Below are 72,089 nucleotides of genomic sequence, written 5' to 3'. Positions count from 1 at the left end.
CCTAAATACTCTTGCACATCCATAGAAACGTATTTTAAATAATACGTAAAATTAGCAACTTATACAGTTGAATAAATGTTTATTCCTCCTCCTTAGTTTATTATAAACAACGACTGTCAAAAAATGGTATTTATTTTAGAAAAGGCACGGGAAGGACACGATCACACAGGCGCTTGCGGGTGTAAAATACGTGTCCGGTAATGTATGGGCGATTGCGCACGGGTCGTGTGCCGTGTAAATGTTTTTGTTTGTTTCTTCTTTCTATAAGGACACAGCGCAATTTTATAAGGGTGTGGAATTTGCCCGCGTATGCACAGGTCTTGTCGCTTCTTACCCGTTTCGCGTACTAAACTTTTATCCTTTAAATAATCACCACGCCACCTTCAAAAAGCACCCTTGGACGTTCCCGAAACGGCAGACGACTGCACTCAACAATACGAAAAGTGCAATGTGTGGAAGCAATGTTTATAACACGTTGCACACTCAAGCGGTGACCACGGCGAAGATGTTTCGTTGAATTAAACCAGCGCAGTAACCCGCAACAGCCGCTGATTATTGCGTTTCTAGAGGAGATGCGGAAGCAGATGTAACTATGTCATTGCTTACTGACAAACGAGCCCACATATTGGTGGTTTTGTCGTGTGCAGCACGCGTCAATTGCGACGCACGCAACGTGAAAAAGCAGACGACGCGAGAGCGCCATCCACACTAGGAGCGGTTCGTCCCGCCGCCGCCAGGGGCCGACTGTGTTCGCGCTCGGGGCGAATAGCGGGGAAGGCTGATGTCTCTAGCCCTTGTGTACAATGGTGGGCCAGTAGAGTAAAACGACGCGCAAGCGTCTGTTTGGAGGAGGAACGTTGATATGAGAGGACAGAGATGAAACTCCGTCATTGATGTAGAATATGACGACTGGTTATGGCGGTACCACAACCAATCAGACTATATGCTTTCGCAATTCACTAGAAACAGGAGTTTAGGACTTTATTTCCCGCAAATTTTCCCTCAACCTTGCGCTGTAAATGTTCATCGTAAAGTAACTTTTCCGTGGGTAAATCTACAGCGCTGCGGTATTTGCACTTCGGTTCCGCCAGTGATTACCTTGAAAGTGTTCCACGTAGTTCCGAAGGTTAGAAAGGGTGAAAGCTGCTTCCGAATTGAAGTTCCAACTTGAGCCCCCTAAACCCACCTTTTAAAGTTGGAAGTCTACTTTTTGATCATCGTTATATGATAAATTCGAATGTTTCGAAACATTTTTGCATTAATCTAACGCCGGTACTACGGGAGGATGCGGAAAAAGTTTTTGAAGGTTTGCCTTTGGCGAGTTTTCTTTGTGCAATCTCAGAACTGTTTGCTTATTTTTCCCCGAAGATTTCGAGTGCGCTCCGGTATACTTCCGCCAAATTACTACGCAGTCAAATCACTGCTCGACAAGAATTTTAAAGTGGCAGGGAAGGGGATTGTTTGTCTTTGTTTCTTTCTTCTGCAGTGCAGATGGAAGTCAGGGGCGCACAAACGCGCACTGATTAGGTCTTGACCCTGTCTTAATGCTAGGCGCAAAAAGAAGTGCCAAAAAAGTGGGTCTTACTTTTTCTTAAGAATCTTCTTCTATACTCCACACGTGGTTATTTTTGGGACGTGTCACCAGCGAAAACTAAGTGGGTACTAATGATTTATCACATTTCCTGCTAGACGCCTATGAATAACACTACCCGTACGATAGTGCGGCAAGCTGCAAAGTTGTGGGTTTAAGAATAAATAATAGTGACTACACACAAGTAACAAGTCTTCGAAGTTGCGCGCAGGTTGCTTTTTTAGGATGAAAAGGTCTGCTAAGTTTATTAAAACAAAGTAAATACAATCACAAACGAAACACACAGTCGTGCTCCGGGCATTGTACATTTCTTTGGTGAGCTCATTTATAACCGTCTAGTGGCATCTGAAGGAAGTAACTAATAAGGTAGTGCAAATTACTAAAGATGACAGGGCGGGGATTGACAATCTTAGAACTTTGATGAGTGTGTTTACAAGAGGGTATGAATTCATCGAGGAACCATCGAAATAAAAAATGTATGAGTAACACTTAGTGGCTGCAAACGAGTGCCTTGAACAATTGACGAAAGTCATTTGAAGATATTCTAGTCCAAATAAAAAGAAGTGGAATTGAACAGGGCCTGTAATACTCAGCACTGGTATCAGAGCGGACTACCAGGGTAACAGAATGGCTACCGAGAGAAAGTGATAGAAGAAGAAAAGCTAGATGAATGTATGACAAAAAAGTATTCCAAAAATATATTCGGAGAGCGGAAGGTAATAGCAGTTCACGGGAGGGGAATTGGTCGCTCAGAAGACATAAATCACATAATGGCGGTGATTAGGATATCTTCTGGAAGCTTGATTTTAATTTATAAGTCTAAATTTTTAGCTATAACAGCCGTACCCTTCGTGCAGTGATTTCGGGTGATTGCATGTTTTCGCGGAAGAAATCATAGTTAAAGTGAAGCCTAAGAGCAGTCGGAGTATAGTTCGAAGCCCAAGGGTGAAGTTGCAAGAAATTATAGTTGATTTCGCGTGTCCCGATGCACCTTTTGCATTCGCTTTTAATTTGTCCATGAGTGCACGCCTTGTAAAAGACGTGACTAGTAATGCGAAAACATTAGTTAACTTGGTAGGTCGAAAACCCGGTGTTCCTGGCCCACAGGGGGAACAGAAAATGACCGATGAATGGCGCACAAAGTGACCGTCAGCCATACGAATAAAGAATAGTGTAGTTGAATTGAAAAGAAAGGTAAATTTAGGTCTGAATGAGGTTCGAACAAGGACCTCAGGGACCTCAGGGTCTCACGGACATCAGGATTGCGAGACTGACGCTGAACCTAAACACCACAAGAAATGCGTTGTGGCTTTCAACTTAGAAACGTGTGTTTGAGACATGCGCTGTCGCCTATATCAGTAATTTGGGCATGTCAATTACGGAAATAGTACACTGCGCCCACTTAACTAAATGATGTTTTTGATCGGCGATGCTAACAGCGGTATGTGGGAGTCACCCAGGCGGCACAGAAAGTGCTCCCCAAGATCGGCCCGTCTATGGCCGCTTTCTGGCATGTCCGGCCAGCATCCAGGTTCTGGCAGCCACTGATCATGCGTTGAACGGCCAACATTCGGCAACCAGCGCTTCGGTATTTTTCCGTCCGCCCGTGTCCGGACGCACAACGGGAGCTAACCGGCTGCCAGATATTCAGTTCTCTTACGGCTGGCGATGTTGAGAAAGGGAACGGCCGAAGTACGGCCTTAGGGCATCCATTTTTTCTTCGGGAAGCGGTAATCGGCCGAAGCACGGGAAGCGACCGGCCACAGAATATGTGTATTCTTGCGGCAGTCGGTGTTCGAAAGGAGACCGGCCGGAGCGCGGCTGCCGTGCATTCGTTGTTTCAACGGTGAACCGCGCGTCCGGCGGTAGAATATTCGTTTTCTTCGGGCAACCAGTGTTATGAAGGATACCGGCCGACGTACGGCCCCAGAATATACGTTTTTCATTCGGTTAGCTGTCCTCGGCCGAATTACGGCAAGCGAATGGCCACAGAATATTTGGCAACCGGTGTTCAAGAGGAGACCGGCCAACGTAAGGTATCTGGTTATACGTGATTTTTTCGGCAAACGGCATACAGCCGAACAACGGCACTCGCCTGGGCGCCGAGAATTCATGCACAGACGTGTTTGGAAGGAGACCGACCTGTTTTTTCCTGGGGGGAGAAACAGCCGTTAGGGAGCCGAACAACGGGGACGCGTTTTTCATCCGCTCCGTGTTTCTACGTTTTAAACGAACGAACATCGTTTGTCAAACAGTAATGAGTGTTCTCGGTGAACGGGCAAGGTGCAAGGACTCACTGGACATGAGCAGGGGCCATCGAAATGTCGTTTAGGCCATCAAAATGTCTTTTAGGCCATCGAAATGTCGTTTATTGCCACAAGAAGACTGTGCCACAACGACGGGTGAGCTAAGCCTCGCCAGTCATCGCCGCTACCTTGCCTCTGCCGCCGGCTTCGTCGACGCATCAGCTCGAGGCTATTCGCCCCCTCAAGAAATGGAGAGCATTGGAGACATCGACTCGGCAGAGATGTCCGATCTGAGATGGAGATGGTTTACCAAAATAACTGGCCTTCAAGGGCGTCGAGCAAACGGCCACCACGCAGGAGCTAAACCGCCACCATGTCAAGGACTCCCCACCAAAGAAAGGCAAGTGCGAGCAAAAGCGCAAGTTATTCTGCTTACAATTAAACTGCGACAAGCAATGTTGCACTGTTTTGTTGGTGATAAACGTAGAAGAGACTCGCTCGTGCATTGGTAGGATCAACTTCATGCCCGGCACTATGTTACTTCATAAGATTTTACGACTGCTTATTTAGAAAAAAAAATATTTTAAATTTGCGATAACAATAGAGCCTTGTCACTGACGACGCCTAGCTGTTAATTTAGTTCCGATGTTTGAAGGTGAGCTTAGCTGCTCTTGGGATATGACTCATTTGGTTAAACATAATCACCAGCATCCTAGGAAACAAGGATTTTGTCAGGATTTTCTTGCTCAACGCAGATTGTTGAGTTCACGCACGATTTGGCTCTTGTAATAGATAAGCTTAAAGTGGTTGACTGTATATTCTTGGACTGCAAAGAAGCAAATGATGGTGTTCCATATCACCTTCTGCGTAGTACATTTCATCCTATGAACTGAATTAATCGGTTTTTGCATTGTTATTACTATTGGCCCTATAGCTTTGTTCAAAAGTACTGTGTAGTTTACCGGACTATAGCGAATGAACGTGATTCCGTATACCTGCAGCTTTATTCGAATTTAATAACATCCTGGTGTGCTGATTGAGAAAAGTTTTTGGATGTTAACAGTGTGTTAACGGCACCTTTACAAGAAAACCTTCATTCCAATTGAATACGTATACCGTAAGTTTCTGCTATGACAACGGCCGAGGAATATAAATACCTAGGAGTTTATTAAGGGAGTGGTTAGAGGTTAAGTAGGCAGGTTCACACCATAAAAGTTACTGCTGCATATGTTCTTGGCTTTCTGAAACGAAATTTCAGTGAACCTTCATATAACTGAAAAGAACAACCATATTTCACTGATGTGCACTCAATCTTGGAGTACGCATGTGTTTTCGTGGATCCCTACACCAAAGAGGTGGTTGATACGCTCGAAAACATACAGAATATGTCAGTGCGATTCGTATTAGGTAATTGGCACGCTCAACTTAGCATGAGAGAAATTAAAAGTAATCTGAAATGGCAGGACGTGAAAGATCACAGACGAAACCACAGGTTGAACTTTTTTCGTAATATCTATCATTCGAAAGCTGGAGTAGAAGGGGAGAAGCATGTCCAAGCGGCATTCTACATATCGCAAAGTGGGACCGCTAGCTTAAAGCAAATTATTAACTTTCATTTAAAGGTGACGCCTTGCGCGATTCATTTTATTTTACATCAATACTGCAGTGTAATTATCGTCCACGTATGATTGCATTAACTGTTTATATTGACGATTTTCAGCGCGCTTTGTAGAATTATTTTGTTATTTTGTCTGATATTTATTGCTTAGTGTTATGTATCTCACTTCTGTAATGCATGCAAAGGAAAGCAAGCATCAAATAAATAAATAAATAAATAAATAAATAAAAAAATAAATAAATAAATAAATAAATAAATAAATAAATAAATAAATAAATAAAAAAATAAATAACCTTCCAGAGGCGCAAGTTTGCCTCCGACGGGTTGAGAACCCTACTCATTCAACCTTCACCAATAAAATATTCATTGCCCTATTCGTTGCAGTATGCAAGGTTTCCTGTATGCATGCTACCATTGCTATGTTTTTGGTTCGAAACAAATTCTGTAACTCTAATTTTACGCCTTTCCTTGCGTGAACACAGAGGGATACAACTGCAGCCACCTGAAGCAGGGCGTCATTCGCAACGCGTCTAGAATTTTTTGAACGTAGTATGACATTATAAGAAAATTAAGTTGTTTTGGACTATTAAGTGGTGTGGACGTATACTCATAATAAGAACATTAAAATAGATTGAAACCGAAAGTACCTGTCCTCTCCTTCTTAGGATCAGCCCTGCGCAAGATCATCAGAAAAGTTGATCGAGTAGAAAATGTATTTGCAAGAAAAATGGGCAAAAACTAGACATACTTTTTTGTGAAGGAGTTATATTAAATGCTCCTGAGTGCTTTGTTGAGAACCAAAACGCTTCGTAAAGGCATCCACACCAGTTTTATATACATCAAAATTGGTCAAGCACCTGTTATAAAAATAGTTTATGTAGTCATAGCATGAAAGTGTTCCGGAATATTGCCCTAAAAGAAATTGGCTAAAACCGGCGCAATTTATCTCTCTGAAATTCAACCCACTAAAGTATGTGCCCTCCGTCACCCCCTCCCCCCCCCTCACCTTTCTCCGTTTATTACAGGTAAGCCACCCCCAGAGGATATCAGGACCTGGAAAATACACCTATTCAAGCTCTACAAAGAACTGAATATTTTCTGTGTTCGGCAGTAATAGAGGCACAGCAATTAAAGGAACGACAATTTGTGAGCACTGTTTAATAAATGAATTTTGCTGTCAACTGAGGCTGGTAATGAAGAAAGGCTGCGCTGAAAGCTTGACGGCTGGTGGTTGCGCGCGAGCTCACTTTGATGCGGCTGCATTGGACCCAAAATGCTGGGTTCGTGCTGCTTCTGCACTGCGCGAATGAGTCATCTGCTTGCGCGACATGCAGTGACCGGCCTCAGTACAGTTAACGTACTGTGGCTGAACTCCAATGCCCGTAGCATGGCCGTATTTCCGGTAGCTTTAGTCCGGCTGGAGTCCGACGGCCGCATCTCGGCTGTCCCCCGCCGACCGTACTTCGGCCGTACACGGGTGGCTTCCGAATGGCCGTAGCCCTGCGGCTGGAATCCGGCCGTATGACTGTAAGCCGGTCGACTGGCCGACGGACACTGGCCGTTGGACAGCCATGGGAGTACGGCCGTATACGACCAAAAGGCCCACATTTGGACATGGGCCGAACATGGCTGCCGGAAAACGGCCGGACAGAAAATCACCGGCCAAAGTACACCGGCCTGCTTCATACCGAAGAGTCCTGTGCTGCCTGGGATAGTAACGGAGTGGAGAAAAAGACTTAAAGCTCAATGTGTAAAGTTGTACCCTATGAATTCTCTGTGCCGTTTGACTCGGAAACGTGCGTTAGAGGCATGCGCTTAGGCCTACACGAGTAACTTGAGAATGAAAATTGCGGATTTAGCATTGAGGGGAGTAGCAAGCCACAGTCGCCCTAAATTGTTGGTAGTGCAAATGCGGGAATGTGCTATATAATAGTGACGAGAGAAGAAGAAATAGCAAAATAGAAACTGAGGATAATATTGGGCAGACACGTTTGCATTTCGACAGACATTCACAAGCACTATATTCTAAGCGGTGTCAGGCGTTCTTATTGCTCTTTCTTCGGAAAAAGCTTTGCAGCAACTCAAGAGAGGTCTTTAAACAAAACAATGCCAAATATTTCAAGCAGAAATACTTGGAACAGACGGAATAGTTCAATCTGAATTTTAAATCTACGATATATGAGCGGATAAAAGCTGTGTATATATTGGGGGAGGGGGGCGGAGCTGTTGCCATGGGTTTTGCAATGTTGAACGCAAAATGGTTGGAGAAATTTGGAAGTATGTACTCGCGCTAGCTCTATTCTCAGTGAAGGCTACATACGAACTGTCAAGGCAGCTTAAAATGCGAGAAACCTCGAGTAAATACAAACTAAAAAGCGGTCCTTCGCCATGGCCTACTTGTTCACTCAAGCGCTGTAATGCGAAAACACGCTGAACTTAAAAACATTTTGACTGAGAGAGATCAAAACAGCGAGCTAAAAACTCCGTGCTGATATGCACATCGGCGTTCCACTTCGCGCGCTCGTGAAAGCAAAAGAGAAGCGAAGATATGAGTTCTGTGTAGAGAACCATCTACGAGCTGTGGAGGCCAAAAAACGAGACTGATTTTAAACACGTATTTGGCGGCTGTACAAACGAAGGTGTTTTTCATCGACGCATTTTCTTTGGGCAGCTACGCTCTGGCGGAGGTGTTGCGTTTGTTTGTTGAGAGCTTCAGGCTTCTGAAGGTATGTTTTTGGGTCGTCTGTTAAGCCGTTATGAACGTTATTCACAGCTCCGAAATAACATCCTTTCGGGTTTTTTTGAAAAGGGCCTTGGGAATCGACGCGAAAACCATCTTCGACGAGAAAAAAAATAATGGGCATAGCCGTATGACCTGGGGGTGTTGAGCTGTTGCAGAAGCCGAGTGTGCGGAATGATTGGTCGAACACGTGTCATCCTCTTCGAGATACTTTTGATTACTTCCGAATCGAAAATCTTGAGTGCAGACTTGCCCTGGAGGCTTGAAGTTCGGGTTGAGAATACCCAGGCTAACATGAAGCAAAAAGAGAGAAAACAAATGCGACCAAATGGACACCGATCCAATTTCTATCGTCTTTTCTAATTCTTTGTAACATGGAGAGCTTGCCAATATCCGCTTTAAATTAAGGTATTTATTTCTTTGTCTTGTGGAGAGTCTGCAATTGGTGACCTGTATTCAGGCCATTTAAACACGTGGGTTCCTTCTCAAGATGGTACTTAAAGGCAAGTCCAGGACATTTCAATTAGATTTCCTTTACGAAAGGCTGCTCGTTGCAAAGACCGGCCTGAAGTCGAAGTCCGAGACGTGTTGGTGTAATACCTTTTCACAATAATGAAACGGTCTTTACTTTCGTTGACTAGCTTGACAAGCGGTAAAAATTTATTTTAACTTCATCGTGGAACGGCATACACCCATTGATGGGTGTAATAGACCTACAACTTCTCAAAAACCAATATGATAGCTACAGTCTAAACGGGTTGCGCCAAAATGTTTTCGCTTGACGTGTCGCGAAACATTAGTGAATATTTGTATCTATGCTGGTGTTACGTTACGTATGCTGCCAGGCTGCCGTGGGGGTGGACCATAGCACGACACGCTTTTGTTATTTCGGGAGAGTAATAAGAATACCATTTAGAAGGTAATCTCATCTGATATAGTGACACGTGGAATACCCAAGACCATTGAATAACGATTTAGATCAAGCTCATTTGTGTTATGGGTTTCAATTTTGCCGCGGGAAAAGGAGTCCGCGCAGAGAGCACGGCCAATCAGGCTATCAGCACAGGTGAAAGGTGGTTTTCAGGGGCTTTTAGTCTTTCTTGTGCTACTTAGCTTAATTAACCGTGCACAAGTCTGTCTCCCAGTCTGTCCTTGCGTGTTCGTGTATGTATGTATGTATGTATGTATGTATGTATGTATGTATGTATGTATGTATGTATGTATGTATGTATGTATGTATGTATGTATGTATGTATGTATGTATGTATGTATGTATGTATGTATGTATGTATGTATGTATGTATGTATGTATGTATGTATGTATGTATGTATGTATGTATGTATGTATGTATGCATGTATGTATGTATGTATGCATGCATGCATGCATGCATGCCTGCATGTATGTATGTATGTATGTATGTATGTATGTATGTATGTATGTATGTATGTATGTGTCAGAACATTTGCTGTGGACATGCCCTTCATTGGAAGCGGCCAGAACACGACACCTTCGAAGCACAGGCTTACACCATAGCAGACCACCTGATCTTCATCGGTGGATATGGGGACACCACCATGGCTCCGTCGTTGCGTTTGTTCGCGAAACGGGAGTTAATCTATACTTGTGACATAGTATTTATGCCAACGGGCATACTATCGCAATAATCAAAAAAGAATTTGACATGTAACATGCGCTACCAAATCGATTCTCTATTGCATAATGCAGACATGTGAAACATACTCCCTAGTACATCTCTAAGTGCCAGCTCCGCAAAAATTCGCACGTGATACCAAAGCACAACCTATACATTTGAGAGTTTGCAAACTTCACTGTGTACGTTAGCCAAGCCAAGCCAAGTTTATTCTACATCAAAGTACAGATGTAAGGGCCGCGGACAAAAAGCCAACAGAAGCAGCTTGACGGAGTCCGTGCCTCGTAATGGATTTTTGAAACAAATGTGTACACTTGCACGCTAGTTCGCGAGCGAGCACTGGTCACTTGCGGATTAGGTAAATTGCCACACGGATGCGATTTGTAAAGACGGTAGCCTTTCTTGGGCTACTAAAACGCAGAAATTTTGGTCGGTCTCCCTGTCTGTCTGACTGTCTGTAACTTGATTCAGCCGCCCCGCCAAAGTGATATAAAGCCTGCGAAATTGTCTTATATACGCACAGCCAAACCTAAACGTCTAGGTCTGGTGTCAGTGTTCATAGTTGTCAACATTGTTGAATAAAAACAGAAAATTATGCAAATATACGGGAGCAAATTAATGCATGAGTGATATTTGCAGTGTTCCCTTGTTACAACATTCATGGATGCTTGGTTTTTACGATAGCAAATGAAATACTACATCAACGGCAGAAACCCGTCGCCTGCTGTTGCCAGCGCTACCTCCTGGCGGCATTTAAGAATTCAAACAATCATAGAAACGAAAGGTTCCACTAGATAAGATCCACGTTCCGCTTGAAACGCTCGTTCAGTAGGACATCGTGGTTCTATAAATGTCGTAGTAGGGTGCCTCAATTCACGCGAGTCTCCGCCGTACGGCAGCGCTGGCATCGATACACCTGACTTTAAGCAGTAGAACGCGGTAAATTTAAATTGACTTGAGCAAACCTCTGGCGTGTTATCTTGGGAGGAACGAGATGGGAAAGGAGACAGCATGAGAGGTGAGCGGGAAAGACAATGAAGGCCTTTACTTGGGAGGGGCGCCAGTCGACTATCCTCTTTCGGCGACATTTGCAACGAAAGAAACAGATACGCGGCGATTTTTTTAGTTTACTGTGTAATTCTCCTCATAGAAATTTCAATAGGAATATTTATATGACCACCCCTTGACCCACACCGAAGAGGGAACGGGTGCTAGCGCTAAATAGGCATTCGAGGCTGCACGCACCGCCTGCAAGTGCGATGACAACGCTAAGAGAATCATACGCCGAAACATGAGATGCGGTAAAGGCAATACATGGAACCTGCACGCCAATGCAAGGTTAGTTTTTACAGACTTCCATACCCATAAAATCACGCCACCACAGACGATCATTTTGGTGTACCTAGAAGGGCCAGCCCTCAAAATAGGCCCTAAAACACCAGTTATGGGCGAAACACTGCGTCATATTGCATATTATTACAGCTCCTAAGCCTCCGTGCATTCAGAAAGTAGGTATAAATTGCAAACTAAGTCCACCAAGAGAGCGCCTAAACAAACTGCTTGTGCGGTTTTCGCGGCAAATCGTTTCCTGTTTTCCGAGCAGTCTTTTACTGTTAGCGAACAATTTACAAAAGCAGGACCCTAGCGAAATACGATTAGCCCTAAATCCTCGCTTGCGGTGTTTCTGCCGTCTTATCCGTATTTTTCTTCTGGGCTGTCTAACTTCAGCAGAGGAAAAAACAAACGCTGAGTCGAAGTTTGGGATTTAAGGCAGCTCTGTTTCGTTTCTGTGCGGTTTCGTGGCTTCTAGCGAGAAGGATTTGCGAACCAGAGTACAGGCAAAAATGATAACGAAAGTTGCGCGGTATTCACCACCAGAACACAATTGCGGAGGCTTTTAAGCACTGAGAGCAAAGAAGCAAAACAAACGAGCACGCAAAGCATGTTGTTCGCATTGGATAGGAAAACACAAGAATGGTACAAAAGCAAGAAATATTCCGTCCGGCCAAGATCGGTGACGAAAGTGTTTGTGTCAAAAAGAGCACTCGATTGTGTTGGCACAGCTTTTCCGCATAGCATCACTATCGTGTTTGGCAGGCCTGAATAGTTTTCTCGCGAGATCGCCTTGGACAAACAAAGATTAAAGCGTCCAGGAATGTGAGCAATTGCGATGGCTTCCTGGAAGCGGGTTCTTTCTGAAGCGTGCTGCGTGTGCCATTGAGATTATGCGCACCAATGTGCTCACACACTACGAATTACACCGCGTTGGGTTTGATGGCAGGCGTATGAAGATTTGGTAGACCAGGCAGAATAAACATGCTTTTCTCGGGCGCAATCGGCGAGCTTTGTGTTTCCCTTGCGAAATTGGAGATTATTGAGCGTATGTAATAAGTCTTGTCGTAAGCAGCATCCGTTGAGTGCGAATCACAAGAAATAAAAGGCACGACTGCCAAACCCTCACTTTGTAGCAAGGAAAGTTGATAGGGATTGTTGATGATGGTTAGATGTTTATGGCGCAAGGCCAACTGGGGCAAAGAGCGCCAAGACAATAGTCATATATGAGGGGTGAAACCTTAAACACTACGAAAAGTCAGCAAAAACAAAAGTAAAATCACAAAACGACAATGAGCATGGCTGGTGTATAGGGCCAGGGAGTGATCACGCGTGGTATGAAATGAGGTCTAAAAATTGAACTTCTTCTAAATATTTAAAAACGCACTTGATAGAAAACATGAGATTGTGAGAGAGGAAAAACGCTGGGTGTAGTGGGACGTGTAGTCTGTATAGCTGTGGGAAGTGTTTGCGTCGTGTTGTGTGAAGTGCGTTGCTTTGAATGAGTATGTGAACTACAGATAGGGCCTCTCCACACCTGTCACACTGGGGTCTTGAAGACCCCGTGAGGAGATACGAGTGTGTGACATGTGTGTGCCCTATCCGTAGCCTAGCAAGGGCAACTTCTGTGTATCTGTTGCGTGTGTCAGTGGTGTATGGTCCCAAGCGTGGTTTTATAACGTGTAACTTGTTATCTGTTTGTTCACTCCAGTGTGTTTGCCATATGTTGCGAAGTTGGTGTCTGATGTGTGGCTTCATGTCTGTGTATGGCACTGTTGCAATGTCCATTGTATTCAATAGTGTAGCTGCAGTGGCCATTCGATCTGCAGTTTCGTTCCCGGCAATTCCAGAGTGCCCTGGAACCCAACAGAAAGTTATTTGAAGGTTTGATGCATATGCAGACATGATAGCCTTAAAAACATGATTGATGACAAAGTTTTTAGAATGCTTTCCTGATGCAAGTGCTTGTACAACGCTAAGAGAGTCCGTGTACACGATGGATTTTACGATTTGATGTTGGACTATGTGATTTATTACCATTAAAATACCGTATGCTTCCGCTGTGAATATACTGCTACAAAGGTTCATTGTTTTACTGACGTAGAAGTTTGGCCCATGCGCAGCACAAGCCACAGCAGTTGCAGTCTTGGACGTATCGCTGCAAAACTCTTCACAGCGGTACTTATGCTGCACAAACAAGAAATGCTGCAGAATCGCAATCCTTGGTGACCTGTTCTTGCTAAACTGCATAAAAGACAGGTCACATGACACAGGGCGGAGATGCCATGGTGGAATTAAATCAATGATGGGCGTCTTGTGAATGCCTGAAAACGAGACTTCTAGCTCAGAGGCTTCTTCTCGCACTCTTAGATGAAACGGCATGGAGATTGATGGACGATTTAAAAAGAGTTGCTGTGAGGATGCATCATTAATGGTCGGAGTAAAAAGATGATTTGTCATAGACATGATTTTTGAGGCATATAAAACGTCCATGTACACCCTCTGGTGATCTAGGGACCATTTATTGCATTCTACATAGAGACTTTGGACAGGGCTAGTGCGAAAAGCAGCGCATGCGAGGCGTAGCCCTAAATGCAGCCCCGGGTCCAGCATTTTTAGTGCCGTTTTTGTTGCGCACCCAAATACAACACTGCCGTAGTCCAAGCGGGATCCCACTAGGGCGCTGTTAACCCGCAGAAGGAGTTGCCTGTCTGCACCATATGACTGGTGGGAGAGAACTTTGAGAATATTCATAGTTTTTAGGCATTTTTGCTTAACATGTTTCAAGTGTGGGACAAATGTTAGCTTGTTATCAAATATTATGCCTAAAAACTTGTGCTCCTTTTTAACAGGAATTGAAACGCCATTCAGAGTAATATCTGGGTCCGGATGGATCCCGCGCTTTTTGGAGAACACAACACACGAACTTTTTCCTGGATTGAGTTTAAAACCATTCTTGTTTGCCCAGCTGGAAAGTTTTTTAACACCAAGCTGGACCTGACGTTCACAGATTGACATATTACAAGATTTAAAAGATATCTGTACGTCGTTTACATACATTGAGTAAGAAATGGTAGGTGGCAATGCCTTCCCAAGAGAGTTCATTTTAATTATAAAAAGAGTACAGCTTAGAACTCCACCTTGCGGCACGCCGTTTTCTTGCACATGAATCCTTGACAGTGCGCTACCAACTCTCACGCGAAACGTTCTGTGGGACAGATAACTAGCCAGAGTGTTGAGCATATGGCCCGAAACACCGAAAGACTTCAGGTCACTGAGGATCCCGTAGCGCCAAGCGGTGTCGTAGGCCTTCTCGAGGTCGAAAAACACAGTTACGACATACTGTTTATGCCCGAAGGCATCCTTAATATACGATTCAAGAGCTACGAGTTGATCATTCGTGGATCGCCCCGCCCTGAAGCCTGCCTGGCAGCTCTCGAGAAGACCGTTGTACTCAAGGAAGTACACGAGCCTGCGATTTATCATCTTCTCGAAGAGCTTGCACAGGCAGCTCGTCAGGGCAATAGGACGGTAACTTGAGGGGGACGACGGGTCCTTTCCCTCCTTCAGGAAAGCTACAACTATAGCCTCCTTCCAAAAGTTTGGAATGTGCCCCGAAAGCCAAATCTTGTTATATAGGTGTAAGAGTGTTAGAAGAGTGTCTGCATGCAGGTGTTGTATCATTGTGTATGTGATTTTGTCTGGGCCTGGAGCTGAGGGTTTACACGTGCTCTGAGCAGCCCTCAGCTCATGTAGTGAAAACAGGGAGTTGTAAGAAGTCTGTGATTTGTTGTTGTCGTGTAGGGACTTCTTTTCACAACAGGCTTTATGTTTCAGGAAAGTGTTCGTGTGGTGTGCTGAACTGGACACGTGTTGGAAGTGTTGTGCGAGTGTGTCAGCCTGGTCTTCCAGAGTGTCCCCTGTTGTACTGACTAGGGGCAGGCTGTGTGTCTGTTGTCCTTTGAGTTTGCGTATACGTGTCCATACTTTCCGTGTGTCTGTGTAGGAGTTTATTGATGTTATGAATGTACGCCAACTCTCTCGTTTTGCCTCACGGCGCACACGTTTTCCGTATGCCTTGGCCCGTTTGAACAACAGGAGGTTTCCCGACGTGGGGTACCGACGAAGGATACCTACGCCTTGTTCTGGGCCTCTCGCGCCCGCATACAGTCCTCATTTCACCACGGCCTCCGCTGGTTGCGCGGGGCAGCAGAGGCGTGGGGAATGGACTTTTCGGCGGCGTCGAGGATGTGCGCCGTGAGCAGTTGGGTAGCTTCTTCAACGTGTAGGTGTCCAATGGATGTGTGGTGTAGTTTGGATGTCTCTGTAAATGTATTCCAGTTAGCTCGTGCTTTATTGAACCCATTATGGGAAGATGGACTGCATGGGCCTTTACCTATGTATGTTAGTGAGGTGGGGAAGTGGTCACTGCCATATGGGTCAGTGCCCACACCCCACTCGAGAAGAGGAAAGAGAACTGCAGAGCCAATCGCCAAGTCAAGATATGAGTATGTGTTGTGTCCTATGTTATGGTATGTAGGCTGTTTATTGTTGAAAAGGCATGCTCCTGAAGATGTAAGAAGGTTCTCTATCAGGAGACCTCGGGCATCCGTGCGAGAAGAGCCCCAAAGAGAGTTGTGAGCATTAAGGTCGCCTGTGAGAATGTATGGTTCGGGCAGCTGGTCAACCAGTGCCTCGAAGTCAGAGCTTGAAAGTGCAACATCAGGAGGAATGTATATGGAGCATACCGTTATCAACCTATTAAATATTATTGTTCGAATTGCCACAGCCTCAAGGACAGTGTTCAGAGCGACAGGCTGGCATGCTAAGGATTTCTGGGCAATTGTGGCCACACCCCCAGAAGAGTGCGTGCAGCCATCCCTGTCCTTTCTGTATATCAAGTAACTGTTCAAGAAATGTATTCTTGGAATTCAGGTGTGTTTCCTGAACACACATTACACTTGGCTGATAAGCACGCAGTATTTAGTATACATCGTCAAGATTATTCAGAAGGCCTCTGCAGTTCCATTGAACAATATTTTCTCTTCCCATTATGATGTGTTCGGAGCTACTGGAGTGTGACTATTTATGTAGGGTCTTTTGGGGCTTGGACTCTTGGAAGGGGTTTTCTGGCCTTCTCTACTGACCTGGACGTCGCAGCCCGTTCCTTCCGCTGGGATGGAAGCCGGAAGGGCTCGACGTCCATGTCGTCATCTGAAGGCAAGGGGGTGCCCAGTGGACTGGGCCCCCTTGACTTGGTACCCTTTCCGGTGTTCTTTGCCAGCGCCGCGGGCGGGGCAGGCCGTGGAGCTTGGATGGGCGCTGCTGTGGGCCCTCCCGTCTCCATCTCCGTGCCCTCAGGTGTCCCTAGGGCAGGTGAAGAAGAAACAGTGAGAGCGGCAGAGCTCCCAGCGGCGATTCCAATCGCCACATTTGCTGGAATCGCCACACTGGGCGAGTCCTGACACCGCTGGACTACCGAAGGCAGTCCGGCAAGAGACGGGGCCCCCGCAGCCTCTACAAGTGTTGTAGAGGCAGCAGGTGGCTGCTCAGCCAGGGGCTGGGACAGCAACACATCAGCAGCAAGGCTGCACTGTGTCGCTGTGCTGACCAAACGCCGCCCCAGCCCCCGGCGGGCAGCGTCTGCATAAGATGTAGCCGAAAGCAGCTTGTGCTTTTGGCGTGCCTCAGCAAAGGTGATGTTTTCTGTTACTTTCATTTGTAGAATTTCTTTTTCTGCTTTGAATTTTGGGCAGGTTCGCGAATAAGCAGCGTGTGGGCCACTGCAATTCGGGCACTTGACTGTGCTGTTTGGACAGTCATCCGACGAATGGTCAGACTCTGAACATTGAGGACAAGTCAGCTTTCCTCGACATGATAGAGTTCCATGGCCGTATCGTTGGCATTTAAAGAATCGCCTGGGATTAGGGACATATGGTCGTACATTGCAGCTTAGGAAGCCCACTTTGACCTTTTCGGGTGGGATTGTGAAGTCAAATGTTAGGACAAGATGCTTTGTTGGGATTTCTTCATTTGCTCTACGGATTACAATTCGTTTGACAGAAGTTACTCCTTGAGGTTGAAGCGCCTGAAGAAGTTCCACCTCTGTCTCAGACTGTAATTCCTTTTCTGAGATTACACCTTGAGAGGAGTTGAGAGTTCTATGTGGAGTCACAGTAACAGCCAGGTCAGCCAACGTGGTCTGTTTCAGGAGGTTTTCGCTTTGATTTTTTCTTTTTACTTGAACAAGTAGGTCACCGGATGTAAGCTTCTTAGCATCATAGTCTGAGCCGACAACCGACTCAATGCATTTAGCCAAAAGAATGACTGACTTCTTGCCAACAGGGGTGTCCCCTGTGGAATGAACTACAAGATGTTTATAGAAATGTTCTGCCTTCTCTTTAGCAAGTACTTCGGTGCGGCCTTTTTTGGGAGGCCGATCATTGGAGGGGGAGGGGGGGTTTGAGAAAATATCATACAGTATGTATAAAAGCAGGGAGACGGGGGTACTTTCTCCTTTGACGTTACCCTGGTAGTCAAAGAGGTCCCGGAGCTCCCTGCCTGGTAGACAGGCAGGGAGCCCATCGGCCGGAGCTTGACCAAGGCTCCGACGGCCACCGTTAGAGGTTTCTGCCCTTCACCTTAAAAACACATCACCACGGTAGGTCACAGCTTATGTTGGGGGGCTCGGGGTCCGCGGTATCGCCAGTACCGTCACCAAGATTGCTCAAGGTGCCCCGTGCGGGGTTGATAGGGATTGTCTCGCTAAGGTTTTTACCTTGCGGTGTCTCTTAATTTCCTTCGCGACGTTTTTCAGCTAGCCAGCTCGAAGAAACTCTTCGGAGTGCTTGGGAACAAAAGCAGTGAGATGAAAGTAGGCGGAAATCCATTCGAAGTGAAATATAAAATACGAAAACAATTTTATAGTTTTCGAAATGGTCGTTTTATATTTGCCGCAAAAAGCGACATTTATTTTGCATGTTTGCAAAGAATAAATCGACTCGGGCAGTACATGGCAGAAGAGGGTGGAGATAAATGGGAGAGGCCTTTGTACTGCAGTGGACCTAAATAGAGTGATGATGATTATGATGATGACGAAACAAAGTTCGCTTGTTCGACTAGATCCCGAACAAATATCCTCATTGAGTTTAAACTGGAGCCCGAGGAAACAAAATTTTCCGATCAAATCTCGTTATATGGACTCAGAACCAAAGTTGTGATTGACATTTGTTGTGGCTGTGCTTCTAATTTAAACTTGTCAATTGCTGTGAGGCCTAAAATGCTTTGTAAAGGTCCAAAAAATAACTTTCAGTATCAAGTGTGAACACAAAATTTCAGTATATAAGGCTCAAAAAATGAAGGAAGCTCACATTAACGCGTAAGGCTTGTAGGAAGCGAATGTGTACGCAATAGTAGCGTGTTTTCTCTTTTTCGCCTCACATCGTTGTTTAAGCCTTGCCGCTGTACGAGGGACCACAGCTGAATGTTAGTCCTTTTTTATCGCACATGGTTCTGCATGGCGCGTGGCCTCGTGACCTGCCTTCGTGGCGGGCGCTTATCGCTGCGGCAGCGGCCTCCTCGCCCTCGTTCACCAGGTCCCGTGCACGAGTCCCGCGCACGTCTCCTTTCCCTCCTCGCCTATCTCTCCCCTGCCGCCTATCTCTCCCCGTTATAGGGCCGTTGCTCTGTCCCGAGCGCTTGCGGAAGGGGGTGTGGTTTGACCTCTAGCGTTCAATGGCAAAACTGGTCACCCCGCGAAGTTTGCCCGAGGTAGCGTGGTGTAGCTTGCGCTAAAATATCCCAAAATAAGTCATGTGCAAGCTATTCCTTCCAAAACTTGGGACTTTTGCCAGCAAAATAAAAGAAAAATATTTTGCAATTGTGTCATGTTGTTGCACAGACTTCTTCAATATAGCGCTTCAGAATTCTTGCGGCGCAAGCACTCCTGCTTTGTTGAAGTATAGGGAAAAAAAAATTCTCTGCATTTCCCCGAGGGGAAGAATGTGAAAGTGCGAATGCACGAGTTGAATTTGCGCGGTTCGGTAATGTTCGCGAAAGAGAGATCACACACACACACACACACAAATACAAAGAAAGAAAGATGCATTTATTCACAGACACCTATTTGTGTTGTCGTTGTACTTGATTGCTAGAGCGGATCTCAGCTTTGAAATTTCGTGTCAGTACTCCTTTAAGCGGGTGCATTAGCCCTTCTCACGCCCGATTCTTGGCCAATCCCCCACGTGGGTATGTGCCATGTCAGCGGCCAGGCAGCGCGCGCCCATCTCCCCCCGTTGCCAAGGGAGACGAGGAGCGCGCGCACCCGCAGCTGTTGCTATGCGGACGGCGGCGGACGCTTCAGGCTCGCTTAAGAAGTGCATTCGCACTTAAAATGTATTGCCGGGACATCTATGTTACACAAACTGATCTTTGCTAACCATTTCCTTGATAGCAAGACACTAAGGCTTGTTCTTCAAATTAGGAAGCAATAAAGTAGGAAGGGTTCAGTAATATATTCACCGTTTTTCTGTTATGACTTACAGCTGGGGTGACCACCTTCCTACCCGTGAAATGCAGGACGCTTTGACCGTGGATGGGGGGAGGAGGGGCGAGGGATTGGTGATAACTTTACTCTTGCAATGTTGTGTTATCTATGCGACAGAAAATTCCTGGTTGAACTTTGAAAACACATGGTCCACGTCTGTTCAGGCAGCTTTTGATGATAGTCTCCCCCGAGAAATTAACAGTTGCACCTCGACCTACGCTCTACCTAGGCGGCTGGGAACGGGGTGTGCTAGCTCCGAGGAAGAACGTGAGGGGGTACGGTCTGCTACACCACATGCATTTGCGCGGAAAAGATATCCGTGCTGGCAAATCAATCCACGACAATGTAGGCCTGCTCGGTACCGCGCTGTCCAGGCAACATTTACAGTATCGCCGTAAGCTGTTCGGCTACAGGTTAACTCGGCTGACATGAGTTTTCTTCTAGACTTGTGGGCATCCTTGCGTAGCATGACAATGCATCGCACCACAGTTTTGGCAGCTGTGCGCTTGTACAGTGGTAGTCTCGCTAAGGGTGAACACGGGAGCGCGTGGCCACCGGTACTATCAGAGCAGCCTGCCGTGCCCAGGGCGAAACATCACGCATGCACTGTGCATGCCGAGCGAGACTATGCTTTCAGCGCGTGAACTGCGTCATCGGAGCGTCTGCGCGTCGTCTGCTATGTTTATTGCCCGAGTAGCGGTGCAGCTATCAGCCACTGTATGAATGAGTGGAAACTAGAATCCACATGAAAAATGTTTTAAATGCGAATGTATTTATTAGCCGGGGGTTGTCTTGTTCCGTTGGCCGGCGTGCGCCTGCATTCCTCCAGCGCGAGCGCACGTGAGCGCGCGCATCGTAGTTCTGCCTTCGTCGTCGTCGTCGTCGTAAATGCGAATGCATTTCTTAGTCGGGGGTTCACACAATGCAACGTGAGCATTACGCCTCTCCCTGGCGATGACGTCACTGCAGTTGCTTCCACGTCATCATCATCGGTTGGAGAAGAAGAAGAAGACAAGTCGGCGAAGCGAAGACCGCGTAATGCCGAACGCGTTACGCGCTCGGGAACATCAAGAAGGAGTCTAGTCGTTTGAACGCGCTTCGGGTTATTTGGAACGAGTTTGGAAGAGGAGGTGATGAGAACGGTGACGCCATCATCGCGGTCTGTGACGACAACCCTCGTCTGGCGCCGTTCAGGTCGTACCTGGTGTGTGCCTCGTGCCGCGAGTCTCTGGTCAACGGGCGCGTTCCTTCGACGAGCGTGAGTTTCGGCTCCGATCGCGCTCTTCCTGGACGAGTACGCCGAAGAGTTCGCGTTCCCCACCATCTACCTCAAAGACCTTGCGCTGCTGAGCACAAGGTCGCGGGTTCGATTCCCGGCCGCGGCGGCCGCTTTTCTGATGGAGGCGAAAAGCAAAAACGCCCATGTGTACGAGATTTCGGCGCACGTTAAAGATCCCCAGGTGGTCAAAAATAATCCAGAGCCCTCCACTACGGCGCGCCTCATCGCCTGCGTTGCGTCGGCGCGTTAAACCCTACAATCAAATCAAAATCAAATCAACCTCAAAGACCCTTTGACCGTGTACTTTAGCGATCACAAGGCAGTGATTGTGGCCGTCAGGTACAACGATAACACAAACAGGTGCTGATGAATAAATGATTACGTTCACACTCTCGTCATTAATTACGCCATTACTCGCAACACACTCATCGGTGCACCCAATGCATTCGCATTTCTGCACGATTCCCTTCGGGGAGGTGCGGGGGAATTTTTTTGTGTGAGTGGTAATTCGTTCTTTAGCTCCAATACTATGGTTTCAGCACAGAAGTGTAACTCGCCTACTTGTTTCAGACTCAATCAAGAGATCGCGCAGATTTTACAGCACTTTATTTTTGCAAGTGCTTACAAAAAGTTTTTTAAATGCACATAGAAGCACGCAATTCAAGGCTTCGAAGGTGGTCACTGAAAGGAGGCGCAGGACCTACGACCTTCATTCAATACACGGGATAAAACTATCATCCTTTACCTTTTTATATTTGGGCGTTTTCATGCAAGAATCCAGGAATCGCGGATCAAAGCAAGGTACCATTAGCAGACGAGACGCAACATAGCAGACAACGAGCAGACGCTCCGAGGACGCGATGCGCGCGCTGAAAGCAATATATCGCTCGGCCCGCACAGCGCATGCGTGATGGTTCGCGCTGGGCACGCTAGGATGCTCTGATAGTATACCGGCGGCCACGCGCTCCCGTGTTCACCCTTAGCGAGATCACCACTGCACATACATGACGTCGCACGTACCCGTTCACCGGCAAAGCGTGCGATTGTACTTGCTGACCGCGTGAGTGACCTTCGTATTATGCGAGAAATGTTTGAAGGTTTTTGACCTTAGTATTGCGCGGGAGATTTTCGAAGATTTTTCTGTTTTTTGCGGAAGGCGGAACCAAAACCCTCAATGAGGGACAATCCCCCTAGCCGCGTAACGGGCGGTCACCCTACTTACAGCAGCTGCCGCGAGCAGTTGCGTACTACCACAACCTTCTGTCGACAGATGGCGGGCCAGTCAACGAGCCCTATACTTGCTCCTGTTTGCTTCTAGCGCATGGGGGGGGGGGGGGGGGGAGAATCGATTGTGAACCGTTGTTTTACAGCAAAGCTGTATACCTCTACCCACCAATGGTTTTATTTCCGTGGACAAAAACCGCGCCAACAAAAACGCGTATGCAAAAACTCATACGCTTATCATGCGTACAGCATACAACTCAGAATTCTTTTCAATAAAGAAAACCACAAAAAAAGCATCAAAAACACATGATGGATGAGAAGATGCCTGTGAACACTGCGAAGCACGCAGCATGCGTTTCTCGGTAAAGATTTCGGCTGCATAAGCTATACTCTGTGTATATAATAGGCTGCATACGAAAGGGGGAGTGACGTCTTTTAGATGCGGAAGAGGGTTCGAAAGTTGGAAACGAAGAAAAACTGTGCATCATCCTTATCATAAAGCAGTCGCGAATGTCGTTGCAACGTAATAAAGGGTGCGGTTAAGTGCGTTTCGCTTGGCTCTCGTTAACTCTTTGTAGGTGCATGAAGTAGCAACGCAAGCCAAGTACCAGGCCATTAACGTGCATGTGAAAGTCAAGCGATTTCGCAGTGGGTAATCGTTGTGGGGGTCATTTACAGCTTCGTTGTCCAACCACGTTCAAAGCGCGAATTGGAGATAATTTTTTTGGTACATGGGACCTTTGGGGAGTGTCGCAACTGGGGTATATTAAGTAACTGCGTCAACACCAACTAGCCCAACTTTCAACAACTAGCCCAACCTTCAGCCTTAAGTAACTGTGGTTGTTGCGCAATAGCTGTAATTGGGCTTCGACTGGTAGGTCTTATCGACAGTTTTTCACAGCATCGGTGTTTCGGTTAGGGCAGCCTTTCGGTTGCACCGTCCCTGCGTTGGAGACTTCCTGCCGCCGTGAGATCCTTGCTGGTCCATCCCAGCGTGAGGATGGTTTGCACCCCAGCACATCTGCCAATCGCGTTGCGCGTGAAGGCGATGGCTTGTGGCACTACAGTAGGCACAATACGTGGCAAATAAAACGCGAACACAAAAAATATGAGTCAGAACACACAAATAGCGAGATTTCTTACCATACTAGTGAAAATAACGCATGGCTAGGTTACAAAAACAGTCTGGAAATGTGGCTTTCTGAATGTACCATTTGCGCCATTATTAAACCTCAACGAAAAAGTATTTTCAATTTTGCGTGTTCTGTTTCATATTTTCGTGTCGGCGTTTCATTTGCCACGTATTGTACAAAGCCGCTTGTTTGTAAGAATCAGTACTTCTGCGCAGTTGTATGGTGGTTCCTAGGGGTGCCCGAGTGGTGTAGTGGCTCTATCGGGGCCCATTGAACCTCTGCATATTTTCTAACTTTAGCTGTCGGGTTACGTGTCCCGAAATCGCAAACAATGGTGTTGATGTTACAATTTGCATGCAGATTACTTCAAATAAAGTAGTTCCGCACGTTTAGAAAATTAGAAATTGAGGGCTCGTTCGAAGTTGGCGTTGGGGTGCAGCCCATACCGTGATACGGTAAGAACAGCTTGAGCCCTGATAACTTTAGCGCTACACAACACGCTGACTAACGTCACAAAGTAGTGACAGAAAATTGCATTATGACTATACAGAAACTTGTTTCAAACAAAGTCTCCAGCCTTGCGAGTTTTTGGTAAGGTGGATGTCGACGTCTTCTGCGGGTTTAACACCTCGTGCCACGTTGGAAGCTGACACGCGGCCTTATAAAGGCTGTATTTTTCTTGTGCTAGGAAAACACTTCGCTGTAGGTTGGAGTGTATATGTACCATCCGAAAAGAGACAAAAACGTAGACGGAAAATAAGTGTCACGCGGAATCTCTGGTAGAAATAAAACCCTTGTCTTCTCTGTAAAAAAGTAGAACCGGCCATTGAGGCAATTGAAGCCAATTGCTGTAAGGTGTTCAGAGGAGATAATGCCACAGGGCCGTACATACTAGCATCACCCGATAATGGTTACGGATGCCGAACATCTTATTACCAAGCGCCTGTGGTCACCCATTCGTGCGTGTATGATTAACAACTATTTGGTCCAAAGAAAAGAAAGGAAAGGCACTGAGTGGAAGAGGCCAGAACCGACTCCCCTCCTCGTACAGTGGTCCCTTATCACTTGAGCCCAGGCGGCGTCCAAATGTAGGTGAAATAAAGCTTTTTGAAGGCCAGCATCAGAGGTGAGCAGGCATGTCTCCCAATTATAAACCCTCCATGCTTCGATCTCTTCGCCAGATCTCCATTCGTGCAATAAAAGCGGCGAGTATCATATATTATTGCCCTGGTCTTAAAACTATTATATTCTTCTTGCTACACATTCTTTTTGGTGTCCCGGTAGCATCGCACTGCTGTACACTCGGGTAAAAAGCTGAATTTGAACCTGAAGTCTGGGAAAACCTTCGGAGTACGAATTCAACAACGGAATCCAGAATACTAGAAGAGGTGTGTTCTATTGCAACTTTGCTCGAGTTTCTTTCTTGGCTGCTAAAACTCTCTTGTGCATGCAGCGGAAATGGTATCTAGGCAATCTCGACAAAAGCAGGCGATGGACATTCCTAGCAGCGACTCTGCTCGAGTTTATTTCTTGGCTACTGAAATTTTTTTTGCATGCAGAGCAAGTGGTATCTAGACATTTCGGATAAAAGCCGGCGATGGACGTTGTTTTGCCGTTATATTATGCAAAGAGTTGCACCCAAATACACCCCATTATTTTACCTGCCTTACGCTGCTGAAAATAGAATAGTAACTTCTGTTTCGGTCCACTCTACCGGAGACTCATTATCTTAGTGCGACTAAGCGTGAAAGGCTGCTGTGAAGGGAACAATTTGAAAAATATCACTCATTCTAATAAGAGAAGCGCCCTCACGTGGACTGAATGCTGTCCTTGTCAATGGTCGTGGACCGCAATCACAGGAGAATGGTTCATTGAAACTTTCATACATCCAAAAATGTTCCCGAAATCAGTTGCTTCTTTTATGGTAAACAAGTGGGTGGATAGAAATAAGACTGTTATCCTGATTGTCATGTTACCAATACAAAGTCATCAGAATTCAACTATGTGGGTTGTCCCTGAACCGCGTCATCATGTACTACACTTGCAGCAGCTGCGCACACTGATTGAATACCTGAACTTTTGTAGCGTGAGCTACACTGGCCGAGGTTGAGCAGTTTCTCGTGGCTCCTGGAGAGCCCTGCTGCGCATGCGCGAGGAGCAGTGACGTCTCACGGCGCACAGCTGGCGCGCCTGAGCCTACGCCACCACGATGGGATTGTAATGGATTGAAAATCGCTTTAGCAACAGTAAGCATGATAATCAGCTAATACTAGACAACCAGGAAACCTAAGAATAGCCAGCTGAACCTTAGCTCACGCTACGTCTATCATGGAATTGCCGAGCTAAGCCACTGCTAATTTTTTTTTCATAGAGCCGACCGGACACTCCCGCCATCGCTACCGTTGCGAGCAGACAACCGGAACAACCAGCTCAGAGCAGTGACAATAGCGGAACGACTTCTACAGGCTCGGATCAACAAGGTTCGGGCACCGAGTCCAAGGAGGTCGGCAAGACTGTTTCCGCCAGGAAAGTCCCTAGCCAGGTCTCCAGCACGTTACGGCGTTCTCCGACCCCGCAGGTTTTTCTTCCCACCGCCCCATCAAAGAAAGTGACAAAGAACAAGAACACGTCAGCAGGTCCTGTCCAAGTGCATTCTCGTCGCTCTTCCAAGGACATCAGTCGACGCCTGCCGAAGACAACTGAGCTGGAACCTTATGCGGAACCGCTATCGACGACCTCGTATCGCTGCATACGCATACCACCTGGAAAGACACTATCTTCGGAGCTGCCCCCGCGTAGTCCTCTGTATCATGCCTACGGCCTTGCTGCAGCCTCTGTCGCAAAGGCTGCCACTGGAGGCAATTCCAGTTCAAAGCCCACGGACCGCCCGTTGGCGAGGGACCTGGAGGCGACATTTGGCTGTCCGGCTCCAGCGTCGGTGGTTGAAGCAACCACTACTTCATTCGTAGAGCCCCCGGAACCGATGCGGTTAGCAGACACGACACCTTCGCTCTACGTTCTCCGTCCCATGTCCAGCCTCAGTCAAGACGACAACGTCGAATGCGGTAAGTGGGGAAACTGGGGCCAAATTCTCTAAAACGACGGGGCGTCGCTTTGAAGCGACGAGTTAGCGCCATTGAAATGCATGTGTTATGGTGTTGGGGCCGTCGCTTCGCGGTGCTCCTCGTGAGGAGTGACCCTGAGAAAAGCGCTGTGGCAAGGGTGCGAAGTGACAAACGAAACGGCGGGGGGCAGTGGGTGTCGCTTCGCGCCCTTGCCACACTGCTTTTCTCAGGGTCACTCCTCACGAGGAGCACCGCGAAGCGACGGCCCCAACACCACAACACATGCATTTCAATGGCGCTAACTCGTCGCTTCAAAGCGACGCGCCGCCGTTTTAGAGAATTCGGCCCCTGGTGCGCGGATGCACAGTAAGATGCTAGGAGATGCTTCGTGTTTTTGAGCGCTATAGAGCACATAAGCAGCCAAAGGGCAATTCGATGCTGCCAGTAAAGCATTAACGTAAGTGAAAGCAAGAGCAATCGTCCCAAAGGCATGAACGTATGATTGCCAGTGCTGAACGGTGCCCTAGAAAAAATGATGTACGCACTAAAGTGGTTCTCTGTTTGTAAATAATCGCGACGAGAAGCAAAAATGTGACCGTCGACAAGTAGATAAGTTCGGAACCATCACTCTTTTCAGCAGTCATGCCCTAAAAAGCGAGAGCTTATGGCTAGGCTACATAACTTGAGCGGAAACGTCAGCTTACAAAGGCTTAAGACAGTTAAGCGGAACATTCTGTTGCCCGAAGCTACAAAAGGATGTTAGGCAGCAACTTCCAGCGAAAAGGAGTTCAAATTACCAGAAAAGGCCTCGTTAAGAAGAGTGTATTGTTGTCTGGATAGTCGAGTGAAGTGCAGCAGCACAGCGAGGACATCTTTAGTCGACATTAGAAGCAGAGTGAGAGAAAGAAGGGAAAGCTAGTGGGGGAGAGAGGCTGACCTTGGGCTGGACAGTTCGGAAGGAAAAGTGGTGACGCGTCTGCAACGGGTCGGAGGGGTATTTTCTCAATAGCACACAGAAATATCTGATAATGACGACAATTATGGTGGCCACGAGAATAGGATAATGAAGATAGAAGCAAAATTTGGGACGGTCTGCTCGGTGGCATAGTCACTGAGTCGTGCCGACGGAAGAACTAACCCTTCCGCTACAACGAACCTTCCGACGGCGCTATGCGATATCATACTTTCCAGACGGCGCGTTATTCTGTGAGGCTCTCCAGCTGCCACTTGCCGGCGCTCCGCCGCTGACGTCCCACTCCCTAATTTGGAAGGCGCTGCGTGCTACTGTGGTGTCTTCGCCAACCAAACAAATATTTGTTGCGGGTGATACTCGTAGGGCTTGTGAATTAAACAGATGCTTCCTCTACAATTTAGTCATACCGCCGGACTTTGGGAATGCTTGCACTGGGACGAAGTTTGTGATCAAATAATTTGTTTATCTTCCGAAATAATTTCACGTGCGATGAAGCTGACTATGAGGCAGTGGAAGGGCAGGTAGGTGCAATGATTTTCTGCAAAAAGATAAGCGAATGATTTAGATATTGCGTTTGCAGGAGTATTCACTTTCGTTTTATCTTTGGACGCCCGATGTTTGGATCTTTCACCAACCAAACAACGCAGCGATTGAATTGATCTGCAACTGCAACTTTGATGGGGTCGAATAAGCTCTAGCGAGTACATGAACGGTACGGATAATTACGTCAAGCTTCGAGAGTGCTGGCTACGAGTGGAAATGAAAAATACCTTACAAATGCCATGATTAGCCGGGTTTTCCGCGCCGGCCACAATATAATGCGCAAAAGCAGCATATACTCCTACTTACAATGGTTTCACCACTACCACATTGTTGGTATGCGGTATTATACGGGAATGGGATGGAAAAATTTTTAGCGAGGATTTTATCAGTTTTAACTGGCAGGCCTGAGGCAACTCGGATTCTTAACCGGTTAAGGGATTCGTCTGTAAAAATGGCGCTTTCACGCACCGAGGCCATCATTTCACTCAGAACGGTGCAAAACGTCCTTGCCTGAGGCAGGAACGAAAGTCTGTATTACTCTTGTAGGTTTCAGTATACGAAAGGAGGATTCAGAGTACGGGGCACATTTGTTGTTTATTGCTTGGTGCGTAGGCAAAGAGCGTCCATAGTAGCACAGGCTTCAAACATGCATCCCTGTCTATTAAACCGGTAACCGAAATCCGCGGAGTGGTGCCCTGTAGCTTATTAGATAGCCAGGGATGATGCAGGGAAGTCACCACAATCAATTTCGAAGTAAATTGACAGAAATAACATTAATCCTAAAATGTGTGCTTTGGGGAGTCTGAAAGGTGTTTAAACGTGACACTGCCGTACCTAAACAAGCAGCTCCTTCGGTTTCAATGCGTGAATAAAAAGCTGCGGTTGATTCCTCTGTCATAGGTATCGGTAAAACACGAAAATAAAATGTACAGGGAAATATGCAGCTGACATTGATTTGCGGGTCAGCGGCTGTCTTGTGGGTGTGCTTGGCGAGCGACGTCCTGCTGGCGGGTCGCTTCGGCAAAGGTGTACTGGCGTCATTTCGGTGACGGATATGACTTCAGTGAAATCTTGGTGTATCCCGGCATAAAACTCTTTCTTGTTAAAATATAAAACCCGAAACCGAACAACCCTACGAATAAAGTACCCTTTAGTACTAAAGGTTGCTCCCCCGCAAGAAGACCATGCGTGCAGGGGTGCACCCTTTACAGGCCGCTTGCTTCGTTGTACTGGCGACATTTCCGTGAGGAATACGGCGTCAGCGAAATCTTGGTGTATCGGGGAATAAATTACTTTCGTCTTAAAAACGGCGTAAAGGAACAGGAAACATTACATGTTACTATTGCTTTAGCCGGGGAAAAGTTTTTCAATATCTCTTTTCATCTCGCGTACAGTGAACTGTATGTTGTTGCAAGTTTCACTGTGATGGTCGGCAGCATTCCTCTTGGCCGGGTACGTAAAGCTGCTAGATGCAAAAAAATCCAACTTCAAACACTCTGGGGCCCGATCAGAGAACCCATTTCTGTTGAATGTGTTCTAACTGCATCCTTTTTATTTGGAACGAAGAACATACACTCCACAAAAATCTGTGGTCTTTTCCTTAAGCACTGTCGCGTTCCCTGGTGCAGACATGTACAACTCTGTGGTCATATACTAGGTTCTGCTAAAAGAGGCGCTTAAATTTTGCTGCAGACAAAGTAAGCGGTGCTAGTGTTGGTAACGAGTAGGTTTGGGCAGTAGCGAAGCATAACGAGGTATTAAATGATAAGAAAACTGCTACTAATATTGCACATCACTGACGACAGCAGTCAGGTGAAATACTAGTCTCTACACTTTAATTATCCCGGAAACGTCCTCGTACAAGCGCTAGAACTTCGTTAATGGAATCATTCTACATTTTTACTGTGCCTTTTTCATTACGAGCAAACTTTGCGAAAAGTTTTCAGTAGACTTGATCAAAGATTCTCAAGTTTGAACTTGACGGTTCCACACAATTCAGGTTTATTTTGTTCCTGTGTCTACAGGTTTGGTGATTCATTAATTACAAGCGCGTTTCTTGCAAACGCAGGCCATCATTTACATAAGAACAATACAGCGGGAATTAAAAAAATTCAAACAACGGAGCGCACTGCTTCCGACGCATTTTGCACCATCTGGCGGGAAAGTCAGTAAACTGCGCATGCGCACTTCTTCGAGAGCGTTTGAGAGTGTGGCCTAAATTAATCAGAAATGCTTGATCAAGAAGCGATGCCAATCATTTATGTTGAGGCGCCTTTTCACGCTGCGTCGCTACTGAGCCGGATGATCGTTGAAGGGCATCATGCTAGCTCGCATCAGCCTGCTTAGCGCTTTGCTCCCGAATGTAGTAGATACCAAGATGCTCAGTGGTGTCAGAGCATAAAAAGGCACCTCAAAATAAATGACCGGCATCGCTTTTTCACCAAGCATTTCCTTTAACAGTAGGCCACACTCCCAAACACTCTGAAAGAACTACGCATGCGCGCAGTTTACTTACAGTGCAGCCAGACTGTGCGGCAAGCGTCGCAGGCTGTGCGCTCCGTTGTTTGTATTTCTTTTAATCCCCCTGTACACAACGTGTTTGCCTACGACATGAACGCACGTCTGCTTCCCAGACTGTGAGACAAAAGTTGGAATAGTTTCTTGCGTTGTAGCTGTAACTGCGCCATCTCAATCACGGGAAAGAGAGGCAAGCCAACGGGCAGCATTGAATTTGGGCACTTCTCAATAAGGGAGCGGTAGCTCGCAGCTAACAAAATAAACGACCATGATAGAACACAACACTACCCTGTACGCCTACCCCTGGAGCAATCGACCGTCAGTGTCTTCCCTGTCCGACATCGTAAGCAAGCTTTGCGACGACAGCACGGCTCAGGTCAAGCTACGAGGAAAAAAATTCAGGGAAGCTTGCACTTTTGCTCAAGACTGCATGACGAAGCTGTTGTAGGTGAGCATTGCCAGACGTACAGTTACGTTTTAGCATCATTGTTTATTTGAATAGTTGCCGTGATAGTAGGCCTCGCCATATGCATCGAAAATGTCGTCGTTTTGTCTGCGAGGAGTGGTGGAATGCATATTCATCCTCAGCATGTAGACCTCTACCAACTCAACTGGCGAAGCTTGCAAGTCGCTTGAACCCTAGCGAAGCTGCAGGGTTTATTTCCACGTCAGCACTGAAGCACACATCATACAAGTTTGAAATCGTTTATTTACATGTTTCGTCGTCGCTTTGCACTGTGCTAGTAGTAGTCATCGTCAGATGCATCGATATCGTCGTGCTCCTCATGTCAAGTATTACATGCGCGGTAGCGCTTGACGACAGCGCTGCAGTTTTTTTGCTAAAGCCACAGCGTGAGCTGGGGACTCGGTGGTCACCGCGAGGCACGCGCTAAAAGCTAGTGTGCGTGCCAGTGCGCGTTCTTTGCTAAAGTCAGTGCGCGTGCCAGGGACGCTCGGTGGTCGCCGCGAGGCACGCGCTCACAATCGCACCAAATGTTCGCGTTATTATTTCCTGCAACACCGAACTTGCGGATTGTACAACGGCTCCGCTATTAGAAATTACGTTTGTAACTGGACGAGTAAGACACAGAGAGAATACGTTTATTGGCCCGGATAGGGGCTACTCCCGCCCGCAGCGCTATAGGGCAGGGTAGTATGGACAGGGCCGTAGGCTTTGTGGCGGGCCATCTGGGCAATCTGGGATGGTGCATCCCAGCGCCTTATGGCAGACAAGCAAGATGGGGGAGGTTTTGCATGCGCACTCCCAGCTGCTGCGTTGCTCTTGAAGATTCTCCAAAGGTCCCCTTAGAATGGGCTAGCTTGCGGCCAAGGAGCAAGAATATACAGGAGAGGAAACGCCCATTGCGGCCGGCGCGATGGAGCGACCAGATAATGTCACAATGATAACTACGGCGACTACCGCGCTCCGCAGCTGCGGCGGCGAATAATTTTACAGCGGCACCTGGTTGAACGCATGAAAAGCAATACTGTTGTTTGCAGCATTCGCCACAAGGCGTGAATCGCTATGCGCTCGAGCTGCTGCGTGACGGGGGGACGGAACGCGCGTCTATCTCGGACGGGACGTAGCGCGCGCGCGCGCGATCGTCCCGCAAGGTCGGCGATGCTGGCACTTTTCAGTGCACTGTTGCATAACGAATAAATTGGCCGGTGCACTCAACTCGCTTCGAGTGCATCGCACGCGAGATACGGCCATGCATTTACAGGTTTTACATTTTTTCACATTTAGAGGTGTGTATTTTGGGCCTGCTGCTCGCGCAAGATTGCTTACGCATTAAAAGAAAATGCCCCTTTTATTCGCTCGTACCGGCCTGTTTAAATTTGACAGAAAAGTAATGGTGAAGGCGGGCGCTTCAGCCAAAAGAAGCGCAGAAGAGCGCACACACCCTCGCTTCGGCCGCGGAATGTTACGGAGGCCCGGCGAAATGCCGACGCGATGCCGCGGCCGGGTTGGACTGGGCGAGCGCGAACAGAACGCGCGCTGGCCATGGCGATGACCGCGCACTTCCTACGCTTGCCGCCAGATTCCGTAAACTTGACGTTCGCCGAGTGCTTGTGACGTTATCAGGCTGCCCCAGGAAGCTGAGTTTCTCCTCCCATTTTATTCTTGCTCCGTGCTTGCGGCCGACTGTGCGGCCCTTAGAATCGGAACCTGGCGTCCAGCGTTCAGCAAGGGTGAAGAAAGATAGCTTGTAAGGGAAGCGTAGCTCTGTAAATACTTTAAATTTACAGCTGTCAAAGTTGCTTTTTTTGCGCATTCAACATATGCGCGTGAGTGGCGGTCGACTGTTCACGCGCGCGGCGCATGTTATAGTCGACGCCCTGCATGCGTAATATTCAGTAATTTACTCCACGGTTTTCCAGCAGGCCGGGTGAAGGTTCATCACTCCCATCTTCCTTCTTGATTATTGCAGAGTGACGGCTGTGACCTCAGACTCTCGCACTCAAAGTGTGGTGCACCCGTTCTCTTCTTACCTGGTTTTAACTCTTTTTGGCTCTCTGGGTTTCAGATTCTTCCCGCCATCGCAGCTTTGCATGCCTTGGTCTGTAATCGGATGTCGAGACTTCGTTCCCTTCTTGGCCGTCGGTGGTCGTTGTTCGTCACCCCTGACGCTGCGGCGCTAGTCGATCTCGTCCGGTCTGTGACAGTGAATGAACAACGTCGCGAGGCCTGACGCGATTTCTTAAGCAACGTCTTAAAACTCTGCAGGAAGGCTACGTTGGAACGCAAATAGATGAAGAAGAAACGTAAAAAAAAGGAAGAATCCAAAAAATGCCCAAACGCTTCAAAATGTAAGACCGACGGTAGAAGCCGAAATATGTTTCAGTGAAGTCGGAGAACCACATTTGAAAGAACGTAATCTGACCTCAAGGGATGGTTTGTAAAGACGGAATATCGGCTCGAAGGGTGGAGAAGGGCTTATAGGAAAGGCAAATTGCCCATGCGTGAAGGGCTACCGAGATAAAAACTCCTGCGTTCACGCCCACTTCTTGAGGTCAATGCCCAAGTGCGTAAAGCGTCAATTGTCATTTCTTGGACGTAAAACGATTGCAGCGGTCTATAGTGCCGAAGGTATTTCTACTGCAGATTTCACTTTAGCGTAATTTGAGCAGAATGAAATATTCTTACTTCAAAGCATCATTTTTCCATTAAAAACTCTTAGCGCGAACTTATATTGGCATATCAGGGCGCTATGCAAGCAATAGATACTCGGATGACACTAACACAAGACCAGACCGTCAGTCTCTTTTTTATCACGTGAAAGTGAGTTTACTTTGGAGCTTGTTGGCTGCATGAGCTGAGTTAGCATACGAGATTTGTTACCGATGAAACGCAAATATGTGCTGATGAAATTGTCAACGTGTTTGCGCCTGTCGAACTCTCGAGGCTTAGATCTCGTGCTTGCGGATATTTGAGACCGATGTGACGCGGGAGGGCGTGGTGGTTTTCTGCCTTCAGAGTTTCATCACGAAATGTAAAATAGATTGGCGCTAAAAAAGCCGCAAACTTTAGTTTCGTTGCCACGAGAATTTTGAGACTTTCTGGCGTCGTTCGGAGGTCATTGCTTTTTTGTAATGTGAGCCTGTATTGTGGCCCTTATACATTGCTTATGTCCACATACCTTCATCCAGCCATATGGTAGTGCTGACAGCCACGAAAAAGGAACAGAAATGACAGAACCTTTTATTGCGCCCCTGATGCAAGCGCAGTGGTGACACAAGAACGCGTGACCCGATACCTTTTTTCGCACTGAGACGGTACCCGTTCCCTGAGCCGCATTGTATCCTGCGCTGTAGGAAAGATTTTTTGTAGACACATCTCCTTATTACTTTCCGCATTTTCGTGAGCGTCACGAATGCTGACCTGGATAGATGTTTTACGCATTCACTGCGAGAAAACGGTTTTTGTCATCGCTGGCGAATGTCAAAAGTATCTGTAATGCCTGAATATACACTGAGGAGCCCAGTTTCAATCACGAAATATTTATGTATGAACATTAGGTGTCTCGTCATCCTCAGAATGCTCAAAGAACGGTGCATCAGTCTCACTTTTTATAAATGCGGTTCTTTATTACAAGTGTTACCACATGTTCTAGTTCTGTCTGTTGTACGATAATTTCAAAAAGCCTAAGGTCCTTTGGGAGCTGAATGTCAGATGCGCTGATGGGAACCACAGCAAATGACATTGCGTACGTTTATTTGTCTTGCGGAAACCAGTGACGTATTAGACATGTTGTAATCTCAACGCAAACTATGTGGCTCTGTCCGTGAAATGCTATGTACTGTGTGCCTTGTCTATTCGTCGCCCTAAACCTATCTAGGCACAGTCTTCAAGTTTAGTGAAGGGCAAGAAGACCTCACCTCTTAGAAGAGTATCGAAATGGCAGCACTGAACTTTCCTTAAAGGAGCCATGAAGACAGACTATAAGTTTGTTTCATTCGAAAGATTTCGCGTTTACAGTGCCCCCAGCGCTTGTGCAGCAGCAAATGATGCCGTATTCAGGAAGAAATTGATCAATTTAGGTTAAAATTTTGATTCTCCCGCCAAAACCTGGGTTTTCGTAATGTCAGCAATGACGTCAGAAGCACGTGTATTCAAGCGAACTCCCTCTGCGTCATTCCGGTTTGCGGCCTTGCTGTTCGTCAGCCCTCCCAGATGGCGCTGCTGTAGTCATCTACGAACCGTTGTCCACCGTTGCTTTGTTTTTGAGCGTATTTGCACCTGGCTTGTTTTTGTTACTGTAAAAAGTGATCGTCTCGTGAAACCTTGGGTATCCTCGACAAACAGGGTCACGTAAGACAACGCTGCTTAGGCCAATCGGCGAGTGTCCTGTAAAACAACTTCAAAGCGACGGAGGGCTGTGCAGCTAAAACAGGCATAGTGCGCTCAGTACCAACAGCAGTGCGCATCGGTATTTCTATGCTTACGAGCGTTTTCGTAACTTTAATTGTTTACCGCACCATTCTTACTGCTGAAAAATGAATATGCATTACACTTCAGCGCAAATAGTTCGTTCGGAAAGCCTATAAAATGTTCCTAATTTGCGTTTGCTTTTTCCGTTCTCAGCCAATTGCACAGCTGGGCTCACATGATATCATAGGTTCTCTTGCGGGAAATGAACTAGTGGGTTGCATGGCCATTCCGTTTTTTCCTAGTTATATAGCCTATTTGAGCGAAGTGTGCGCTAACAGTGGTGTCAGTATGATTCTATCGAGGCAATCTTTCGAATTAACCGAACTTGTGTTTCGTCCTCATGGCTCCTTAAAGGGGCAATAGTTGTCGTTTGAGAATCCATTTGACGTCCTTTGTGGCAGCTATAAAAAGATATAAAGCGCACGTAACCATTTACTTTTTATAGTTTCGTCGCTAGAGCAGGGTGTGGCCACTTTAGCTGTAGCCCAATCCTCCCAATTATATGGGAGAGGTCCTTGTCTTGGAGGGGCAATAGAGGTGGGGTGGTAATAATAATAATTATAGAACAATATTCTCAACCATAGTTCGAAAGAGGTCTAGTAAAAAGCAGGGTTAGTATTATGATCTGTTTACTAATGAACCAGCTCCCCATTTTTATTATATGGTTGCAAATATAAATGTACAACCAAAGTTCCCCAAATAATAAGCGAACGTATTGTTTTAAACAATATCAGAATAATTATATGTGCATGTTTGATTACATAAGTTGCAAGTATAGACTGAAAAATGAACAGAAACAGACAAACCGGCAGACAAAAAGTCAGAAAGTACAAGCAGTTTTTCGCAAACGTCCCTAAGAGTACTTTTGAAACGCTTCCTTAGAGCTCGCTCTGTCAAGACTAGATGAAAGGGCGACGAGAAGATGAGGCATGCTGGGAACATCGTTGCACTTGTAAATAGCTGTCCTCAATTCTTAGTCGTCAATTGGGAACGGTACGTCCAGTATTCAGAGTAACTTCTTTCGGCATCGCGTGCAGAGACAAACATTTGCGCTCACCGTACACGCTCCAAATGAACAGGCTATTTGTTACCGCTCTCTGACGGTTTTATTAAGGCTGAGTCGCTGAACTGATGCTTCGGATGTGGTTGTGCAAGAGACGTGGCGCAAAGACATTGGGGAAGGACTGACGCGTGCACGGAAGGCTAACACAAAAAGCTCTTAGGAGGGATAGCACACGCAATGTAGACAGCTCACTGGTGCGCCATAATACTCTCCCTGGGCGGTAATGCCTCCTAACACAATAACTCCGCATCATCCACTTTCGCGTGATATCTACTCGGAAAACCAGGAGGATTGGTACAATGCAATTACGCTTAATCCCACGCATTCTTTCATTAATGAGTAGGTGCGCGCACAGGCGTGGACGCGTGCTCTTGGCTGCCCTTTTGTTTTGTTTTTGTTTCTTGGCTGCTTAGTGTTTCTAGACACGAGCTTGCAACCGTTGCGCGTAAACTGAGCGAAACGTTGGAGGTACTGGTCCACTCTCGTGTCGTGCCCATTGTTCTCGTTCTCAGTAATGTGTCCTCGCGCATGGTCGCCGAGTACATGAGAACGCACTCCCCAGTGGGAGCAGCCAGCCTTGTTTTTTGTGGGGATTAGGGATCATCTGACGATTGCCTCATCCGCAATGAACAGAACCTTACTGAGATGACTTGTGCCGACGGGCGCTTCATCGCCAAACTCCCACACATTGCGACAACTCAGTGGTACTAGCCGTGGCTGCCTAAACTTGCGGCAACTAAGGATTAACTCAGAATAGCTATGTTATCCCGCGTATTGTTTTTACTGTTTGTCGAAATATCCGCAAGGATGGCTCCAGTCGAGAAGCCCCTTACGGTCTTGCAAAGTAGGACTGGCTTAACAGCGCAGCGATTCGATAACGCTTCACATAATGCCATTCGGAGTGAGGCGGCGTGTTTACGGAGCTTTCCGAGATTTTCGGGTCTTCTCAAACGAGGCAGAATTGCATTGTATAAAGTGGATATGACTCGAACTTTTTTAAGCAGTGCTCGAAGCAGTCCTCGAGGGCTGGAGCAGCATTCACTTTCAAGCAGCACTAACCGCTTGAGTGCTCAAGGACGCAAGCATTGTTCGAGAGCCCAAGCAGCACTGGGTCCTCTCGACGAAGCCTTTGCGTCGGCGAGGTGAACTGCAGGATCATCTAGGCGATGGCCTCATGCAGCGCTTTGTTTCCATGTATGGTGTCGGTGGACGCGCTCACCACATGCCCTGAGATACGGCGTCGTCGGCGAAAAACACGGCGCGCACGCTGCTCTGGCGCCATCTCGTAGCGGTTCGCCGCCGCGGATCATGTATCGCGCGCCACCCGCGGCACTCCGCTTTCCTCCTCACACTTTCACTGCTTTCACCATACTCTCGCGCCCGCTTTCGTTCTAACTCCCCGTCCGGTGTCCTACATGTTCTCTCGATTGCATCGACGGACGATGGGGACGGACGCCGCAAACCACAGGAGCGGCCGCATAAGAGCAGCGCTGTAAAAGGAGATGAAGTGAAGCGGCCGAGCGGCCACATTGGTATCCTACGCGCCAAGCTGTTACAGTGTGAAATCTGTGACGCTGTGCACGCGGTCAAGCATTACTGATAAGTTTGCTCAGTACCCTTATCATGCACCTGCATTTTGTTTTGCTCCGTGAGTATGTCACCGCCTGGAAAAGCTGTTAGTGATTGTTAGGCGCACCTGGACGTTGTTGTGTTATATGATCTCGTAATGTCGCTGCTTCGCCGCTGCTTATATCCACGTGTTTCTTGTTTATGATATATTTGTGTGATTCCACCTTCCACAAAACCCTGGTTCTAAGGAAGGTGTAGCTAAAGTTTCAGTGTCCGCTCACCGAAACAAATTCGCACAAAAAAAAAAAAACGAAAGCAACAAGAAGACGAAAACGTGATGTCACACTAGAGAAGTCCGTGAGAGGTATCGCGAGGCCTTCGCCATGAAATGGCATAAGCTAGTTTGAATGCCCGGATTTTACATGCGACTGCATCTCATTCACTCGCCTTGTTCCTCCATACGGCGTTGTTGTCCGTCCACACCCCTCCCCCTACACTAAAGAAAAATAATAGTTAGCGGCGCCCGGTTTCGATCCCACGACCCTGTGGGCGGAACGCGAGGTACATGGTGCTCTTCCCACTGCGCCACAAAACCGAGACAGAATGAAATGCTACGAACGCGCCTTGTATCCTTGACTCATTCAAACTACGTTAAGAAGCTACTGATACAACGCATGATGGGGCAATGATTAACACTTGCAATAAATGAAAACAAGCTCCCACTTACAGCAACAATGATGGAGTAAAGGTCGTTGCGAAAGCGAAGCCCCAAGCATACCACTTAGGGAGATTGACGAAGATTGGCCAATAAAACATAATATTAATCATAAAACATAATAATCATACGCGTTCCCGACACGTTTTACGCGATTTCAGAATCAATCCAACTGAAACACCAAGAGAACCCCACGATGCGTCGCATCTACACAGGGTTTCCCTCGCGAGGAGGTGGGCGAAATTTTTTACAACACGGGCTGACACTGGGATACGGAACTTCTACGTAAAAGCATTTCTAGCAGACCTCTGCGAAGACATTCTGAACAGGAGTTTTTAATATCGGTTTTTTTAAACCCTGTAATTCCACGTATCATTCCATTTCTTATTATGAGTCTCATTGATCGGTCAGGAATTCAACTACGACCTTTCGTTCTTGTTCCCCTTTAAAACTTAGCGTTGCTTGCATGAGAAAGCTAAGCGTTCATCTTCAATGACATCTTTCATGCCTTCTATGGACATCCTACCTTTCTTTCCCTGCCATCTGCGCTCGTGCCTCAGTTGCAAGTACAGTTAAACCTCGATGTAACGAACCCCTGGATTGAACGAAGTTTTTCATTTCCCCATTTCCACCTCCATTGAAGCCCATGTGTTTGCGACCTCTATGTAACGAAAGAGTGGCGACGGTTAACCTTGATGTAACGAATTCGCTACGCTGATTAGTTGATGTTTTTTTTTGATTTTCTGAAAAATAGGCTTTCTAATGCATTAATTTAGCGAATTTCGCCCGCACTGCATTCTGCCCTGCATTTCCGCGTGTGATAACGGGGCCGGAAAGGGGCTTGGCCTTGCTGTCGGTGTGTAGTCGCGTGTCTCCACTGATATGTGTGGTGTCGCGTGGTCGGTGATGAGTTCTGCGGCCAGAAAAGTAAAAGTCTTGCCTTATCAAGGCTAGCTCGATATTCTAAAGGCCGTCTCCGCGTCGTGAAAGAAGAACGTCACCGGCCGGTACAGTGTCTCAGCTAGCATTCCCTCAACGATTTGGAGTGCGGAAATACGCTTCAAGTTTGTGAAAAGGCGCCCTTTCTTCATATGTTTGGTTCTTGAAAGGGCTTAATGCGCCGAAAAGTATCAAAATGCAAAAGTCATACTTACGTTTATGAATACGGTAGCAGTAGGCACAAATCAGTTTTTCAGTGTGAAATAAATTCTTGACGGATGAGCGTCACTGATTTCCCTGCATTTTGGTTTCGTTTCTCCTTGATTTACGCGAGCATTAAGCCGGAACCTCTATGTAAGAAAACCTTGATGCAACGAAAAAATTCAATTTTTTCTCAACTTCGTTATGTAAAGGAAAGTTTGACACCCACCTAAATGCAGTCATACGGCTACAAAGGAAAGCTATACAGCTTTCTCGGAAACTTCGCAGTTGAAGCAAAATTCGTCCTGGTCCAGGATGACAAACTTTCCTTTACAGAAACTTACTCCACCTTGGAAATTTCCCCTAAATCTGGTCGATTAACTTCGTTATATCCAGGTTTAACTGTAGTACGGAAAACTTGTGTCGTGGTTCAACCCCTTCTCCTATCTATAAAGGTCGGTCTCTCTCTCTGTCTGTCTTTTCCACTCTAAGTTTGTAAAAACTGTTGCGTACGGGAAGGCCGACCCGAGCCGAACTCTGTCGCCTCCGACATACGTGTGGTAGCGTGGTTTGAAGAGAGCGGCAAGCCAATGTTTCAGCCGTGAAGTCCAGAAGCCGTAGGCAAAACGTAACTTGTTTACTTCATAGCGAGAGATGAGCCGAAGCCAAAGAACAATGCCCCGACGGGTGAGGTTACAGTGCTGCACTCGAGCAGAGTGACAGCATTGATTCACTGCTCCAACAAGGAATGAACTACAGCGCTTGGGGGGTCTTATTTATACCCAAAGCGCCAACGGTCAAAGCAAGCGTTCCCTCTAGATTGTGCACACGATACGAACGGCACAGACACACACAACACTCTTTCCAGAGTTCGTAAGTGGTCGGTAGTAGCGGCGCACGCTGAGTTCGAGAGAGGGTTGAAGGAGGTCTCTGCAGCGGACGCGGGGCTTCTGTGTCCTTGGGGCAAGTCTCCAAGTGTTGCGGCGGCACGCCATCAGATGTTGATCGCGCCGATAGATAGGCGCCGGAGATCCTAGGCTTCTGTGTCCTTGGGGCAAGTCTCCGAGTGTTGCGGCGGCATGCCATCAGATGTTGATCGCGCCGATAGATAGGCGCCAGAGATCATAGGCTTGTCCAGACGTGCAAGCGTGAGTCACAGACACGGGGGAGGGGGGGGAAGGGGCAGCTTGAAAGGCACACACACTGGAGGCTTTGCCGCACAGCCGGGGAGTGTTGCAGGAAAGTACGGCGGCGGGCATATTCGTAACAAAACACAGTGAGAAAAATCAGTGTAATTCTACTCGGTGATGGTGGATGACAAGATTAGATGTTTGTGTTTTATTTGGTTGGCCGTAAACTCCCCCTTAAACCATGCCATCACGTCGGGGAAGCGTTCAGCAGGTTTGTACCCACGCCGATGGCGTGCGTTTTCTGTCTCGTGGTATTCGGGGCGGCGTCGGGCTTTGCGCTTACCCTTAGCGATGTGGCCCGATCGTCTTCGGTGTCTCCTTCCGCCGCGCTCGCGTCTATGGCCGCCTCTATTTTCTTTAGGGGTAGGCTTTACGGCGCAATTGACCATACGAGACAGCCAGCTTACACAGGCCATGCTTACACCGAACTTGTTAATGTCAGCTTCACACTTTTCCAAGGTCAAAGACAAGACAGTGAGGCGGGCGGAGACTCACAACTAGCTTTATAGAAAAAACGAACATGACTACATATCATCCATTGCACGCGCGCACAAAGCAACCAGTTTTTGTTCTGTCGTTATTAGTGCAATATTCTGTTTCAAACTCACTTGCATACAACGTAATAGATGCCTCGCTAAGACAGTTTCCATGGTTCTTACGAATAAAAAAGGCTTCTACCAACTCGCGGGCGACTCGTTGCCGGCTTCTGCTCAGCACTTTCGTTTCATTCGCCTGTGAATTGGTAGAAGACTGCTATTCGTAAAAACAATGAAAATTGTGTGAGCGAGGCATCTGTCATGTTGTACGGAAGTGAGTTTGAATTTTGGTGGTGCACTAATAAGGAAAGAACAAAAACTGGCGGCTTTGTGCGCATTTGCAATAGATGGTATGTAGTCATGTTCATTGATTCTATAAAGCTAGTTGTGAGTCTGTGTCCGTCCTATCCCTTCCTTATTGTCTTTGGCGCGCAGTTTTCCGTTTCTTGAAATGCAGTACCGACTAGCCCAACAAGACGCTGTACTCAGTTTCACTTCTTATCATAAACCACTGCTCAGAACGACATTTTAAAGGGGCCACATTCGAAGCCTTATATCAAAATATGAAGCGCTGGAGGAGAGGAGGCGGCCGAATGCAGACTATGTGTGGAAGTAAGGAGGAAAGGAGCGCCTTTCCTGGGACTACGCACGCAAGAAAGGGGGAGGTAGCCTAAATAGCTCCGCTGTGAAAAAGAAAACGAGGCTGCCGTCAGAATCCAAGGACTTCTGGCTGATGACTGAGGTAAAGGGAAGGAAGATGAGTAGAAGACACGGCCTTCTCATTCGACCCTTTCCTTTTTAATCCCATCACGGGCACAATAAAAGTTTCTACCACCACCCTCAATACGCTTGTGACTGCTTTCATGCAGAATTAGGGCATCGTTACAGTTTCTCGGCTAAAATGTTTTCGAACGATGCTTCAGGTGCATTACTCGCCCTGGGCTGTGATTACGGTGACGTGGGGGACATAGTCTTTCGAGGCGAGCACTTCATTACAGGACCCAGATGCTTGTTACTATTTTACGCTGAACATCAGCATCCATTACTAGTCATTTCACATGATCTCACCCGTGACCTAGATTAAACGGTAATTACGCGACATTGAGTATTTAAGGGACGCGCTCCAAAGTCCATAATAATTGACTGCGGATCAATCCGCTCTGGTGCATCCAATTTAACCTTGGAAACAACACGAGCAAAAAAAAAAAACAACAACACACAGTTAAAATTTTTAGTGCAGGCGATTTGAGCATTCAGGGTTCCTTACGGGTTCAGCCTTTGTTGGTTTGTTGGTGGTTTTAATGTATTTAGTTGAGTTATTTATTTTTACGCGCACTTAAGGCAGTGTATTACAGAGTGCAGCCAGTGTGTTAGCAGCGACAACAGAAACAGCTCAAAATCGCGAAAATGCCGCCGAGACAGTTACACAAAGTCGACGCAAAAAATACGTACTAGGTGCAGAAGAATTCAATTCGTCACATTGCAAGCTGCCGAATTACCCTTCATTGAAAGCATCGCCACGTGGGCGAAGTAGGTCTCGAGGCTTGGGATGAAGTAACGACGAGAGTAGGCTTTTTCCTAAGAGCGCCTTTCGGCAACCCTGAATTACCGGCCTCTCGGAAACGCTATGTCTGCGGTTTTCGTTTCGGAAGCTTCTAAAGCCTCTTCCCAATTGTCTGAAACAAGAAAAAAAAAGAACTCTATATTGAACGCAGATCGCGCTCGCATGAATGATGCGTGGAAAGGTAATGCACTAAGTTGCACCATAGGAAACTTCCCTCTTACATGTCTCGCCGCCGTCTTTTCATTCTACACCACGCGTCTTCAGGAACACGATGTACTTTTTCTCTTGAATGTTCTCGTGTTTATCCGTCGTGCTTTTATTCCGCGGATTCGGTCGCACCCGCCGCGCCAGAATCGTACGTTGAAGTGTCCTTTACATCCTTTTGACATTGCGGCGCTTCGTGCTGTCGCTTTTCGGCTGTTCGCAACACTTGACCTACTTATTCGAACGAGAGCTTCTCCGAACCCCTTCGAAGTACAAAAAGCAAAACCTTCCTTTGTTCGAAAAAAGAACATTCGTGTTTCGTCGGAAGCGTGGCTCTCGCAATGTGCTACACGTGCGCGAAAAAACAAACATGAGTATGTGCATGAATATGGTCGGGCATCGTGCGTATAACCGAATTGCGCAACAAGGCACTATCCCCTTCACGAGGGGTTATATACGCCGCTCGGGAGCGTAGAGATTGAGCCGTTTCGTCAGCGAAGTGTGGATGTGCTCGTGAAACTTCCACTCGACAACAGTCGAATGCGCCACCCAGCGAGTGGTTGCGGCGTTGCGAAGTTGTGAAATGAATCAGCACCGCAGCTGCGAGTATCCTCTGTGAAGCAACTCGGATACCCGTATATGAAGCAGGTGAATGCTCTGAATAGATGAGACAGCGTCAATCTATAGGTAGGTGCATTTCGGATAACGAAGAAGCATTATCTGATGGCAACGTTCTTCCAAACAGCATGAGCAACTTCGTTGTTAGTTTCGTCATGGCTTTCTTCTGCGCGAAAATGTTGCGTATTACTGCAGTCAACTTATTCAGCTTGTCACGCATTTGCGAAAAAGCTCCTCGGAAACTGTTTCAGGAATTTCATATTGGTCTCTGAGTTATTGTAAGTGCCTAAAGGATAAGGTTTCAAGAATTCAACAAGATAGATTCAATATAAATTAGTAGCATCCCCCTCAGGAATTACCTGGAGACAGTAAACTTCTTTTATGCACATCAACGCGGTTTTCGAAAGTCGTTTTCTTACGAAACGCGGTCAGCGCAATTTACATATGACATTTTTTACTACACCGAAGCCAACCATGAAGCGCACGCAATGTTTATAGGTTTTTCCAAGGCGTTTCATCGGGTTCCCCATGATCTTCTCTTGCTCAAGCTTTCCTTCTTGGAATGTCCATTAATATATTACGCTGGGTTGAACACTTTTGTCTGGGCCGCATGCAATGTACTACTGCTAACAAGCAATGATTATCTCTCACTGGCGTAACGTCGGGAGTCCCGCAAGGCTGTCTCATAGTGGCTGTGCCGAAGTATTAACCGAACACCCGGTTCTTCGAAGTAGACAGGGGAAAAATGATAGCCCAAGAGGTGCGAAAGTTCACCGGACAGGCAAGGAGCGCAGGAACAGGACTTGGGAATGCGCGCATAGATAAAAAGAAACGCTCCCCTGGCCGGAATCGAACATGGCTCCCTCACGTTGTCAAGCCGGCGTCTATCCGATTGCGCCATAATCGCATTCGGCGCACTCAGCATTTGCTTCGGGTTCGGGGCGCGGGCGTTGGCTTTGGAATTTGGCCTACTTGAAGTGGACTTTGGCCCTTTCGATTTTGAACTTTAAGAGTGGGGATAAAAGACTCCAATTTTCTCCGTTTACATGAAAAGGCTTCGCTTTTAAAGTGAATCTTTACTGCCTTCACTGATGCCGTTGTACGCCAATACGCCCTGCAGGAAAGCGAATCTTTCTGTAACGATGATGATGAATGATCATGGGTGAAGTGAAAGAAAAAAAAACAATTGCCGTGACCGGAATCTAACCTCAGTCCCCAATCGCGTTATGAAGCCGGGGTCCATCCGATTGCTTCTTTTCGACATGGTTGAAGCGAACGCCAAGCAGCAGGTACCGATTGGCGCAGTACACCCGAAACCGAAACGTTAGGAGTACGGAGTGCGAATCCGAGAGTTGCTGTGGGTACTCTAGAAAAGTGGCGCGTACCTCCAAAGTAGCACATACTGGAAGTGTAGTATTGGGCAAACAAAGAACCCATCGCGAGAAAGCTTCGCGTTCAACCATCGTCGTCGTTAGAGTGAAGGGCGCATGATTTGTAACCATCTTTCTCTTATGAATGGGGCAGACCGAACGAAAGCCAATTTAAAGATAGTGAAGACCACCAGCTCCGCGGTTTCGCAGTCTTCGCATCTAAACTGTGACCGAACTTTTCTGTCATTTCAATGCCTGAAGAAAATTTTCAGGGAGTCACTTGGGGATAATTTTACTGCTAGGGGAAAAGAAGATAGAGAAAATTTAATCTGCATATTATTCTGCATTTGCAGAAAGATGTATTCTCTGCCCGGTTTTGTCGATCAGAAGTACAGGTGAGCCGGTAGTAATTGGAGAGGGAACACGTAAAGCCAGCTCTGTACAGGCTCAGTTCTCAAGACTAGATATCATTTATGCAGATTCTAAACTATGTCGGCATACTCCATATTGGCTGAATAAAAGATATATAGGTGCTAACCTACAAACGTAACTTAACTCTCCCACTAGGCAATGACAATTGAATGAACGCCCTGGTAATGTATTCGTTACTAGCACGTCGTTGCCGGATCAAGTCACTTCGTCGTCTGCTAGTTGCAGAGACAAGGAATATTTCAGAAGCCCCGACTAGTGTAAACTTTTCTCTCCCAGGCTTGGCGTTAAAAAAAAAAAAAAACAAACGATGGCGGGGCTCATTAATCACTTTTTATACTCTATGGTAGCCCGTCTAGGCGGCTAGCGTTTCTCAAGGTGAAGCGATAACGCTTATCGTATCCTGCTCCTGTTTTCGCATTTGCATACGTCAACAGTGCACCGGCATTCTTTTTACACTTTTTATTCCCTGTTTCAAGAGCCGGGCCATGCGTCTTCAGTGCATTGTGATAACGTAACTACCTACTCCTTGACACTCGTACGGAAACTGAAGGTAAAAAGAGTCTTCACATGCAAAAAAAGTCAAGGTATGGATTTTCACAGTGATATATACAGTGAGCTTCCTCGTCTTTATCGCAGCAGGCGTTAGAAGACTCGCAGTGAAAGTTTATAGCTTGGCGAGCTGGTACGCTTGAATTTCAGCGACAGGGGGAACCAACAGAAGAAGCAGAGAAGATAGGAGGGGACGTAAGAGAAGTTTGTTACACTATTCAAAAGCCTCTTTAAGCCTTTACTGCTCCCACGCACGGAATCTTACATTAGGAAAATGAGGAAAATGCCCAAAATAGGTTTAATTGGCGTAAACTGCCATAGATTGGCGAAATATTCGTGCTGATCACCAGGAGACGGGAATAGTGTTCCGGCAACTCTTTAGGCGAGGAGAGTGGAAGGGTTGTTGGAAGGGGTGGTAGAGGAGACGAAGAATAGGGTGGGGTAGCTGACTATAGACCTCACCCCATCAGTCTGAATTATTGCACCAAGATGACCCGTCTTCGCGATGGCACCGTGTGGTGTTGCGCAGGCGCAGTGAAGTTGATGTACCACTTCGATGCCACCCCTACTTGATCGCTTGAGGTGCAGGGGTGGCTACAGTCAGTAGTCAAAGGGGGTAGAGAGCCCACCGCCATTAACAAAATGCTATTGGCATTCACTTAACTAGTACACAAAAAAGTGGATTCTGTCTCATATAAAGCTGTGACAGCTAGACATCCCGCTGCATACACGAGAAATATTTGCGCCGTCCGATGGCACCCAGACACACATGGCAGTGGAACTAAAGTGCCCCCCTCACACTTCACTCCTTCAGCATTACTTACATTCACTTCGCGCGCAGATCACAGGTGTTCCGGTTTGTTGACTTCCGGTGCAGTAGTCAACCTGACGAAAAGAATTTTTGGTTGTGCGAGCTGGCTGAGTCACCGAAAGTTATAACATGCATGCACACTGTTATCTGTAAACCGGAAACATTCAAGATTATCCTCACACGAACGGCATCATGGCATGTTTGTGGCTAAAAATGCGCAATGAACTAAGTTTACGCGTCTAACCGTTACAGTAGCGTGATTAACTCAGGGTAAACAAAAATCAAGAAACAAAAATTAAAGAAAAAATTCCCCCGCATTTCCCCGAGGGGGAGAATGTGAAAGTGCGAATGCACGGTTGTCGGCCCGCTTGCGGCGCTTGCGCTCGGCCCCCGCAGCCCACCGCCTCGCCGCCTTCTCTTCCATCTCTTTCATCGGGTTTGTAGTATCACGTGTACACCATGCAGTTATCAAGCCGCTATAACGCCGCTGAGTCGCCAACGCACGCCGCTGACGACGTAGTTTGAATGCGTTAAAGATATAAAGCGCGTTACTAACACTGATATCAGCGTCGCGTCCGTGGCTTAGTCGGTAAAGCGTCGCGCTGCGGCCGCAATGTCCTCGGATCGAAACCTGGCGCCGGATGCTGTTTTTTTTTATATATAGAGAGGAGGATTGCGGACGCCGCCGCCGCCGCCGGCGGTGGATGGTTTGGGGTCGCTTATAAAGTGCCGCACTTAAAAAAGGAACGGTTGTCCAGTTTGGCTGTTTGTAGGCAAACGTCGCAACTTCGTGATTCTTATCAGCTTTTTTCCATCGCGCAACAATCTACTTACACAACTAATCAACGTATTCCTCGTTTCGTTTTTTTTTTTTGGTGTGGTTTTTCTGTCTCTTCTGCACCGTATGTTTACACTGTATTTGTTGTACTGTCGGGAGCAAAAGTCTGGATTCCACGCGAGCGGCGGCCGAAATGCATTGCAGCGCCACCCTGCGAAAGCTCGCCTGCTGCGAGACACCGGCTGTAGGGCCTATCTTAACTGCACGCATGTTCGTTCGATTCATTCGATAAAAGCAGTCGCGAAGCGACACGCTTCCTTAAACCAGTTTGAGACTATTGTTTTGCGGTGCAGTCGCAGATAGCAACTACTTTCGGTGTGCAACGCTGATAAAGAGTGACGAAAAACTACCCGTTCAACGCATCAGTGGCCGCTTACTGCCACTCACTGAGACCGTATCGCAAATGCTACACGCCGACGGAATTGCCCAGTCGTAAATGCTAGACATGGCCGAAGCGACACCGTTCGGTCTTGCCGTGAACAAAAAGCGTATCAGACTCGTGCGAGCAAACGAACATGCGTGCAGTTAAGATAGGCCCTACAGCCGGTGTCTCGACAGCAGGGGATCTTTCGCAGGGTGGCGCTGCAATTCATTTCGGCCGCCGCTCGCGTGGAATCCAGACTTTTGCTCCCGACAGTACATTTTGGTACATTTACAATAAAAACGTACAGTGTACGTTTCTGATTCGATCAGTTGATTCTTCTAAGTTTATTTTCTGTTTTCCAGATATGTGAAATTTTCTTCGATTAACAATCCCTATAAGTGTGGCAGTAATAACACAAAGGAAACACTCGCAAACGAAAATACAACTCAACACGGGACAACTGATTAAAGATGAGTTATTTACAAAACCTATTCTGCGCAGCTATTCGAGAGGTCTCGTGTGGTCTGGTGCGTGGTCCAGAGTTCACCCCCCTCATCGCTTCCAGCTTCCAAGTGGTGCGGCGAGCGATCCCGCTCGCGGAAGTGCACCAGCCTAGGCGGCCCCGGCGATTCTCGTTCAGCCGACCAGCATCCTCATCTTCAAACGGAAGTTCACGAAGAGCTGACAGCCCCCCGCCGCCTTCAACATCGCCTGGTCACGGGTCACAGATGGGACGAGAGAACCGGGGATACTGCTCCGACTGAAGAGCTTAATAAACAAATTTATTCGTTTATTTATTCAAAATACACCCCAAATGCTCTCACGCAGGAGGGTATTACATAGGGGGTGGTCAAAACAACAAAAAGGATATTCGCTGTGACAAAGAAAACAATCAAAGCACAGCGCATGCGCAGACACAAATATGACAAGGTAATATTATCTCCAAACAACACGTAGCAATACACATCACAGAAGAAACAACAAGCAAATCGCAGTACAAAATGAGAGAACAATTTACCAGAATGTACACAATAAAAAAAAAATAACACTTTAGTTTTCAATTTACAATTTCCGCGACTATTGATGCCGTCAAATATCATGAACTGAACTAAAAAATATCATGAAATAAACGTTCATGATATTTGACAGCATCAATGACGATGGCTATGTGCGTAGGCAATGCGTTCCAGACGACGGTTGTGCGGGGAATAAACGACCGTTAATAATTGAAAGTATGACATGCGAAGCGCTTCACTCTGCAGCCTATCTGCTTGCTTCTTTAGAAATGTCGAGAAAGATGATAGTTTTGTGGCACCCTTGCCTGGTACTCTGGCACCCCTTAGACACCACTGACTTTCTCCTCCCCTTTCTAACCTTAAGTAGCTCGTTCTCCACAAATGTCACCTGTAAACATTGTCTGTCACGTGATCCCAAAATGACAAAACAGCGAATTTCCTGACGCTCTCTCCTGCCCTTTCTCGCGCACTCGCCCTCGTCATTGGTTTCTTGTCGCGATGTGTCCCGCTTGACAACGCAGCGTGACGACACTATAACAAAATATTTACAGGATTTTTCTAGCTTTTTCTAGGTTGCAATCCTGCGCGCGGATCTTTTCCCGGTGCTTGCCTGCGAGGCCAAATTCCAAGCACTAGGCGTGGCGGAAAGCGGAACGCTTGCCTTCGCTCGCCCCACCCCAAATGAGAGCTGAACCAGGCGCCCCTACTGTTCTCACTGGAAAGCGGGGGACCCGAGCGGTATTATTACACACGCGGTGTTGGCTGTACTCTCGTTACTTGCATACATAATGCATTGAAGAGTTTCTCAATTCAATTTTCACGAAAGCCAGTGCGAGGAGTATTCCTAATTAAAAGAGCGGTATTGTACTGTATGCCACAAACGTATATCTTTCATCGAACACGCCGGAGATTTTATTTGCACTGTCTTTTAATTTTCTTGCCTTTTCTTTTCTTACACTGCTGTTTTCTTTGCACAGCCCGTGCCTTTGTTTGCTATAAAGCCTGTTAGCTAAAATCGTATAATTAGGAACTTCTACTCGATGTAAGACTTACAGCTGCATTTTGTAAAACCTTTGTGTTTTTTTGTAACCACTCCACTCTGTAATGTCTGTTGGCCCTGAGGATATTGCAAATAAATAAATAAATAAATAAATAAATAAATAAATAAATAAATAAATAAATAAATAAAAGAATATTAAAACAAATAAATAAATAAATAAATAAATAAATATATAAATAAATAAATAAATAAATAAATAAATAAATAAATAAATAAATAAATAAATAAATAAATAAATGTGGAGATGTATCCCCCCTGGTAGCAGTTTTAGTGGTTTTGAATGACTTTGCCTATATGTACTTATTGTTCAAGGGAGTGTTTTCTAGCTGTTGGCAGTCAGTTTAACGAAATGACAGAAACAGACAGATAGAAAGACAGAGTAAGCATGTTTATTGTTTTGTAGAAGAGTCTTTAGGCTGGCCTCCTTATTCCAGGAATATATTGGCATGGGCCGCTTGTTCTACCCTTCCAACAACTCGCGCTGGACGTCGAGGTATCTCACAAAACACGATAACCTTCACAATACGCCAATTGTACGTGGACCTTCCTGAAAGGTTGCACGTTTGAAAAGCATGCAAGGTGCGGGAGATTGGTTTTTGAATGTTGCATTGTCTGTCAACGTAGTAAATGTGATAGAAAGTGTTTCCTGAATTTTCTTACAATCAGCCCCAACATACCCGCTTTCTGTGCCGAACTTCCGTCAACGAAGCTGCCCACCAGCGTGCCCGACAGTTGGCCCACCGGGAAAGCCAGGAGTTCGGCGAGCAGTGGCAGGTCTGTCCGGTGTTGTCTTTCCGTGGAAACACCCAGCGTTATCTTCTGGAGCGAACACTATATCCCCCTGCGCACAAATTCATTACTAGGGAACAAGATCGCCTCCTGTGAGGCATGCAAACGACCATATTTTACCATCGCACTAGCACCCATATTCTTGCCCCCACCGTATACTCCTCAAATGCCGCTTCTGCAAGGCTTTGGGCATCCTGTACCATATTATCGGGTGCTGTGCCAAGAATCGCCACCTACCTCGCTGTCATTCCCCTCCTCTGCGCATTGTGAGAGAGCACTGTCCAGCTCGGGCCCTGACTACTAGCTTTAGCTGGAGAAGAGGGCCGAAGAAGCTGGACGGACTCAAGGGGTTCTGGAATGAAGATTCTATCGCAGTGCCGCCTGATTCACGACGACATCTATCCCTCCAACTCCTCATTCATCATTTTTAACCGAAAGCACAAAGTTTTTGGCACCGAAACGTCTACATCAGCTACAGCTCCGTCACTGGAATAGGAGCTGGTCTTGTAGCAACTTTGTCGAGATGGCTTACAAGCCCCCGAAGGCAGCCTTGGGTATTACCAAGCCCTAGGTGCACTACACCATCAGGTAACCTGGGCGACCTCCTGTCATAACCCTCCGATACTGCATTTTTATACGCTCATGTCTGCTAGTTACGGCATTACGCTTTAGGAAACGTGTGATCAGTGGCCAAAATGTATGTTTTACGATTTCCAAAAACTGCATTCCAAAAACAGGCAACGATTTTGCATTGTTTCGGGCGCTGTTCAGTAATTTATTGGATCTAAAGTAATTAAAAACTCGTTAAATTCCCCCCATTTAATACTGTGAGACATGAGTGGAAAGCTGTAAGATCTATCGGATTATAACTTCTCACAGGTTCACAAGCAAGACCCACTTAGAATGTCTTAACTTACGCTTCCGTACACGTCCAGCGATATGAACCCAAATGAAGCCAGTGAACCACATGATGACTACGTTTGGAGGGCCACCGAGAAAAAAATTCTTCCTGTTGGGCATAGAGTTAATGATCTAAACTCTTATAGCTAACAAAATTAGGAGTGGACGCGGAATCGAAGGAAGGAAGGAATACATTTTTCGTCCGTCGGAGTCAGGTATTGTGGCTGGAGGAGGGCCTCAGGGCCGCCGCCACCGCCAGGGCCCGGGAGGTGGTCAGAACATGGCCTGACTCCCTCCAGTCGCCCAATATCTGCTGCGAGAGGTGAGGGGAGGGAACGGGGGTGTATGGGTCTGCGGGGCATTCGCAGAAGGAATGGTAGTGAGTGACAAGTGCCCCGCAGGATGGACAGGTAGGGCCAGTAAAGAGGTGTTCATGAAGGTTTACCAATTGTGTTCTCTGTGGGGAACGTGTGTGTTTGTGAGATGCGAAGCATAAGGCCTGCCTCCGGGGAGATGTGTGGGTGCGGGAGTGCGTATCGGCGGCAGAGGATGCGCTTGTGCAGGGCCATATCCCTGTATTACAGGAGGGACGTTGGCTTGCTTGCAGAGGCATCGCTTGTAGGTCTAGTGAAAATGGAGACCCGGTAAATTAGTTCGCGAGCACGTACGTGAACCACTTCGTTAGCGCCTACGCCCGTTGGGCTGGTGTCTACAGCAGCGTGACGATGTCGGATGGAGGATTTTTGGAGAGAATTTGCAAGGCTATAGGATAGATGTTACCGCGAATAAAATTGCGGATGGCTTTCTGAGAGTCAGATAGGACGATTCGGGGGTGGGGCGCTGGGTGAACTCGAGGGCAATGGCTGCCACCTCCGCCCTGGTTGTGTTGGTAGTAAGGATGGTAGCCGTCGAGACGTTTGGTGGTGTGTGTTGGCCAACAACAACTATACAGTTGGCATGTTTCTGAGGGTAGGGGGTGGCATAAGTGTATAGTGTGCATGGTGCTGGTGGGTATAGCTTGGCGTGGGCGTTGGCTCGTGCTAGTCGCCAGGCTGCATAGAAAGTTGGGCGCATGCGACGAGGAATTAGACAGATTCGGATGCTGTTACGGATGTGAAGTGAAATGGGGAGGGGGGATTGGGATGGTGAGCGGTAGTACGTTTACAAAGTTTAGAATTTAGTGCCCTGTAGTGGAGGACGCGAGGCACGTGAGTTGGGAGATGTGGTGGGCGTCTAGGTGTTCGCGTATGGCGTATGGCGTTGTGTAGGCCGAGGTCGAGTAAGCGATGCGTTGGTGCGTATTGCGGGAGCAGGAGTGCATGCCTATACGTCTTTCGGAGAAGGGCGTCAAGTGACGCAATTTCCTTCCGTGGTCCATTTGTAACACTGTGGGGCAGCGTACAATGAAAGGACAACGAATATTTTATAAAACACACTTTCTGCCTTTACTACGGTAGACTCAGTCACGGCGTGGGGCAAGTTAGCGCTAGCCACTGTACAGTAAAACCTCGTTATAACGAAACGGGATATAACGAACTAATAAATATAACGAAGCAACCATAATTCCCCTAAACATTCACATAGACGCCCATGTATTCAGGACCGCCTTTTAACGAGCCTAAAATTTCCTCGCAAAGGGTATAACGAACCTTTTTTCCCACAACGAGCATTTACGGATTATTTTAGTACCAGTCAGGTTAATGTGTTATAGCGCGCGATGGTTTACGTCACATCACGGACGCGGTGATTCAAAACTCGTGCTAGCTGGGGCCCGCCAACTCCAGCGTGCTAAAATGGCTGCAAGCGTCTGGTAACACGCGCGGTGGCGCGCGTCTTCTAAGCACCCTACCGGGAGCCTGGATGTTCCTCCAGGCACTTTAACGGGATGCGGCAGACCTGCTGCGCCGCTTCTTTTGCGCACACGATGACGGTGAGGACAGACTCGAACTCGCGGCTGCAGCTGAAGAAGCCATCATTCGCCTGAAGAAGACTAGGCAAAAATATATCAAGGACGTTTTCTCAGCTAAGTGAGCCACCCGCTCGCGAGCTGTCGAATGATCATGGATGAGCTGTTTGGAGTGATAAAGTATCAATTCCTTGCTTTTTGCTTCACTTGTTTTTCTTGTTTTCGCGGGCTGATGTGAGTTTCGGTGGTGAGCACTTCCTCTCTTGCATGTAAATTGTATGTAGGAATTGACACTGGTTATACCGAAGTAATGCTTATAACGAAGTATGTACCACACCTCCTTCAACTTCGCGATAACGTGGATTTACTGAACTGGTTTTAATGGACGAAATCTTCATTGTAGACAGTCTGTTAGCAGCCATGTTAAGTTCAGGTATGGGGTTTTAATTTTTAATAAGTTATTTTTAATAACAAATTTGAATAAGTTGTAAAGCGTTCTTCAATTACCATTTCTGTGGTATCGGCAATATTGTAGAAGAAATTGCGCTTGAACTTCGTGCATGAACGTTGTGTTTACAGCCGTGTATGCATTGGCGTTTCGCGCGCTGCAGCCGCGGTATCGGGTTCATCACAGTTTCAAAGTTGATGGTTCTAGAAAAAAGCCTTCAGTTTCCAGCGTCCTTCCATATCCGTCAGTGTGATAATTAGCGATGTAATCACCACGCTCCGAGCAAATTTATGATAGTTACAAGATTAATTTTGCATTGCATGCTTCTGTTCACAACACCAGTTTTAAACAGAGTGTCATAATATGTAACGACGGAGATGATGAATTTCAGATCATTCGAATGCCGCGCAAGGGTTCCCGTTACACATCTGACGTGAGGGTCGTCCTGCTATGAGTCGGCCGGAGTAAGAAGGGCGTCAAGTTCAGCCATCTGGTACGCGAGCAAGCTTCAGGCGGTTAACTCTCAGCCAGCTTTGCCAGATTGGAAAGAGGCTGTAACACCAGCTCGTGCTTGAAATTTTACGACATGTCAGCAGCACTAAAATGCTCCCGTTATACGCTTTTCCTGCTCCTCTATCATTTCTGCGCATGCAGTCCGCCAGAACATAGTGTTTCTGTTGCTCATAGTAAGCCATCATATCACGGAGGGGGCGAACTCTAGTTAAAAAACGGAGGTGGTGACGTGGTTACCTCTCTGAATAAATTAGAAAAACAGGTTTGAGGGAAGTGAAATAACATTATTCATATCCGTCGCAATGCCTGTTTATGGATCACGTGCTACATTTCTACGGGCATGATCAGACAGAAAATTGTTAGGCTCGTTGTGCTTCACGCCTGTGTTGATATATTCATAAAGACCTGCTGCAAAGTATATTTATCTCAGAGTATTACGTCAGCATTTAACAGTTGGCTAGCTATTGTACAACCAACATGTCACACAAAGCGTCTGTAGCGCTCACAAATTAGGGGAGAATTTATTAGAGAAGGAATGCTAGTGTTACGCCCTGCATAAAATATTTCAAAGGATGTTATTCACTGTGGTTTGTTTGAAATAAAACGCGTCACACTGGAGTTTTCATTGCTTTCAAGCAGTGGGGACAACACAAAATACTTATCGAGAACAACAGAATACGCATGCAGTCCTATAATGAGAATGCCTTTTGTGCTTAGGATCTTAAAAAGCTTCAATTCAGGGAAAGAAGACCAGGGTTTAAAGCAGTCACACATTTTTTTAACTACTTTTTACCAGATATTGTCCGGTGTAGCCGCGCGGACAGCTCAACACCAGCAACCCCAAAATTTCACCAGATTTCCACAATCTGGTGCCGTATTTCACAATCTGGCAACGCTGATCTCCGCTTCCAGCGGGTGTCTCACAACCACTTTATTGCAAGCCCTTTGATGCGACCTGTCAAGATACTCTAGGGAAGAGCAGAGACAGAAAACCGACCTTGCATCCTCTGAAGTACTCCAAGAGGGGACGGATTCTGTTGAAGATGCTGCTACATTTCCTCTGACGAAACTAAATGAGTGGCAGGAACACAGAACAAAAAAACATTCATGAGGATTTTTGTCAAGGTTTCTGGCTTGCAAATGTTTTTTTGACAGCAAAATTGTTTAGCATATCGGTATTTTGCGTATCCAAAGGTACAAATAAAAAAAAGACGCCGATCGCAAGTGAGCGCGTGCCCAGAGGCGACCATCCAGCGTTCCCGGCACACTTTTTTAAAGCCAGCATACCCACTTAGGGAGATGGGCGAAGATTGGCGAAAAAACTCAACGTTCGCCGTAATCGTGTCAAGAGAGAACCCTTGCTGCAAACGAGGAATACTCCAGGGCTCGCCGTAATTGTGGCAACACTTGCTCGGAACGAGAGACATATAATAGCCTACCCCCCTCCAAGGTGATGTCCAGTGATTGCCACTTAAAAAAGTGGAGGAAGATCACACTTATAGCAATGTAATGTAGTAAACGTCGTTGTGGCAGCGAATAGGAAGCAAATCGGCTGCAATCATGGACCTAAACCATCGTAATGGTAATGGAGGTTGCGTACAGTTTCGTTACTTACAAGTCTTACAAGAGTGAGCTGCCTTCATTGTTTTTCTTCATGTTCGCGCCATTCTTATAAGCTTCGCCGCGGTAGTCTGCCATTTTTGTTTAGTGTTCTTCCAATGCCGCCACAACAAAATACCCTCAGCAAAACTTTCCCCAGTTGATTGACTGACTGACTTAAGGCCCATGAAACTATCTTGAAACGTAAAACTGAACCGTAAACGGTCTTTTCTGAGAGTGGCTGATGTCAGGCGTGCAGTGTATTACAGAATAATCAGCTTCAACCTTTCTAAAATGTGCTAGGGCAGGTTCGCGGCCATCACTTCAAGGGTGTCATTATGATTATTTTCCCGGCAATACTAAACAGCAACGGGCCGGGAAACCGCCCGTTGCGGAGCTGCCTCATAACTCCACGAAATTAAATAAGTATTGCCCCAAACTGCCTCGAACTTTGGTTTCTCTTTGTGAAGACTGTTTTAGAGGAGTTGCGAAAAAGCCTAGGACAGCTTCGAAGAAGCGTTATTTTAGTCGCTCCAAGAAATACTTCCAGCTTTCTTTTTGTGTTATGGTGAATTAATATTCTAGGTCAATGCATTCGCATTGCCGAATTTTAGGCTTGCTTCAGTCCAACTTTCATGTAGGAGGATATATTTTTTTTTACTTTTAGTGTCTCGCGTGGACCTCAGACATGCTTCTAGACGTTCGATCCTCCAGATACCAATCAGGATTCTAGTTGACGTCATGGAGCTTGCAGGATAAACAGAAAACACGTTTATGAGACATCCTGTGACAAAGCCAGCGCCACTATAGTAATTTTCTATTTTAGATTGTAGGGGTTAACGCACCGACGCGACGCAGGCGATGAGGTGCGCCGTAGTAGAGGGCTCCGGAATAATTTTGGCCACCTGGGGATCTTTAACGTGCGCCGAAATTTCGTACAAACGGGCGTATTCGCTTTTAGCTTTCATCAGAGAAGCGGCCGCTGTGGCCGGGAATCTAACCCGCGACCTCGAGCTCAGCAGCGCAACGCCTTAGCCACTGAGCCACCGCGGCTGGTAATTTGCTATTTTCAACCTGTCTGCTCACAAGCTTGGTTGAAATACCACGTAGCATGCGTAGACATCGGTGCTGCCGATCTTCTAAGTTACAAGCTTCGCTATGGTAATGGGTAGGTGGAATGTGGATTACAATCGATATAATGCGACAATGCACAGGGACATCTCCGGAATGACTATTAAACGCAGAAATTTGGGATAGCTGGTGATACTACTTCGACATGGTGAAAAGCGCACTAGACGGGGACAGAAAAAAAAAACAATGAAACGGGAGGAGCGCTTTGTACCATGTCGAAATCCAGAATGACGTCTATTTCTAACTGCCCTGCTTCAGCCGTTCTGCCTGTAACAGGCTCTTTTCCACACAAGTACAGCAGATCATAGGCTCGAGCTTGGAGATCTCTGAGCGGTGTGGGCCCGTGTCTTGCTTTTATCCGAGTATGCGGCCCTGTGCTCCAGTTTTTGTAAACATCGGAAAGTTTGGCTGGTGTGTTTATGAACACGTGGTGGGCAAGCATTCGGGAAAACCTAGCACTTCAGATAAACGTAGCACTATAACGGAGCCTGTACAGCCCAGCATAAAACCAGCGCCTACTAACTTGTTGGATGGTTACTTGTAAAATGTTCAGCCGTGCTGTCCTGCGTAGGCGGCTGATGCATTGGAAGAAACTGCCTGATGATAGTTTTCCATATTATGCGCTAGGGGTCCTGTACCGATATCGAATGAATGGTGCCATGACAGCAGAGGCAGCCGGGGGACAAGGCTTTGCACTCAGATTAATCTCCACTAACGTGAAACCTGGGGAGGGGTGAAGCATGCAGTGTAAGTGAATTCTTGATGCCTTCGCATTTTTGCCAACGGAGATGTAACCGTTGGGGGGTCAAGGTATACTTCTTTGCTATAAAAGTCTCGTTTCTTTGAAGCACGAAGACTTCCAGCGCGAGGCGTAAAGAAGTGTACCGGTGTTTTAGTACCATGACTGCATGAAACCACTGTTACGACGACGACATGAGACGCCAACAGCCCGAGCCCAAAGGGGCTTCCCCCTCAAATACCTCCTCTCACCGGTGAGAGCTGTCAAAGCACGTTCTCTTTGTCTACTGTATTGTCCTAGAGAAGCGCTTGGTGGAGCCTTGACGGAAATAGCTAGGGCAGTTAGAAATTAAACGCCCTTCAGCCGCTGGATCTTTTACATTGGCGCATTATATGGGACGTAATCCAAGACTCCGGCTGCCTATTAGTACTGCAGACAATGGAGCTAGAAAGTTCAGTAGCACGGACGTCAATTGTGCTACTCGATAGTTCGAGGGCGTCTGGAACGCCGAGCTTCGCAAATATGTTGTTTGTGCCACGCTACCCTTCTCTTTACCTCATCGTCGATTGAGGGGTAAAGTGAAGAGCATTTCCCTTGTGAGCGTTCTGAAGTTTATGGCATTCGTGGCGCTGCAAAGTCCCTGGGCTCTACCGCAGGAGAGTGATGGATGACCGATAGGCTTGCACCGAATTCTTGAGGATGGACGCTTGATCACCATGCATGAAAGTAAAAAGCCGCTCACGCACGCAGAATATAAGGCTTGGAGGGAGCCCCACAGAAACTAGAGCGTTTTAAATTTGCGTGCACGACGGCGCCTTCCGCGCCTCCTTCAGGCCAGCCGTCTCGCCGCCTCCGTCTCACCCACCGCGTCCTTGCATCGACGTTTTCCGTGAGGGCCGTACTACGGACCCAGAGAAAAACAACTGCAGTTCTTTTTTTCCCTCGGTGCCCAACCGGCGGGAAGGTTATGGACGAGGAAACGTCTCCGGTCGCGCATCACACCGTTTTGTCATCCAGGGATGAAATTTCCAAAAAAAATGTGATGCGCAAACCGCGTTTTTGTAGGGTCTGTCTTCAACTATCCGAAAGCCAAAAAATAAACACAAAGGGTGGCGACGCGCTTCCTTCTTTATGGCGCTGTTTACGACCGCCCAGGTCTTTTACTTCGAGGGTAAGCTAAACGTATGACCACCTACTTATGGCAATATCTGCCCGCCTCCGATTGGGATCGTAGTTATCGTAAAGATACCGTACTGTTACTCATTGTGTAGGGCAGCGACGGGAAACTTGTTAAAGTCATTGAGGTACGATGAACCGTCTCGCACAGTTGTACGCAACATTGAACCATCGTGTAAAGTAATGTGCTTACGGGAAGTACGCCCGCAACATTTGGACTTCCTCCAATTAGGAATCAGTAAAAATTGAGCTTACGGAAACGGGATGAAGGATGAAATAGCAGCGGCCGAAATACAAGGCGAGCATAGGCGACTATTCGCTAACAAATCCGGTCAACTTACTTGATTGAAGGTGTTTATCTTAAATTTCCTTAAAAACCGGCAGAAATTTTACCAGGGATCGCGGAGGAGATGACGTCGTGGTACAGAAATTGGTTTTAACAGCACAGCCGTTTAAGATTTCAGTTCCACCGTCGCAAATTACCAGAAAACTCAGGCCAGCAGAGCATACGTGAGCGAGCGCCTCGTGAAAGAAGCCCGGTCTCTTCCCGGTGACGCGAGCCGCGCTTCGCGCGCGCTTGCGTTACATAAGGAGCTTGCAAAAAATTACAAAGAAAAATTACCGAGTGCACAAGCCAGCGCCTCGCCAGGAGAGCTCGGTGTCGGCCAGATCGGCCTTCGAGAACATTTTGCCCAGTGTTCGCGGCGTGATTTCTCGCATGCTGCCCTCCTCAACAGTTCCGTGCGTTCTAGTCTAAGGGGCAAAAACCGGGCATCTCGCGCGTAAGGCGCCGAGTTCGGGAAGCCGGTTGCCGCGGGCTCAAGCACGTGCCAACGCGGTACAGTTTAGGAGAGATGTGAAAGGCTGCGGAAAAAACGATCCGCGCCTGCGAACGTTCGGCGGAAAGTTCAGAAATCCATGTGAGATGCAATAGCCTGGCCTTCGACGACGGCAGAGGGGCCGGCAGCCCCACCGTTTGTCCAACCCTCAACCAACTGTGCAAGCTCAGCCAATTCGGTCCACTGGTCCCACGAATGAAACGGTCTTGCTTCCGGGTATGCTCAAGTAACCGGCAATACGGGCTGCTTATTGGGTAATCCCGGGTGTACATGCGAGCGGAAATGCTCGGGCAACACGCACCGTACTGAGGGTATTTGCAATGTAATAATGGTCCTGTCCGATTGTCCACTTCTGGCTGCCCGGGGCTGCCCGCGGTTGGCCAGAGGCGAGAGACGGTCATTCGTTTTTCTCGGGCTGCTCGATACGTCAGTTCCGGCAGCGCCAGGTCGTCTTCGATTTTCTCTGGTCAAGCAATCTCTGGCTCCCCGCCGGCTGCCAGAACCGCCAGAACGTTTGTGGTCTGGCGACGAGCTGGCTGCTAGCAGACGACAATTTCAGCAGACGAGAGAGAGAGAACAACATCTTTATTGGCCGGCTAGAAGTTAATCAGGGGTACCAGCCTCCTGAAGGGGAGGCAGCGCCCTCGATTGCTGGCGTTGGAGGGCCTCCAGAGCAAACAGAGCAAACTGGACGGCCCTTCGTTGGGAGTCATTCAGCAGACGACAAAAGGAGATTGACTCGTGCCGCGCTGTCAGTTTCAGCATGCCATCGGAGTGTTCTTTGATTTTACCGGGTTATAAAGCTTGAAGTTGCTTTAACTGATGCGAAACTTAAAGGGACACTGAAGTGAATTTGTCAAGCTACCGTTTTTGCGTGGACTGCGTAGACTGGCTCAAATTAGCACACTTTTCATCGTTTATCCGGTTGACAAATCGGTAATTATTTTACAAAGCGCGAAAGAAGAAAAACTACCATGCGCGGTTTGCGGCGGCCGCACCAACTAAAGCTGTGACGTCAGGAGGAGCGGGCACCGTGATTGGACGATGCCCAAGGTGAGCAACCAAACAAGTTTCGGTTTCGGTTCTGTAAAACACAACTGGTGGCGTTGTTGGATGGGCATTCTCAATAACTCAGTAATCATCGTACCGCGCTTCTGCCATGTTGTCAGCTGTGAAAATGCATAAAGATAAGCCTCCCAGGACGGCTTGGAATCGTAGAATTCACTACCCGAGGCCTACGCAGTGCATGGACGCCCTCCGCGTACCCGCAGACGCCCAAATGTCATGCGCTTTTCCCCCATATTTGGAGCTTGCCTCACTCATGCCTGTACGGTAAAAAGCATGTTCGCACCTGGCCAAGGGTCTGTTCATTCTGGCCTGTGCCCACTGCCCGCAAGCAGTCGGTGCTTATGGCAACAGCACGCCAACGAGAACTCGCTAGCGCGCCAGTGCCAGCCTGCGCGCGTTCTGTGAACTAGTTCGTGGAGCCATGAACGTTGCGGCCCAAAAAAAAGGTGAACTCAATGTAGAAAACATCGGCTGAAAACGAAAAAGTGAACTTACAAAAAAAAAAAAGAACGCACCCATGGGGACTCGAACTCCTGACTTGCAAAACACTTGCGGTGGCACATCTAGCGCCCCAAACCACTCGACCACGGAGCGGGCTCCGCTGGCCTTGGTAATATAGGGTATATATTGTACAACCAGTTTACACTTTTATTTAGTTTTGGAATTTCAAGCAGCTTAGGTGACTATTTGTTGTATTGCGCTCGTGCAGTAAGCGTACCCCGAGTTTCCACAATAGCTCACGTCTAGCACTTGCATTTCGTAGACGGAAAAGCGTTCGCAGATGCGTAGTCGTGCTGCTGACCGCTGTGGTTGTTCGCCCAGCGCAAAAAAGTGCTTCCCGCACCCTAGTTTTACGCTGTAGGGTAAAAAATCAGTTGATTTTATTTCCTTAGTACCTATATTGACTTCGCTGACTCTTCTCCCGCCTTCAAGAGGCCTTATATTTTCCTACTGGCGTACCAGTCAGCGAAGCGTCGCATGTGCGCTTGTGCAGCGCTTGTGTGAAGCGACCTTGACTTGGAGCTAGATAGAGTGTACATACTAACCAAGTATAGAAAGGCACATTCTTCCATTCACAAACGTGTCCTGGCTTCGTTTCAACTGAGCGAACGAATTGCGACGACCCGTCGGCGGCCGGCGGACGAAACGCTGGGCCGACTGACTCTGTCTGAAGGCCGGGGAGCCGTGCAGTAGCGCAGCCAATTGCGAGCTCGGCACCTCCTGACGTCACACGAAAACGCCACAGAAAATGGGCGAGCGTAAAGAGAGGAGGACAGCATTTTCGAATTAATTTTTCTACTAAATAAAATCGCGTAAACGCGCCCAGAGTGGTCGAAACATGGCCTGGGGACTCCGGGCTACAATTTGCGCTAGTAATCCCGCAATGTTTACATATCACTTCAGTGTCCCTTTAAGGTTGCAAGCCGAAGATTTCACTTAATTAAAACGTTGTATTTTCGCACAGCATGTCTTCGTTGCAACATGCGGCCCTCTTTTTTTTCGTCCGGAAAGTTCCATAAAAGACGGCAGCTTCCCCCTTCAGCTGACGCTCATTTTCGATTGAGTTTGCGTTAAGCACCGCAAGTATTTTTCATCTCGTAAACGAGAGCAGCGTTCCGAACTTAGGCGGAAACATACATATTTTGGTTACTTAAGGTAAGTGTTTCCTGCGGGAATATTGGCTGTCCGTGCGTGAAGCCTTTGAAAGAATGTTTTCGTTTGCGCTCCCGCAAACCGCGTGGTCTGCTCCTTAAAAAAAAAAACGGCGTGAGAAAGCGCATCATAAGGACTTCAAATCTGCTTTAAGGCGTACATCTTCTGTTCAATTGACGCGTACAATTACCCCAGAAACATCTCAGGAAAAGATTCATACAAAGCGGAACATGCGGGATGTTTTGGAGAAACAATAATGACGCCCTTTTGAGGACTGTGACAATTTTGCAAGCCGGAAAAGAATGGATGTCAAGCAGCTTCAAATGTTTGCCTAAATGACTTGGTATCAGTGCTTCATGCTCGCGTTCAACTGCGGGAAGACTTCCCTTCGTATCGAGCGCGCGCCTAGTTAACATAGACGACGAAAGCAGCGATACAACCTTTCGTGAAGTTAACCGTAGCACTCGTCAAAAAAAAAAGAACAAGTTCCTTCCTTAAGTGACCGTTGCGGCTGGCCTGCTCCTACATTTTCCGGTTTCCGGTGTATACCGAGGAGCTTCAGCTACGTAAACGTGACGCAACTTCCGTCCCGCGAGAAAGCTCCTGGCAGCCCGCTGGCTGCCAGAACGTCCGTAAATCGAACAGGCTGAAGGTAAACAGCCTGATTTCATAGAGCAGCGCTGTTTGCAGGCTTATTTGTGTTGGGTTTCTTACCCTCGGTATAGGATCTCCGCAGCTTTGGCCAGTATGCTCCACGAACAGTCCACATCGTTTCGCGATTAGCGTTTTCGTTCGGCGAAGATGAAGCGTACACAATTCCTAACTACAAAAGCAGCATCCCACTCTCAGAGCTCGGAGTTCGTTACGCCAGTATTGTCACCATCCCCCTAACATAGGAAGCAGTAGATTATAGGAAATATGCGGGGCGCGTGGCCAATTAGGTTTGAATAGCTCGGGGCGGTTGTTTTCTCTCGGCAATAAATGAAGTGTCGCGATTTTCCGCGAAAAAGCCTTTTGGTACACATGTATTCAATTATTGCACTTTTTCGTGTTCACTATATAGCCAAACAACTGTGAATTTCCCGATAAAAATGCCAGAACCTCATTAGCTATTTCTTCAGTCTTTTGGCCGACCTTGTTATAACCCTTCGCGCTCTTTTAAAGCAAAGCTTTACTGCTTTCGTCCAGTGATTTCGTGGAAGATGCACAAATGACATTTGGCCGGAGACCCACCCTCGACGACACACCCCGCGAAGCGAATGGCGTGATTCGCCGGGCCCGCCGCAGTCGCCACCGCCGCTGTGGCCGAGGCAGCCAATCACCCCAGCAGCCTCCCATGCATGGGGCTCTGTGTCGTTTCGGGCAAAGTGACTCTGGTCGCGCCTGGCGAAGACGAACGGTGCGTTCGCCATGAATGACGGCCACGTTCGCCCGGCCTCCTTCTGTGAGCGTTGCACGGAACCGAACGGCTTTGAGACGTGGTCGGCAATTCAGCCAAATGAAAGGTTAACCAAGCGAAACCAAGACTCAACCAGACTAAGCCAAGCTTTTGCTTTGCATATCCAAGGTTAGCGGACCTATTGCGCAGCCATGTTTTTCATTGTTAGTGCTTGCCGTCTTTAATTGCTGGCTAAAGAGCAACTGAAATAGTATTGAACCTGTGAGGGACCGTTATTTTGTTATCGTTGCTGGAAGCCTGCTTCGTAACAAACTGGCGTTCAATGACCAACAGACTACTTAAGAAACTGCGAAGGGAAGGTACGTTCGTTTATTTCAAGCACTTTCAAAAAACTATTACATCAATGTAATTCGTACTTCATTTAAGTAACCCAGGCGGCACAGAAAGTGTGCCCCAAGACCGGCCCGTCTATGGCCGCTTTCTGGCATGTCCGGCCAGCATCCAGGTTCTTGCAGCCACTGATCATGCGTTGAACGGCCAACATTCGGCAACCAGCACTTCGGTATTTTTCCGCCCACCCGTGTCCGGACGCACAACGGTAGCTAACCGGCTGCCAGATATTCAGTTCACTTACGGCTGCCGATGTTGAGAAAGAGAACGGCCGAAGTGTGGCCTTAGGGCATCCGTTTTTTCTTCGGGAAGCGGTAATCGGCCGAAGCACGGCAAGCGACCGGCAATAGAATATGCGTATTCTTGCGGCAGTTGGTGTTCGAAAGGAGACCGGCCGGAGCGCGGCTGCCGTACATTCGTTGTTTAAACGGTGAACCGCGCGTCCGGCGGTAGAATATTCGTTTTCTTCGGGCAACCAGTGTTATGAAGGATACCGGCCGACGTACGGCCCCAGAATATACGTTTTTCATCCGGTTAGCTGTCCTCGGCCGAATTACGGCAAGCGAATGGCCACATAATATTTGGCAACCGGTGTTCAAGAGGAGACCGGCCTACGTAAGGTATCTGGTTATATTTTCGGCAAACGGCATACAGCCGAACAACGGCACGCGCCTGGGCGCCGAGAATTCATGCCCAGACGTCTTTGGAAGGAGACCGACCGGTTTTTTCCTGGGGGGAGAAAAAGCCGTTAGGGAGCCGAACAACGGGGACGCGTTTTTCATCCGCTCCGTGTTTCCACGTTTTAAATGAACGAAAATCGTTTGTCAAACAGTAATGAGTGTTCTCGGTGAACGGGCAAGGTGCAAGGACTCACTGGACATTAGCAGGGAACCTTTTAGGCCATCGAAATGTCATTTATTGCCAAAAGAAGACTGTGCCACACCGACGGGGGAGCTAAGCCTCGCCAGTCATCGCCGCTACCAAGCCTCTGCCGCCGGCTTCGTCGACGCATCAGCTCGAGGCTATTCGCCCCCTCAAGAAATGGAGAGCATTAGAGACATCGACCCGGCAGAGATGTCCGATCCGAGATGGAGATGGTTCACCAAAATAACTTGCCTTCAAGGTTCGTCGAGCAAGCGGCCACCACGCAGGAGCTAAACCGCCACCATGTCGAGGACTCCTCACCAAAGAAAGGCAAGTGCGAGTAAAAGCGCAAGTTATAATGCTTACAATTAAACTGCGACAAGCAATGTTGCACTATGTTGTTGGTGATAAACGTAGAAGAGACTCGCTCGTGCATTGGTAGGATCAACTTCATGCCCTGCACTATGTTACTTCATGGGATTTTACGACTGCCTATTTAGAAAAAAAAATTACTTTAAATCTGCGATAACAACAGAGCCTTGTCACTGACGAAGCCTAGCTGTTAATTTAGTTCCGATGTTTGAAGGTGAGCTTAGCTACTCTTGGGATATGACTCATTTGGTTAAACATAATCGCCAGCATGCTAGCAAATGCTAGCATGCCAGCATGCTAGCATGCGAGAAAAATTGAAAGAGTGAATCACAGTAAGCAACGAAGCTAACATGCTAAGTAAACACCGGAAGACGGAGAAAAGATCAACAAAGCTTGAATGTGAGGCAAATAGTAATAAAAGTAGCGTATCAAAATTAAATGAAATTGAACCAGCGCACGCATCCAACAAGTTTTAAGCGCCATTGGAAAATAGTGTATTGGTCATGAATGGCTAAACCAGCTAGTAATTTCCGTAACTGAACGGTACGGTGTAAAAAGCTATATTTGTAAGTGTTCCTTCGTGGATGAGGGTGAATGGAGTGGTGTTAAGATAACGATCTCTTCCAGGAAAGGTTTTGTTGGCAAAAGCGAAGGAATTGTTTGTATATCTCAGTACTCAACGGCAGGATGTGAAAAGGTAAATTTGTTAATGTTCCTTCGCGGATGAGGGTGAAGAGAGTGGTGTTAAGAAACGATCTCTTCTAGGAAAGGTTTTGTTGGCCAAAGCGAATGAATTGTGTGGAGATACTCAACAGCTTATATTACAAACAAGCGCAACAGCCTCAGCGAATTGTTTTGTCAGTGTGTAGAGAACCATGCAAAGTTTAATGAGAACTGGGAAGGGGAGGGTGAAAGGCGGGAGTCATAGCATCAGCGGATCAATCTAATGGATTTATTTCGACCCAACTCAAGTTTAAAAACATCACAAAGCTTGTAAGGGTTACACACAGGGCAAGCATACGCAAAAACAAGACCGGCGAATAAGTGTTTTAGAGGACAGTAATAAAGCATATTTTGTTGCTTGAATAGCCCACGTTGTAAGAAAGATAACATATAAGTGCTTTAGCAGCAAATAAATAAGTAGTGCACAGCTGACATGCGATTTTTTTCTAATTGAGAATTAGCAATTAATCCAGGGCCTGTGCTTGCAACTGCGCGCGTGTTCTTTACTCCAACTACTCTGGTTTAGCGAGCCATACATCGAGGGGATTTTAGTAAGTCGACTGGTTTTCCAAGAATTTCTATCCTCGTTACCAGGGAACCGTAATGATCCCCGGGAAAGCCAAAAAGAAAACAGCCGGTCAGTTGGCATTGTCGACTGGGTAGCTAACACATGGTTCGCTACTCTTTCTACCGACTACATCGCGAAAGCCTGTTGTGGGTTGCCAGAACTGACTAATTGCCCTTTGAGATTATATACTGTGCAGTTTGTGTAGGTTCTAGCCTGAGTTTTTTCAGCCCATTTAGAGTCCCTTTTTATCAGGAAAGGTGCATTTGAAATGGCCGTCTATATTGCAACCTTCTTTCCATAAATTGGCTGACGCCAGCTTTTACGACACCTCCATTGATCGAACCGGGTAAGCTTTGCGATTCTCCGAGCTCTGCAAATTCTATCGAGAAGTAGGATTTCCCCCCACCAGGAACAGACGCTTCTGCTATGGCTGACTACTTGGCTGGGACTGAAAGAAAACACCTGTGGAGTAACTTGCAAAATACCTGCTGCTTTCTGCACACTTTCGACCTAGAATTGTAGTCGAGACTCCTACAACAGCTCCCTGATAACCCGGAAACGTTGTATCACCGTCTACGGCGGAACTGTGCATACACAAATAGTTACCTATTTTGCCTTGGAGCGACGTTAAATCCGGACTACGATAATTGTTCTTGTGTCGAAACTAGAGGAACACATTTTATTAGAATGTGGCGTCCACATGAAACTACGGTCACTCTTGAAACCATTTAACGTCTAGAACAGGGACAAATAACTCTCAATATTATTGTAGAACCATAGATTTGTCCATCAAAGCAGCAGCAAGCTCTACGGAGTTTGTTCTGTTATTTGAATGATATTGGAATAATTTCAAAATTGTATATTATGTGGCCCAAGCTCAGACCAAAAATCGTGTTTGTGTAAGTCCATTATCGCGCCAAGTCCACGATAGCTTTTTTTTCGTTTTTTCTTCTGCCCAGCTCTTTCTTCGGTCTTTTCTTCCTCCATCCTGCCTCTCGGTTTTTCAATGAAGAGCCTTCTCTCTCTCTCTCTCTCTCTCTCTCTCTCTCTCTCTCTCTCTCTCTCTCTCTCTCTCTCTCTCTCCTTTTAAACGTGGGAACTTCTGTGAGTCAACCAGAAGGTTGATATTTAAATTTACGTGGACGAAACTCTAAAGTTTTTAAAATCTTCTGATTGCGTTAGGACACATTGAAGACCAATATGGCGCCACTACAGTAGTTGATGCAGCGGCGGTGAACAGAGCATGGATCTTTACCTCCGTCGTTATATACAAAAAAAGAAGGCCACGAACTTGCGCCTCATAGTCAAATAATGAGTTGCGTGTGCTACACTGCACAGCATAGACACACATGACACTGAGATAAAAATTCCTCGTGGCACTTACATCTTGTTACATGCTTTGACGGCTTAAGCCTCGCTTTTTATCAACTTGTTGAGAGCTAGATCGTATTTTTGCCTGTGTCTTGGCTTTCGATGTTTCGTCGTACGGTGGTTATTATGTCTGCAAGAAGAATTGGATCCTCGCAGATTCTCCAAAATAAAGTCTTGAGCGCCTGGTGAGCGCCTGTTCTACTCCTTGCGTGCAATTACTTTCAGGCGTAGGACGGCGCGCACTATTCCAAAACGTTTAGGTTTCCGATTCATGGTTTCGTGAACACCGTGAAGCGGGCACACTACCCGAAGTGTGTATCTGGTATGAAGAAGGAAACAACAATGAGAGAAAAGTGCGTTCCACGCTGGGAGCATGCGGGGATAGCAAAGTGAAAGAAAGATAAAGGTAGGTAGCACTGTTGGGATGCACAATGCTGCTATTGTGCACACACGGCTACAAATACCGTAAGATCAGAGATGTGTCTTTGTTTATTCTTTACGGTAAGGCCATTTTCTTGACCGGACGACAAGAGTAAGCACGGGTTTTCGCAGAATGGGGCAATTGAGGCTTTCGCTCTAATACAACCAGCCAATGGACATCGGCTTGAGTATACAAGGGTTCCATGCGCAAATGTTGGTCGCCCGTGTGTCATTGTATTGATGAATACATCGGGCGTTCCCCGCTCCACTACTTGGGGCAATATCCGTAAGTGGGCACGTAGCCGCGCTGTCGGAGTTATATAACAAAACGTGACTGTGCATCCGCTCTTGATCACCGTGTTTCGTGACAACTGGGCGAGGGCTTCCGCGTGAAAACATACAAAATGGCCCGGAAGGGCGTTGCGATGAGAGTCCGACCTATAACAAAAACATGACACTGAAACAATCGTGATCCGCAAATATGAACGCAGGCCGGACTTCGAATGACATCGTATAAAGCTTCTACAATCTCGAGGGCGATCATCAGAGAGAAGTACAATTTGTGGAAGTATTTTTTTCCTGGGTTGACTGACTACGCGGTTTGTTCTGCGAAAATTTTGACAGTAGAGCTGTTTAAGCTTTGAGTTCTGCCATGCAGCGCTGCCAGAAAACTTAGCACTGCCGAGTGCGCGTGAACGTGACCCTCGTGAGGAGCGCACGGCGTCATCCAGGCGTGCGCGTGGGCATGCGCCACGTGGGGGGCTCGCTAAAAATGTCAAGAAAAATACCGAGCGCACGTGAGCGTGTGCCTCGTGAGGAGCGCCCGGTGTCGGAGAGCTCGACCTTCGAGAACACTCTGTCCAGCGTTCATGACCGCGTGCTGTTGTCGGGGCCAGTTGAGGTGCGTTCGCGCCTCAGGGGGAGCACAGACACCGAGTCCGCGCTACAGACGCCGAGTTTGCGAAGCTGGTTGCCGCCGGTTCTAGCGCGTGCTAACGCGTCGACTTTGTGGGAGATGTGAACGATTGTTGACAGAACGATCTGGGTCTGCCAGCCATGGAGAACTAGTTCGGAAATCCGTGTGAGGTGCAACAGCCGGGTCTCCGACGAAAGGGGAAGGGGCCACAAGCTCGGCGATTTCTCCAGCCTGGGGCCACTATTGCTGGCTGCTCCAATTTTTGAAGACGATAGTCTTTCTTGGGCTACTTAAACCCAGAAATTTTGGTCTGTCTGTCTGTCTGTCACTCGATTCAGCCACGCGGCCAAAGTAAAGTTGGTATTGCGCAATAGTCTTATATACTCACAGCCAAATGTAAACGTCTAAGCCCGGTTTATATGTTCATACTTGTCAACTTTGTTGAACAAGAACAAGACATTACGCAAATATAAGACAGGAAATTAGTACACAAGGGGTATTTACAGTGTTCCTTTATTACAATTCATGGATGCTTGCTTTTTCGATAGCAAATAATATTCTACATCTACTGCAGAAAACGGCCGCCTCCTGGCGGCATATGAAAAATCACGCGGCAACAGCAACAAAAGGTTCCACTAGCTAGGTTCCACGTTATGCTTGGAACGCACGTGGAGCACGGCCACGTGGTTCTATAAACCTTGTAGTCGGCCGCCTCCATTCACGCGCGTCTCCGCCGTACTGCAGCGCTGGCATCGAGGAACTCGGCCTGTAGCAGTGGAACGCGGTTAATTCAAACCGTCTTGCGCAAAGCTTTAGTCTGTTTACCTTGGGATGAGCGCGACGGTACAGGAACACCATGAGAAGTGAGCGGGAAAGCAAAGGGGGGCATTTCCTTGGCAAATGTCTACAAAGACTATTGTATTTTGACGACATTTGCAGCGAAAGGAGCAGATACGCGGCCAATTTTTTATTTTATATTCTCGATGACTCTAATGCCATAGGTTTCCATATAAAGCCCCTGAAATAATTTAATTATACTGTAGCTATTGCTGTAAATACAATTACTGTAGACACCATTTTACGCTCATGGCCACCACGTCAAGCGGCCAGTGCGTCATACAGGGTGTCACTGTGCCTTCACTCTGAATGTTTAAAATTTATGTCTGGCGCCCGAACGTACCTTTCTATTTTGCGCGAAAGTTAGTACGTAGTTCTTTTCCATTGTTATTATCATTATTGAAATTACCTACTCTCACTCTACGGGAAACGACGAGGTTTTAAAGTTCTTCATACTCACCTTTTAACGTGACGATCAGGACCCACCGGAACAACTCCTCATGAGAGACAATGCGAAGCCCAGAACCAAGCAAAGCTCTTTTAACACGAAGTTTTATTCTGTGATACACGAAGATTTCCCTGACGTCATACCCGTCGCGGAAATTACGCTGGCACAACGAAACAAGCGGGCTGTAAAGGGTGCACCCCTGCACATAGGGTTTCTTGCGGAGAAGCAACCTTTAGTACCAAAGAGTACCGACAGTACAATGTACTCCTTAGTACTAAAGGTTGCTTCCCCGCCAGAAGACTTTGTGTGCACGGGCGCACCCTTTACAGGCAGCTTGCTTCGTTGTGCTGGCGTGATTTCCGTAACAGATATGGCGTCAGTGAAATCTTCGTGTATCCCGTAATGAAACACTTTCATGTAAAATAATGCACAGAAGAATACTTCTCTATTTTGATCAACATAGCTCGTTCCTCAACCTCAAACACCGTTTCCGAAAGCAGCGTTCAACGCAGGCTTCAGAATGCAAAAAGATTGATTGATTGATTGATTGATTGATTGTGGGGTTTAACGCGCCGACGCAACGCAGGCG

General features: G+C 47.2%; 1 protein-coding gene across 1 annotated transcript; it reads left to right on the top strand.

The window, feature by feature from the left end:
• The first annotated feature begins 22,537 nt into the window (after positions 1-22,537).
• Positions 22,538-49,120, top strand: LOC144142937 (uncharacterized). The gene is made up of 3 exons (XM_077674768.1): positions 22,538-22,555; positions 25,733-26,426; positions 48,857-49,120. Exons 1-3 carry the CDS (start codon positions 22,538-22,540, stop codon positions 49,117-49,119), a joined length of 975 nt encoding a protein of 324 aa, XP_077530894.1. The 3' UTR covers position 49,120.
• The last annotated feature ends 22,969 nt before the right edge of the window (positions 49,121-72,089 follow it).

The sequence above is a fragment of the Haemaphysalis longicornis genome, unplaced genomic scaffold, assembly GCF_048455015.1.
Source record: "Haemaphysalis longicornis isolate Haplotype H1 unplaced genomic scaffold, Haemaphysalis longicornis Haplotype H1 scaffold_6, whole genome shotgun sequence".
NCBI classification, from domain to species: Eukaryota; Metazoa; Arthropoda; class Arachnida; order Ixodida; family Ixodidae; genus Haemaphysalis; species Haemaphysalis longicornis.
Note: the sequence above shows the minus strand (reverse complement) of the source record. Positions and strands in the feature narration are given on the sequence as shown.

Excerpts from the sequence above, each read along its gene's own strand:
- LOC144142937 (XM_077674768.1), top strand. Across the intron at positions 26,427-48,856 it reads AGACGACAACGTCGAATGCG|CTATTCGAGAGGTCTCGTGT; the intron begins GTAAGTGGGGAA and ends TATTCTGCGCAG.